The 72,089-nt window shown below is 47.6% G+C and overlaps 1 protein-coding gene and 1 long non-coding RNA gene across 2 annotated transcripts; one reads left to right on the top strand and one right to left on the bottom strand.

The window, feature by feature from the left end:
* Positions 1 to 22,140: 22,140 nt before the first annotated feature.
* On the top strand, positions 22,141 to 44,203 carry LOC142561987 (uncharacterized). Its single transcript, XR_012823852.1, has 3 exons — positions 22,141 to 22,709; positions 27,989 to 28,106; positions 43,238 to 44,203. It is a non-coding gene; the product is annotated as an uncharacterized LOC142561987 (long non-coding RNA).
* A 97-nt stretch (positions 44,204 to 44,300) lies between these two features.
* On the bottom strand, positions 44,301 to 51,450 carry LOC142564748 (uncharacterized). The gene is made up of 6 exons (XM_075675932.1): positions 51,319 to 51,450; positions 48,933 to 49,277; positions 47,935 to 48,171; positions 44,746 to 44,815; positions 44,505 to 44,572; positions 44,301 to 44,399 (listed from the first exon to the last, which is right to left on the bottom strand). The coding sequence occupies exons 1-6, from the start codon at positions 51,343 to 51,345 to the stop codon at positions 44,301 to 44,303; spliced, it is 846 nt and encodes a 281-aa protein (XP_075532047.1). The 5' UTR covers positions 51,346 to 51,450.
* Between the last annotated feature and the right edge of the window lie 20,639 nt (positions 51,451 to 72,089).

The raw sequence follows: 72,089 nt of genomic DNA, 5'->3' as shown, positions 1-72,089 counted from the left end.
GCAATGTCTTTAACTTATGGATAAGATATGATTCTCTGTATTTTCTTTCTCGTTCAGAACGGAAAATTTGACTGTAAGATGTAGAGTTTAAGTTCATCAAAGTTATGACCTGGTTGGTTGAAATGCTCGGCGACGGCTTTGGGAAGCCTTTTAGCTGTGTCCGCGTGGCGTCCGTTTAATCTGACGTTCATTGATTGTCCTGTTTCGCCGATATATTGTTTCTTACAGAAGGAACATTCAAGCATATAAATCACATCCGAACTTGTACAAGTGAAGCTAGATTTGACTTCATGTGTATAACTATTTGCGGTGCTTTTAATTTTAATGTCACTTTGAAGGTGCCTGCAGGTTTTGCACCTAGGGCGACAACATGCTTTTATGTAGGAAGTTGATCTGACTAGGAGAGTAGTGAGCAGTAAATTTAATACTCGGGTGAAAGCGATTGAAATGGCTAATTAAGTCGGTTAAGGCGCTTGTGGCGTGTTCCCATATTATGAATAAGTCGTCAATGTAACGAAGATAGGTGTGGGGTTTTAAAGGGTAGGATTTCAGCAGGTCTACTTCAAGCTGTCCCATGAAGATGTTCGCATACGTGGGAGCGAATGGCGTATCCATGCTAGTGCCGAAAATTTGCAGGTAGTGTATAGAATCGAATTCGAAATAGTTGAGCGTGAGAGCTAACCTTAGGAGCGATAAGTAAACTTCAGGAGCGTGCGCTTGGTGATTGATTGCGAGGGATCTAGAAACGGCTTCAATTCCTTCATTCATGGGAATGTTGGTGTAAAGGGCAGAAACATCCAAAGTGACTCGAATAGCGCGGTCGGAAAGGATTTGGTTGGCGTTGACACGCCGGCTAACGCGCGTGCATTGACAGACCGGGGGGGGGGGGGGGGGGGGGGGGGGTTGTGTTCTGGCTTTGACCTTGTACACAGCGTTCCTTTACTCTCAATTCAACACGCTAACACATTTTCCCTCGTTTCCGCATCCTCCCGACTCACACCCTCTCCCCTTTAAAAGAACCCGGCCTATAGACCTTTTCATCGGGCGAGGAGGATAGCGCGCGCGGAGAGCGTTTCCTCCTCTCTTGCTTGGGCGAACCGGCGCGGCGCTGCTTGAAAGTATTGCTGTCGCATGCTGCGGGACGATTTCGAGATGTTTTAGATGGTACTTTGTGAAATTTACGCCATGTCCCTTCATATAAGATCGTCAGGGAAGCCTTTCGGTGCATCGGTAACTACAGTAGGCGGAAATATGTCTCTTGGGGGCGCAAAAATGTGACGCGCTTTATCAGCCGCAGTGAACGCACATTATCAGTCACGGTGTGTATGTGTTGTGAACTATTTTGCTTATATCGGTTTTAATTCAACAAAGAAACCCGGTGTCTCTTTATTACCAGCATTAAATGATAAATCAGCTCACTGTCTGATCGCTTGGCGTAGGGAGTAAAACATAAGAGCGCATGCTCGTGCACGGCCAAGCGGCAGGCGCTATCAAATATTTGTGATCACCGGCATCGTTCTGGCGCATTTCAAGTCTAGTAGGCTTGAAATTACTATATGTCTACGCTAGCCTTCCTGCATGAGGCCGATGGCGCTGCTCAACACAGCGATCACTGCGGTTGGTGAACCAGCACGATACATATGTAAGCTGTGTGCTTCGGCATTGCCTATTTGGCCTATATACTGCCATAATATATGAGAGGGATCGCATAAAAAGAATGAGATGGCTATTTTTGAGGACAAAATTTCCGTAATAGGTGTGAGTGTGTCGTAGACAACGAAACGAACACAACCGAAAAAAAAAAATCGGTTATCATCCTCTTTCTCGAAAAAGCAAGAGAAAACGGCCTAACGCCGCAATACGACCTCGCATAGTCACGCCGCACAACGTTTATAGATATGTAACCGCTGATGCCGTATGTTTAGACCATGCGGTATATAGAACAAAGATATCTGTAATCCAGCACCTACCACTGCTTAGGATGCTCACGCAGTTCGTAAACAGTTCCTTTGCTGGCCAGGCTTAATTCAGACTGTAAGGTATGCTGCTATTACTTGCCAAAACTATGTTATTCAGGGGTGGAAACCTTATCCATCGAACCAAGTAGTCATACAATGTAACGTGCAGCGAACAGTTCGAACGTTTGTCAAAGTATAACATCACAGCTCCTATCGTAGCAGAACGGTACCCACGCCGCTAGGATCGTCGCGTATGTTTCATGGCTCCTAAACCGCAGCTTAGAAATAGAGGATAATACTGCAATAATGTCACATTATATAGTGAATGGAACATTCAAAAATACACAATTGGTCTCCGAGGCTGATCGTAGGCTCAAATATGCGTGCACACATCGCGCTGCGTGTTCCGTCCACCTCAACGCAAGCAGAAACTCCGGCCATGACGCCTTAAATCAGCACGCCTCACAAAACCGTTGACCACGTAGAAGACGCACGTCGTACTAAACAGACTGCACGACCGCGAAAACAAACGCCAGAACCTACCGCCGTGCGTATACGTGCCATGCAAACGACCGCTTTCACCCAAGCCAGTATGGCGCTGCTCATAGGCGGCGCCTACGAAAAAACGGTCTATACATACTGTGGCGAGGAAAGCATACGCCGCCTTGAAGAAGACAAGTCCACTTGTCGAAACATTGGCTCTTGCATTCACCTTGTTCACGTTTTGCTCATCGTCTTGAATTTCCATCTCCCGTTCCCCGTCTTTTCTCTGGACTCAACTCGTATGTTTCACTCACCGTCTTCATGCCATCCTCGATCGTTCTTCTTTAGCTGACTGTATACTTTTAGATTTTTTCAAAAGCCTTCGATAAAGTATGCCATAATCTCCTTTTATATAATTTGCAGTTACTAAATTTGGATTCCAAACTGCTTGCATGGCTCGAATGTTTTTTTACTAAATCGTTCCCAGTTTGTCTCTGTTAATAACACTGACTCTCCTCCGAGTCCTGTTTCCTCAGGAGTACCACAAGGATCGGTGCTTGGCCCCCTCCTCTTTCTAATCTACATTAACGACTTACCTTCCTGCGTCTCTTCCCATATCAACTTGTTTGCAGATGACTGTGTAATATTTCGAGAAATAACTAGTCCTAAGGATACTACTATTCTACAGTCTGACCTTGATTCTGTGTCCGCTTGGTGTAAGACTGGGTGCATGGAATTAAACACTAAAAAATGCAAAGTCATGCGTGTAACTAGGTCTACTAATGCAGATGTTTCATATCATCTTGATAACTTTCCTTTAGAAGTAGTATCGTCATATAGATAGATATCTTGGCGTCACTATATCCTCAAAACTAACCTGGAATGATCACATTGAATCCATAATCGCCTGCGCCAACAAAACACGTGCATATCTTCGCCGGAATTTCTCACGCGCTCCTCAGGCTCTTAAACTTTTACTTTATAAAACACTAATTCGTTCGAAGGTGGAATACGCTGCCTCTGTTTGGGACCCTTTCCATGACAATCTAATCTACTCACTCGAAATGGTTCAAAATAGCTCTGCACGTTTTATTATGTCTAATTATGCTCGAACCGCAGGTGTGACTAATATGAAATCGAGCTTCGAACTACCATCACTAGCATCTCGCCGTAAGATTCATCGCTTGTGTCTTCTTCACCGCATATTTCACCATCGTTCTCTACGCGATGATTTCATCTTTTCTCCCCAGTACGTAGTCACCACGCATTGACCACCGACATAAAGTAGCCGTTCCTTTTTGTAGGACTTCTATTTTTCAGTATTCATTTTTTCCCAGTATTTGTGAGGAGTGGAACCATCTTCCTACCACTACTGCAGAAATTACAGACCATCAACGTTTCAAAAATGCTTTAACTAACAGTAACTAATTAGTTCTTTACCTCTTGTTATTTTTCGTTGTTTCTTCTTGTTTGCTTGTGCTTGCCTGTATCATCTAGTCATTTTACATTGTTTTGTAGTTTGGTGATTTGTATTGATTTGATTTGTTAATTAGAGTATTGTATTTGTATTGGTACATTATATAACTCCATGTATAAGTGTATCATTTCATAGAAATGTTCTTTTTTTGACACTCCCCTCTGCAATGCTTCGGCCCTGAGGGTGCAATAAATAAATAAATAAATAAATAAATAAATAAATAAATAAATAAATAAATAAGTCCTAGTTAGTGGCACATATCCACTCTGGAGGATTGACCAATTACCGGGTAGTTCAAAATAAAATAAGAAATAAGAAACGTAAAAGAGTTCAAACAGTACTTGAGGATAGATAGATTAGACTCAAGGGATAATTGTAGATAATGACATTATGAAAATGGAGGATAAAATGAAAGCAAAAATACAATTAATTGAACACAATTTGGTGGAAAGAAAATGATACTCTTGGGTCTGTCGTGCTCCAAATGCGGTCACGCATGCTACTCCTTCAACCGCATGCTCTGGCTGCGCCCGTACAATACGCGGGCTCCGAACTTCAATCCAAGTGTGACGCCTTGCTGAAGAGCTCGAAATTCACGCACCAACTACAGGCCGAACTTGAATGGGGAGCCCAGTCAAGTTCCTCAGGACACTTCAATAAAGTTCTTGTCAATTGTCTTGGGTCTCAATTTATAGTTTGTCTCATTGATCCTACAAGAGAGAGAGAGAGAGACCACTTACTCAAGGCAAAGGTAAGTTTGGGGCTATGGGGAGGTGGCGAGGAGCCTGGCGACAGCTAACGCCCTATCCACCACAGTTTCTTGCATCTTGGCTGGTCATCGTGGTCTCCCAGTGCTGGTAACTTGGTATTTGCGCTGGTTTTGTGGGGGAAAATCCTGGATGGCAGCGCAAACCTTCCCGTCCCTGGGCCCAAGAATCTAGACCCCCAATGAGAGCAGAATTTGAGCTGTTAAATCAAATCATATAAGGCGGAATGGTGTTTCTAGTGTTCGTGTTCGCAAATTAGAAAATAGATGACAAGCAATGAAAAAAATGACCTATTGTCTCACCTTCCCCACAGAAAGAACAATTTGGTTAGGGTGGCAGACCCGCTCTGTGTAAGTAAAAATTTAGAAATGGCATTCGACAAAGTAGACTAGCCATTGCGACTTGAATTATTCGTGTTTGACAGAGTTTTATTGCGTTCAGCCAGCGGGGGCAGCGATCTTCGAACCTATCCTGCTTCCCTGAGACGAATCAGTTTTGCAAAGCTGTGTGATACGTCGCATTGGACAGGCCGGAGGCGACACCAAGGCGAGACACGTTTGACGACTACGGGGTTTATGAGTGCCACTTGGTCGCCGACCTCGACACTAGGATCTAGAAGCTACAGCGAAGGTGCGTTACACGCGCCGCTTCGTTACGGTCGCGCTACTGGCCGCCGAAGGCGATCGACCGACGAACCAGCTAAACTCTGGGTCATCCCAGGAGCCAATACGCGCCAATGGAGTCAAGTGCGACACCCCTGTCTGCGCGCATTCCCTTCTTCTTTCTCTGGGTACACTGGGGCAGTGAGCCGCGTGCTCCCGGCGGTATTTCTCCGATTATGTTCAGTGAGCAAAGGTGCCGGAGTGATTGTGCGCACTGTCGACCTCAAGCCGCATTGAGGGCGGCTACGGACGCCCCGGCTGGAGGATGGTGTGACCGCGGGTTTCCCTGACCTTGGGACCTAGGGTAGCGAACTGCTTTAAAAACAGACTTTTTCATGTGCTGATGTGTGCTGACGTGTCCTGACGCGCTCTCCGAGAAAGATATGGTCGGCTGTAAGCTGTAGCTCATGCTACGAAAACGATGCACTGCGCGTTGTGCTCAGTACGATGATCCCTTGTTCTGTAAATAAGTTTGCCCCTCCTACGTAAATGAATCCCATGCTCCATTCCTCCAACCTCTAGGCCTCGCGCTTTTCACTAAAGAAGCAGCCCTCGTCAAGAAAGGTCGGACGACGGCGTTGGCCCGCGTCCGTGTGAAGCCCCGGTAGCGTAGGCCGACTACACACGTCTCGAGACGCACCGGCGGCGTAGGCCAGAGAGCGGCCCTATGTTGAAGCAAGACTCTGAGGCCACGACTCCCGGCTCCTACAATTTACTGCTCCAAGATTGTGCCACGTGCTGAAGGTCTGGGAAGATTGCTAAAGACGTGGCACACAATTCGCGCAGCATCACTCCGAAATCTAGCCTTTACACTATGAAAGCTGATGAAGGTCGGATTTGAATAACCAGACCATTCGGAACGGGGGAAGGACGCCTTCGGCAACCGATCAGCAACTTTGTTCTCAGAAATAGGCCCTTGTGTCCAAGCGCCTAAGCCAATCTGATGAAAGCTAAATGAGGGGGCACTAATGGTTTTAAAGCTCGCAAAAGCTGCGAGTCAGCAGGGAGGGAGGAGCACAAATAGAATCCGTCACGACCATTGAGGAACTTTGCTGATGTATATTTTATTTACGGGGGGCTATGCACGAAGTCGGGAAGGCGAAGAGAAAACGACCAATTGAAGATAGGAAAGAATATTTTAATGCCACACTTTTCATCGCTCTACGAAACATCAGGGGCGATAACTGATAACTGATGACTGATATGTGCCTAGAGTAATCGTTTAAGGTAGATCTTAACATGCGGTAGGATAGTAGCCTTGTATTTTCAGCAAAAATATCATCGAACTGTATACGTATTTGAATGGAATTGATGTTGTGACAAACAGGAATCACCTCACGAATTTGAATGTTAGGGGATCAAGGAGAGCGCAGATAAGTATAATTTGAGGCGTCTGGAATCGTGGCCAAGCCAAATAACAAACCAGGCTGGAAGATAAAAGCTGTTCGTAAGCGCCTTATAGGGCATTCGCGTAAGCTTAAAAAATGATTGTGTAGCTAAGAATCGAAATCGGCTAACAAGAGAAGCGACGCCCTGGCTTCCAGGTGTAAGACCTTGCTAAAGAAATTAGACAGTCCTAAACATAGTCGCAAGGCCTAGCTCTCCAGGAGAACAACGGGGTGAAGCTTGTAGATGTAGCCACGGAGCACAACGCGCAACCCAAAACCGGGTGAACATACACGTGGTTTATAGACTGATAACATCGCTCTCTTGCGCCTTCCCGGATCGACTGTTGCCCAGACTACGCAGCAAACCTACCCCACGAGAACCTCTTGTTGCGATATAGTCAGTGCGCGGACTTCCAAGACAGAGAACCGTCGTACTGTATTACGCCAAGATATATCGTTGCACCTTACCCTTATGAAAATGAACCATGAGTTTCCGTAGAGGACGTGATGTGTTCCTAAGGTGACATCAGACATTCATAAGAAATGCATCGTCTAATGTTTTTTGGCATCACAAGTACATCAGAGACTCAAATGACAATGCACCTTAGGATTTCTGATGAGAGGAGTGTACAGCTTTTTTGTGTTATTGCTAATGTCAAAGTACATCATATATGAATGTGTACGATGCCAAGTCGTGAAAAATTCTTTGTAACCCGACAGCATTAAATGGCTCATGAGCCGCAAAATCCAGCATTGTCGGCGTGAGCACTCGATGTACAAAGAGGTTACAAACTCTCAACCTTTCATGGGAGTCGAACACACTACCTTTGGCGGCAATTAAGGCTGCGAACCCAATACCTTTGGTGTTGATTAAGGCACCGTTAATTAAGACAGTTATTGAAGATCTGGTTAATTAATGCACTCGAACGCACGTACGACTCTTAGTGGAAGACGAAGCCTGTTATTTATATGTTAATTAAGGCGCAGCTAATTATTATGTTGTTAATTAAGACACTCGTACCCACGACCCTTGGTGCTTATGAAGGCGCTGTTAATTAACGCGCAGTCAAGATGCAGTTATTTGAGGCACTCGAACCCACGACCTTTGTTAATGATGACGATGCTAATTAAGGTACAGTTAATTACGATCTAGGAATTAAGTCACTCGAACACATTACCTTGTGTGGGAATCGAACCCACGACCATTGTTGTTAATGAAGGCGATATTAATTGAGGTAATGTTAATTAAGATATAGGCAATTAACTACCTCGAACCCACGATCTTATGTGTTAATGAAGGCAGTGTTAATTAAGGCACAGTTATGATACAGTTATTTGAGGCACTCGAACCCACGGCCTTTGTTAATGAAGATGGTGCTAATTAAGGCACAGTTAATTAAGATCTAGCAATTAAGTCACTCGCACCCAGTACCTTGGGTGCGAATCCAACCCACGACCTTTGTTGGTAATGAAGGCGATGTTAATTAAGGTACTGTTAATTAATATAGTCAGTTAAGGCACTCGATCCCACGGCGTTTGTTGTTAAAGGTTATGTTAATTAGGCATATTCAATTAATATATAGTTACTGAAAGCACTCGAACCCATGATCTTGTGTAGGAGTTGTGCCCACGAACTTTGTCGTTAATGAAGGCGATGCTAATTAATGTACACTTAATTAGGATATAGTTGATGAAAGCACTCGGACACATGACTATTGGTGGGAGTCCAATCCGTGACCATTGGTGTTAATGATGACGATGTTAAGTAATGAACCGTGTATTACCATACAGTTAATTAAGACACTCGGACCCTTGGCCTTTGGTTGAAGTGGTTCCGATTCATCGTTAGGGACAGTCTAAGAGACAAAAATGATGAAAACGATATAACACAGCGTGAGCGCCGAGTACTCAGGAAACGCTTCCGATATATCAGGGCTAGGCACAAAACAACGATGACATTTTCTTTCCTTTTTAAAGAGCACTGTAAGATGGTGTTACCCCGTTATCACATTTGGTAAACAGTGCAATCCTATAGCGTATGCCTTGTTCTGAGCAGTTTGATTTCTCGGATGTGTTACTAGTCTTTAAGTGGCAAACCGACAATTGTGCAGATTGACATGATCATGACATGGAAAACTGCGCGTAAAAAATTATGGGGTTTTACGTGCGAAAACCACTTTCTGATTATGAGGCACGCCGTAGTGGAGGACTCTGGAAATTTCGACCACCTGGGTTTCTTTAACGTGCACCTAAATCTAAGTACACGGGTGTTTTCGCATGTCGCCCTCATTGAAATGCGGCCGCCGAGGCCGGAATTCGATCCCGCGACCTCGTGCTCAGCAGCCAAACACCATAGCCACTGACCAACCACGACGGGTAAAAAGAAAAAAAAAGAAAAAAGAACTGCGCGTAAGCGTCAGCGTCTATTTGCTGGAACGCACTGTAGTACTTGGTTGAAAGCACATCGTACGCCAGCGCACATTTCTGGCATATACCACATAGGACAAATGCACGCTACCGAGACATGTGGGTTTTTCGAGGAATCTTCGTGGATAGCACGATCAACACAGAAGGCACGAGCGACAGGAGTGCAACCCGCGCACATTAAACGCACTAACACGAAAGCAAGATACGGACGACAGGGGCGTAAGCTGCGCCACACGAGCAGATTTGATGCTTTCCGACTGACACTGTTGCAACTGGCACTAAAACATCTCACACTGCACATGTGTCCCTCGGAGATCACGTCAACGATGTCTGAGGCCATATAGTTGATGTTAACGACAGCAGGAAGTTATTTAAATTGAAGTGATGGCGCAGGTAGCACGGGGAGCAGCGAAATGCGTAATTCACGGGTTTTATGAGAGGTAACCGAAGCGAAAATCGTTCGAATAACGTCACCGCAACGGCTTTCTATAGGGTTAAGATTTTCAGATCTCGAAGGCCATGCTTTTGCTGGCTGCAGATAGCAGAAGCGATTCAAATTGAAAATGCGTGATAGAATTTCTTTCTATCCCAAACTATAGCTTACAATATAGACTTATCTGCGGTTCTGTTTGTCTTGCAACAGCTATGCGCAATTAGGCAGCCGCACAAATCCTCAGATGACGCTAGCCGAGGCATTGGCCGGCCCCAACCGACCTGTTGGTGGCGCCACCCACCATCCCGTTTCCAATCCAATCCAATCCAATCAGCCTGTCGCTCTGTTTACGAGTCGGTCGGGCGTGCGAGCTCCAACGATGTGCTTGTTTGATCGTGTGTTTTTGTGTTTGCTGTAACGAAATATGGCTTAGTTCGCGTGCGCATAAGTGCCACAGACAGCTTGTGTCTCGCTGCAAACTCGCCGTGTGCGTGGCGCGCCAGCCAAATGTGGACCAACGATGTTCATGCCGTGGAGTGCGTTCCCTTTGTCTCTGGTTGTCGTGGAAAGTTGGGTGGACGTCGCGAAGAAATAATGCGTATTGTTAGCGTGCCACTGCTCCTCCACTATGCACCGGTATGTCTGCTGGGAGTAACATCGAAGCATCGGCAACTTGGAGGGCGCTTTTCGACCGCGTCGTGCCATTCAAAAGGTGAGTAACCGTCCTTGCTAACTACACACGTGTTGTGCGTGCTTCTCGGTGTGGGCATAGGGTGCATTGCGAACGTAGGAAAGAGAACTCCCACGACAACAGTGAAACCTATGCCGATGCTTGCTGGGTGTCAGAGTTTAGTTGCGCGAATTTATTGCCATAATGCGGAATTGAAAATCTTGATAAGCGTTTTCTTCTGATGAGAAAGATTAAGTTCGGAAATAATCGTGTTCATCATGCGCGCTTGTGCGTGAGCTCCCGCATTTCTGCTGAAGTCGCATAATAACGACTCGTCTACCTCTTGACCGATTCTCACTGCAATGACGTTTCCTCGCTTATAAATGATTCGACGTTGTAGATAATCTCTGCTTACAAAGTTTTCGATTTAGGAGTAGTATTAGGAGAAAAAAAATGTAAGCAATCACAGCGTGCTACTGGTACAGGTTTGTTTTGAAGCGGTGTTGCCATAACTTTGACGTAACTAAACATTACAAGGGATAGTTACTTAATGTCATGAAAGTAACTCTAGAATCGTTATGTAAACAAACATTCATGTAATGCGCTGCTGCTGCTGCTGCCTGTGAAATTTTGCCTTGTTGAAGGGGTCCCCGTTATCGTGACATTCATCAGTGACTTCGACTTTGTGCTCTGTTGCCACCCTGCACCAGTGCAGGCATTGTTTTCGTGACTGTTTTTACATGCTCCTTGCATGTGTTCACGATGTGATTGTCTTATTCTGCCACAGCTATAAGTTAACACAGAATTCTCTTTGTAGTGGTGAAGCCGTGACCCACAGCAGTGTCCACATAACCCGTGGCCATGGCTGCAGCAGCACGGCATGTAATCTGGATGGACATATCAGGTATGCTTTAAGTGTACGTGTTCACAAAAGTGGGCTTCGGTATCATTAGTGGATAAGTGTATCGACATATTACCTAATGAATCTTGCTAAATAGGCTAAATATTTATGCAACTTTATTCCACTTGCTGCTTATTTGTGTTTGAAGACAGTATGCACACGTAATCTTGTTCTGTTAAAACTACACCTCGCATGTCCTGACGTTTAGTATTTTTCTCGCATCAATTGCTTGGCTGCAAGTCCATTTTATTTTTGCCTATTACGCAGTATGTTTCTTTTTTATTTTGGTTTTATTTGTTTGGAACTGTTTCTTATGCTGTAGCATATATTTCCCTGTTTTCCTTTCTGCTTATGATACATGTGCTGTTTTTGTCCATGTAAGAATTCGAAGTGTAGTGTGCCATATATGTCACAGGTCTAAGCACGCAGTGTGCATACCATTGTTTAACATTGATATTTACAATTATGTCTGTTTTGTTCTCAGAATAGCTGTCACTGGCAAATACACATTTGATGAACTCGAATTTCTTGAAATGAAATAGGGAGGCCAGTATTCATTGTGCTGCAGTTACTTAAGTAGTGAGGTCTTTTCTGGTAAGCTTTCTATTTTTTCTCTCACTTTCTTCGTATTCATTTCTTTGCAAGCTGCCCCTATTTATGCTGGTAGGCATTGTAGCAGTTGTGAGTGTCTACTGCAGCAATGTCACAGCTAGTTTGCACACACTACAGGATACCAACAGATACCCATCACTGTTTTTGTGCATTTCTGAGAACCAGCTGTGTCCACTCGGCAAAACTTGTAGTGTCTATTTGAATTTGCCAATCAGTTCGTGTAACTTTTCAGGACAAAATTTACGCAGCGAGGGAAGGGAGACCACGCAGCATGACCTTGGCTAACAACTGACTGTTTAAGTTGTTGGAAGGACTAACAAAATTAGCACTCGTTGTGCACTTGTGTTGTGCACCAGTTAATTTGAGGGATGGCAGAAGTTGTAATACAAAGGCATAAAATCATGATAAATGGTGTTTGCATAAGAAGAAGTAAGTGAATAGGCACACACTAATTTCTATCCCTTGTAATCTACAAAGGATGCCTTTCTTCATGCATTGATAATGGGAGCTGGCTCACACTTATTGCTATTTATGTGGTGTGCCTGACTGATTTCTCTTGCCAATTTTCATCCATGGGTGAAAACAGATAAACAATCCTAATCTGGTCTGAAGCCCCATTGCGGATATGTGTGGCCAAGTCGGACGAGCATACTGGTCTTTTGAATGAAATATGGTGATCTCATAGGTACATATTTAGGCACCAGCCAGTCAGCGCTATGTACATTTGACCACATGTGAAAGGAATACAGTACAGTGCCTCTGACACGTACTGGACAAATTTGGTGCCACCTTTAACCAAGCAACCCTCGCTTGCCTCCTTGCCTTTCTAGATTCAATTTTCAATTCAATCAGTTCATGTAACTTTTCAGGACAAAATTTGCGCAGCGAGGGACGGGATACCACACAACATGACTGTTGTGCATATGCTGCCTAATTTATTTTTGCTGGAAATATATGTGCATTGCAGTCCACAAGTGAATTGACAAAGGCACCCAGGCATTGGAGGCTTGCTTAGTTAAAGATACCCAAAATTTGTTTCGTATCTCTGAGGGTCAATGTAGGCTATTCTTTTGATCACGTGCATATTTGGTCCAATGTACATTGGGCGCGCTGACTAGCCGGTGCCTCAGCATGCGCCTAGGAGAGCACCATAATTCACTCAAAGGACCAGTGTGCTCGTCCCATTTGACCATGCATTGACACGACAAGCTGTGCACTAGATTTAGATTGTTTATCTGTTTGATACAACAAAACAACAACGATTGATACCACAAAATCAGTGAGGAATACCACATCGAAAAATGGGACGTGTGTCAGTCAACGCTCATTATGATTGCATGACAAAGAGGAATACTCAATAATGACGTGGGATAGCAACCACCATGCTTATTTATTAAATTATTTTTATGCAAGCTTGTTTATCATGCTTCTACGGATTTGTTTTTCAACTTGTGCCCTCCCTCTGAAAGCAGCACTCGGGTTTAAGTGATAAAAAACACCAGACATGGTGGGGTGTATTTCTTGAATGGGATGTATGCCATCATTCAGGAGGCCAACACATGCATGACATAGTAGGCTTGGAATGTATGAGAACTGTGCCCGTAGCTGATGCAAATATTCTGTAACGACTGGCACTTGGATGTCTCTGGGATGCATTGGGTTGCCTGTGCACAAACACTCCTACGCTTATTTCCAAGCCAAGTAATTAGTGAGATTTTCTCATTCACGCTAGCAATCCACAGACACTGCTGTCCTTTGTCAAGTGGAAACCGATATAGCTGAAGTAGTTCACGAAATGTACACACGCCACAGCTGATCCACGTTGCACGTTTTTACAGCCAAGAGCAATTTCTGCTGACTGTAGTTACAGCTCCACCCAAAGTCCACACAGTGGTTCCTCAACAACTTTGTGTGAACCGACCCCACATAAATTTTTCGCAGAACTAACTATAAGATCTCCAGATCGTTCTGCAGCAAGTGATACAGCGTGTATTTCTGTGGTTGATTGCCAAGTTTTGTTAATTTTCTGTCCTTTCTACCATGCAGGGTACACGTGCACTTACTTCAAGATGACGACACTCCACCTCAAGAACAGCCTCTCCTCAGTGATAAGTAGCGAGATTAAATGAAAGGAAAATATCACATCCGTAACCAGACTGATACTGTGTTTTCCTTCCATTTAACCTCCTTCTGCATTTAAGGAAGCATTGATATGCCCAATAAATGTTTTTGTTAAATATCTTTCTTTGAGTAATGTCTAACATGCAGCATATGTTGGGCCCATGTACATGTTGTCAAAAGTGCTGCATCTTCGCTGGACATACATACATGCATACAGGCTGCATATATCAAGCACCAAAGACAGTCACGCACAGGTAACATATTTAAATAAGGTCTGACTGCCATTGCGACACATGAGAAAATGTTACCACACGTGGTGGCCAATTTTGTTATAGGAGTAATATGAGCACCAGCAGTCTAATGTATAAGCTCATTAGAGATTCATTAGGAAGACGTGAGAAAGTCACAAGAAAACTGCTTTGGAGCGCACATTAGGAACACATTTCATGCTCACAAGAAAAACACTCGTCAAGAATTCTACAGAAAGACGGTGGCCAATATGTTTTAGAATGACATTAGGAATACATCAGAAAATTCCAAAGAAACTCATCAGAAAGTCTAATGGCTGTGATGTCAAAACTCGTCAGACTTTCTTGTGAAACTCATCTCATATTTTCATAAGGGTAGAACGACAGGAAGCCGAGCTAGTTGGCAAGGATTCATTATGCAAAAAAGGGGTGAGGCGTGCAGACAAGAGTAGAGAAGTGGATCAACACAGTGTTTTCCACTTCTCTACTCTTGAGTCCTGTCTGCACGCCTCACCCCTTTTTTTTCGTTGCACCTCTTGACCCGTGTTGGTCGCCCCTGTTCGCTTCCGGATCTTCGATCCACCGTGGCGCACTCCACAACTCCGTGCACACAGTTCACTGAGACATTTAGTGAGACGCGCTTCGCAGTGTCACACTAAATAAGACATGTGCAAGTTTCGCAAGAAAAGTAACTGAGAGAGAAGTTCGTGAGGGCCTTGAAAAAAGAAATACTTTAGTAGAGTACCGATTACTCTATGTCGAAAACTATCTGCACATTTCCAAGATGCGTTACCATTAGTATTGCCAAACTGACTTTACGGTCATTGTAAATAACGATATGAAGTCGTGGCAAAATAAGGAAGCTTAGGAAAGCATAAGGAAAATGAACTGTTATATTTTTTTACTGTGTGTGTGAGCTGTAAAATTATAGGTGTGGTTAACGTGAACAGCATTTGTGGTAAACATAATATTCTTAATGAAGAAAAAGAAAGAAAAGACAACTCTCCAAAATGAACGCACAACCGCGAGTTCCTTTGGAGAGTTGTCTTTTCTACCTTTTTTTTCTTCATGCGCATGACGCATGCGGTACACTTTACCCATTGAGCCAAAGAACAAAACAGCTACGGAGACGGATGTACCTCTGTTCACACTCTGTGCATTAACAATATGGCTTAATTGGGTATTTATGCGGTACTTATATTTATAACATAGCCGTGGGAGTATTAAGCAGCGCGACTCAAGGCCATTGTGGCGGACGTGGAACATCATTAAAGCGCGCAGTGCAGGAGGTTGTGGGTTGAGCCCTCCAACATGTAAAATTTCTGCAGCTCGAAGCACGGAAGTGCGGAAAAAGAACAAAAAACGGACGAAGGAAGAAGGATATTGCAAGAGGACAGCACGAGCGCTGTAACAAAAATACGTTCCTTATCCGCTTGTAGTACGCGTAGATTGTTTTTTTTTTTTTGATAGGAGCACGGAAAGGGGCTTTAAACTACTAGCAGGCACAAGTCGGTCTTTTTCTCACATAAGAAGAGCGGTTCCAGCGGTCTTTACGCCTCGGGCCCAGGTTCAGCGTGGGGCCTCCCCTACGCGGCGCCGAAAAGGTAGCCCCCACAATGACTGTCTCTTCACGTGCTCATGAAATTGAACAATATAGCTGCACCTCAGCAGAATGCGTTGGCGTGGATGGCGTCTTATCGCGCTGGCAGCTCAAACAAACGTACGCGAAGAGAACGCCCACCAGATCGCTAACATCGCATTGACAGTGCACTGTCACAGTGCATGGTTGCAGTGTACCACTGCTGCGCATTTTATCACTCGACGGCGCCAACTTCGCGATACTCGATGGCTTAATTCTCGTCAAGCTGTCACGTTTCCGAATGAACGGGCTCGTTGCGTCCAACAGCCAATGTCAGAGCGGGGCACAAAATGCAAGGATTCCTTGCGCTCGATTCTTTTCCTTTGTTATCATCAACCGCTCACGACCGGCTGATCCCCCAGTGATAACGTGGGCGAAGCGCCGCTCAGACCACTGACGAAGCGCGAAATCGAGAAGAATTTAAACGGAATCGTCACATTATCCCAACCAGCATTCACAGTGAAATGACAACGCGCAAGCTTGTACGCTCTCAGCCGTGACGTCACCCAACACGGGCGATCAGCCTGTTCCACGGTTTATTTCGGTTTCCCCCCTGAAGCACCATTTTGAATGGGCTGCCTGCCTACACGCGTAACGTAACGGTTCGAAGCGCGTGGGCCTTCTGTTGTCTAAAAACGGCTGTGCAAAGCTACGTTGCGTTTGCATAGTTAGCGGTGTGCTAACCCGTCTAACTTATTCGCGGGACGTTAAACACACTGTCTCCCCAATTCCGTGCGGTGCATCAAAGACTATAGGTGCCACGTCAGGCAACCGGAACCGGAACGAGGGCGTGCATTGTGCGCCTCTGATCGGCCTCCGCGCGACGCCGACTCACTAGAAGTGTAGCAGAAGGCTTGGTAGCTCACAATGGGCGAGCCTTCCCGCTTTCTCACACAGCCGGCCCTTGTTGCTGATTGGATGACACGAGCCTTGTAGCCTTCGCTGCGCTGTACAGAGTTGGTGCGCCAAAGGGTTGGGGGTGCAGCTCTTTTTCGCAAGCACATCGCTTTGCTCCCTTCTCCTGCACTCTGTGTCCTCCCTCTCTTCCCTAAAGACACCACCCTTACTGCCGACCGCCGTTGAGGTCTCAGCAGTTACAGACAGTTACGGTGCGATCAGCAGTAATTTCCTTGTTTTTCTTTTACTCGTGTTATTTATAAATGGACAACCGATTACTGGTTTCCTAGTGCCATGCTCGTACCAACGTCGACAAATTGACCTTCAATGCCTCAAAGCAGCGCCGGATGGTTCATGAGAGAAGACGTACATAGTGGAGGGCTCCATTTTCGCTGCCCGAGGTTCTTTAATGTGCTCCCAAAGCGCCAAGCTTCAACGAATGCGTAACGCAGGTTATAGCTACTGTCACGAGTGGCGGCAATTACACTTCCTAAGTTTGGCGTTGCTAACGACTCTTGCAAAGGTATTTTCAAGCGCTGAGTCTTTCGCAGCATTAGCTTTTCGTATAATTACGTTTTTTTTCCGCTATATAATTGTAAAGCGTTGTTTGAATTTCCCATTCTTACGCGTTCTGCTCGCGGTAAAAAGAAGATCGAAAAAAAAAAGAACGTTACCATTCGGATGATGCGGCTTTAGGCCACCCCATCGGTGTTCCTGGCCGTTGTGCTTTGCAAGCGAAGGCCTCCGAGATGCTGTCACGTAAATATGTCATACTCACCGTGCGACGTTAGTCTTCATTCGGCGACCGCTGCGTATAAGCGAATCGGCACTGGTTCGATTCGTCACTTCAAATAACGACAGAGACTCGCATAGCGGAAAGAAAAGAGAGACGTTTTATTCTCTGAGGGTGAGAATATCAACAGGCTGAAATATCGCCATAGGCTTCTCTATAGTACATCATCACAAAGAGCAACACGTGAGCGCCTCAAGGACAAAGCGAGTCTGTGCAGTGACGCGAACGTTTCGCCAGTATTCGGGCCACAACACTGGCATATGAGTCGGCACTGATGTTTAGGCATACTTGTTACAGCGCTTGCGGAACGCGCTCAGTCACCAGTTTTGAGAGACAAAGAAACGACATCATCACCAGAACCGCAATCGCAATGCGTTAGCAAAAAATAATAGCATAACAACCTTCCCCCACACACACACACTTTTCTTTTTGTATGTCTGTATGTATGTATGTGTGTGTGCGCACTTTTTTTTTTTACGGACACGTTTTCTTCGAGCATCCAGGCAGGTTAAGTTAATTAGTGCGAGCCATGTTACAAACGTTGTATTATTAAGCACAGCCCGGCATCGTAATAAGAGTAGTGTGAAGGAGCCATAACTTGTGCATAGTGCGCGGTGATAAGTGCAATGAATGCAAACAGTGACAACGACCGAATAGCGCGATGCAAGAAGGGTGCAGAAATACATGCACGAGGACACAAGGAGCTCCTCACCGGAGGAAACGCTCGAAATCAGAGGTGTTGCGTACGACGATGGCTGCACCGATGCACAGCGCAGTCGGGCTAGTTGGTGCGGATCCATAAATACTTCGTTTAGCGCAAAACAACGGACACAAGAAAAGGCGACAGGACAAGGCGCTTTGTCCTGTCGCCTTTTCTCGTGTCCGTTGTTTTGCGCTAAACGAAGTATTTATGGACGATTGCTGCACCGATGTACAGCGCAGTCAGGACGACCCAGACGCCAATCTTTCACTTCCTTAGCAAAATCAGGCAAAAAAATTAAGAAAGAAAAACAGCGTTGGGTAATAACTATTTTCAGACACGCGCCGGCTTGCCGCCATCTCGGGCTGCTGACTTACGAAGCTTTTCTCATCAGGCTGATCAACGAATAACGTAACCGGCGTTAAGACCGGCTTTCGCATGGCACAAAAATACGTACTACACATAAACATGTGGCGCACAGAGAGTCAATGTAGCAGGACCGCAGCCGAAAGTGGGGACATTTTCAACATGGTGATCAAATGCCGTGTGCAACTTTTAAGCGGGAGCGAACAAGCGTCGCCATGTTAGACCGATGTGCGTTGAAACGATGGAAGCAACGCGATTGCGTGTGCCGACAACGCGCAGCGTTTTCGGCCAGCTTCATTGAAAACGCAATACAATTACAGGAACGTTTCCGGCGTTTACACTATTGCATTCGATTCGCCTGCCCTTTCTGAACTAGTTCACGAGGCGCTGCACTTCGCTCTTCGTTTCACCAGTTCAGCACGGCGGCGTCTGGACGTCGCCATCCGTTTAACTCAGTGCAAGATTCGAGCAGGACGAGTTCACAGCATTCCCTGCACTCGTGAGAAAGGCAGTGCAGCGTTCGTGCAGCCAGGCGCCGCGCCGGTTCCGCGCGAGCAACAACTGGCACTGAACTGGCGGGAACTAGTTGCGGGGCGAATCGAACGGACCCTCGGTGTCACGACGCGTACACATACACGCATATGTCAAGTGTGCTCCTACTGGCATATCAACGTCTTCAAAATACGGCCGCGTCCAGGGAGGTTGACTGATCCGCGTTTGCCCCGATGTGTTCGATACTGGCGTGTCTCACAACTGCCGCGTCTGACGATCGAGTTGCGCGTCAGGAAGAGTTAGCTTCAGCGGGCACGAAAGGTTTCCTTTCGCCAATGCGTTCTCCAGCGAGGAAAAGTGCGAGTTGGCAATCTTAACAGCAGAGGGCATATATTCGCGATTCTTAATATCGAGGCGCCCTCAACGACCGCCTGATTATGATGTGCGTACGCTCTCGGGAGTTGGAGCGGCGCACGAAGCAAGATGCGAACGTGTGAAAATATACGTAGCACCTATCAACAGTGTCTGCAGCGTGCGTGGCCTATAAGTGGTGCTTAATGTGAGCGGAGCACTGAGGCGAAAGCGGCGTATTCGTTTCCTGTCTCCTTGCCCTCGGGATTCGAGCACCGCTCATTTTGCTGCGACGCGTTTTGCGCGCGTTTCCAACAAGCTGCGCCGCATAAATGCCAGGCTTGCGCAAACCAAGCGGCCAGCGAGAGCTTGCAGCGCGTCGGCAAACGTTCCCCCTCCGCTTTCGTGTCCATTTCGGGAAAGTCGCAAGGCGACCACCGGATTTCGCCAGCAGCCCCTGGAGACAACGAATGCATAAGCGAGTAACCAGTGACCTCCAGCCGCATTAACTAAAACGATTCCCGTCGTCTCGATATATTGCCACTGTCGCGTTGTAATTTATGGGCACGAGTGACGCGTGAGACACAGGCTGGGCAGAGCGGCCTGTTCTGCCCGACTGCTCCACGCCGAGCTTCCCGAAACACGATATGTGGTTCGTGCCTGTGCACCGCTGTCCCGGCGCGGGCTGCCCCGGTCGGCTTCCACCACGTTCGACGGTTGAGAAGAATCACGTGGCGACGCTTCGCCGTGTATGCGCTTTCCGACCTAGCGCTGCTGCGTGTATGCATAATCAATCGCGATTTCGTCAATTATTGCGCCAAGGGTTCATAGCTTTGCCCTTCTTCGTCTCCCCATATACGTGTAAAAGCCGTGTCCAAGACTTGTGGTGGCTAGCGAAGTGCCTCAGATCTTGAAGGCCCGGTATAGCAACCTTCTCGACGCCTTACTGACCCGCCACGAGTTGCTGCGCTTAGTGAGTTGTTGTAGGCTGGCTCGATATGCCAGGAGTTACTAGTGTCCCGGCACGTGCACCGCGTCGCTAGCTGCAGTTCCCCGCCAGGAAAGTTTGACCACCATATGCGCGACGTTATCTGCGTCTCGGTTTCTGAGGGGAGGAATGTACCATCTCAGTGCACGAAGGAAACTCTGCCGCGAGCTGAGAGCACTGGAGATTTGCAAGAATCAACACGGGATCGCCAAGTGCTCGACGAATATGTGCGAAACAGTGAGAGGGAGGAACCAAGTTTGGCCAGGGACACGGGACAGATTTATGTTCATTTCCGCCGGACGCTCGTTTAGCTAACGAAAGCAACGGGGTCTTATTGCCGAGAGAAACGACCTTGAGCAGGGCTTGAAGCTGGTGTATACGCTCTCGTTTAGTCATAACCGGCTTTATTTGTGACGCAGATCTTTGAGGCCACGTGACTTTAGGTTACTCCTTTATTGTCACGTTTAGCCTACATCTACGGCGAGGCGCCCAAGACTTGCTATGGTAAGACTTCTCGACTGTGCGTTTTCTTTATTTTTTGGCTTTTTCTGTTCCTCGCCCACAACGTGTGCCCAGCTTTTCCACGACGCTGTCAGCGCGTCGAGGTTGTGGGTCGTTTTTTGCATAACGTCAACCAGAGGCGAATATCATGAATAAAAAAAAATTTACAATAAAATATTTGAAACTGCAACGGCCGGAAGTACTGGAACTGCAAGAACCAACAGCCGGAAGCATTATTCTCCCGCGTATAACCGATTGCTCTGCTGCAAAACCACATACAAGCGTACACACTTCAGGTTTTCAGATATGTACTCGTGTACATACATAGGATGTGCTCGAACGATGGGCTGCGATGGAAAGGAAAAGTGATATTCGAGCGTAGCGTTTATTGTTTGAGGATGCATACGAGGTTTGTGCACGTGGGCAGCCACATTGGACGTCAATTTAAAGCCGCATAGTACACCGAGTGCCTTGAGCGCGAACAGGTGTCGTTTCAGAAATAGCAAACCGAAGGCCGGAATTCACAAAGATTTTAGTTCGTAAGCGCTTTCTTTTTTCTCATCTCATTGGCCGGTCGCTACTTCTAATAATGTGCTTCTGTATTTGCTAGAATTTGCTCTTACGAACAATCCTAGCGTAAGAGCTTATTGTCTAAGGTAGAATTGTTCGTGAGAGCAAAAAATGTGTATAGTTAATCCTGATGCTGGACATAACATTAGCGAATGTGGCCGACCAATGGCAAAGAGCACTTAATTACGAGCTAAAAGCTTTGTGAACTCGGCCCCAAAAGTTAACAGACGGCATTGGCACTGCGTACGAATTAACCCAACTAGATACTGCGCGTACGCAGCATATCACATAGTATGTCGGCTTCGCCTTACTAACGTAGCCACCCTATAGCCTTATGCCGTTGGAGTCCGCGCGAGCGCTCGCCAATGTCTGCGGTTTGTGCATTTACATATAACTACAAAGATCTTCAGTGCCCGCGCAGGATAGCCAAGATGTTGTTGGATGTGTCACATCTGCGCAGCATTCTGAAAAAAAATTTAGTTTCGAATAATTTTTTTTTGTTCTAGACTTGGGATTGCAAATATAGTAGCCTGAGTGTCGGTGGGCATTTCGTTAAGGCACTTCGTTCGAAGAACGAAGAGCTTTAACGTGATATTGACATAAGGAACAAAAGGATAAGAGAACATTCGCATCGCAGTGCATGATAATATAATTGCGTGGTCGCTGCATGGCGTCTATCGTTTACGCTACAATGCAAGTTTGCCGACCTGTACTATTGTATGTTGTCATTCGCGCTTGCATCTTCTCCGTCATTAGTTCCCCATATTGCGGCTTAAGACTAGCTTTCGCGGCCAATAGCTCGAATACCCTTCTTTTATGTAAAGTTGCGTTTATATGTGCGAGATCTGTCCCTAAAAAAAGGAAAAAAAAAAAAAGAAACGTACAGGACAAATATTATTGTCCTCATTGTATTGATAAATGAAGATCAATCATCTCGCATCATTTTCCCTTAAATGCTTTTTTTTATTCAGATTAACATCGCTAAGCGCTTGATCTATCATTTTCAACGATACGGAGAGGCGATATATGTCAACGGTTACTTGTAAAACGTGGCTACGTCACTGTAGCGCGGGGCTCAACATAAAAGTTAGCCGAGGAGCTCGTTCGCGCCTGGCTGAAGCAGCTGTACACGAATGAACTCCTGCGTGAGCAAAACAAACTGTGCGGGCGCCAGAAGAACGTCTGTAACGATATATATTATCTCGGGCCGTTATATATCAGGTGCCCCACGTAACTTGAGCATAGCTAGGAAGATACGCAAACGGGTGAGTGCGTCGTGATATACGGAACAAAGCGCATCGTATAGTGTGCTTTTGCTGGTCGTCACTCTCGAAATAGGCGAGCTGATTTTTCTCATTCTGGTGCCCCGTCACTTAATGAACTTACGGCGCGTGCTTTCAGACGTAGTAGTGTCTTCGAAATTTCGTGGGCCTTTGTCGTCTGCTATAATTTTAGAGCGACACGTCTGTTTCCGGCAGTTTACAGGATGCCCATGAACGAATCAATTGGCTTGTAATCGCGGTCTGCCTGGTTCGTGCGTTAATTCTCACAGGCTGCGGTCTCCATACACTTGAGCTCATCTACCTCAGTAATGCCGGCGGAATATCCCTACCGCAAACGCCGGGAGTCTTTCGTGCTCGCGTGTCGTGTCTACGGCTGTACGCGCATGCGCGCGGCCGTGTTCGCGTGTCCACGTCCAGTGTTCGCGCACGCTGCGCGCTGCGCACGTTTCCACGGAACAAATGGCCAGAGCCTGCTCGCTTACAAAACTATACGTACGGAGGATAAAAAAATAAGTCTCGGTTTGTACTGTGCAGTTTTGTACTTCGGTTGTCACCGGTGCGGGGATGTGCTTGGCTGCTTTGAACGAAAGTGGGCCGCGCCCGTCTCAGTTTCGTGTGGCGAGCGCAGTGTGCTGCGACGCGCGCGTCTGCGCAGCACCCGGCCCGAGGCCAACGCCAAAATGTCGGAAGCTGCGTCACTACCGCGGCCACCATTTATAGTGAACTGAGTGCGCCCACTGAGCTGTGTTCGATTATTTGCCACCGACCATCGAAATACGCGAGAAGAGAATAGGGAACTATCGGTGGCACGTGACTGTTTTGCGTCTCACATCCGACGAAACGCGCTTCCATGGCCCCTGTGCTATGCAGTGGCTGCAGCCTCGCCTCGGAGCGGCCGTCGCTATTCGACTAGTGTCGCAATGCGGGCTTGTTGGTGTGCATTCATGGAGTGCTATAGTGTGGCGCAAACCAGACTTGTTGAATCTGGTATCCGTCCAAAATCAGCTTCGAGCGCGTAGATTTTCTTTTAATTCCAGGAAATAGTACGAATGATGATTTCTCTGATGATAGTGATAAGCCAAGTCCGATTTCTTGGCATTACCTTGGACCACGGGCTACCCTGGCGCCGCGTTGTTGACCACGTTGTGTCGTCATCGTAACAGAGGCTACATACATGTGCTCAAGCGAGCCACTGGCATGCGCTGGGACAACCACCCGACGCCGATGCTACACTCTTAGGCAAAGTTACACCCTTTGGAGTGCCCCTTCTGCCACACAACGATAATCGTCATCTGCCTTGATGCGTTTCCTTTCTTTAACGCTGCGAGCCCGGTACTTTCCAGTAACGAACGGCATGCGCGTTATCAGCATGATAGCATTCCCGACAGGAAAGTAGAGGGCGCGGTGTTTTCAAGAAAGGAAACGCATCAAGGAAGATAACGATTATCGTTGTGGGGCAGAAGGGGCACTCCAAAGGGTGTAACTTTGCCTAAGAGTGTACGGCTACATACGGCGTTGGTTACCGGCCGGATGCTATGCCAGCTACCTCTGATGTTACCCTCGGATAGCCAATACAAGCGCTTAGAAGCGATACACAGAAAAGGTCTTCGACTGTGCCTGGGTGTCTCTCACCCGGCTTCGAACAAAAAAGGGCTTTACGGAGCTGAGTCACGCCCTCCCCGACTTCAGGCTTCTCAGACTCAGATCCTACATTTAAGTGAGTCTTCGTCCTACAAAGCCTTCTTAAGACGTATAGGCAATAGGCCGGGCTCACATTTTTATGCAGCACTGAACACGCTTCGACTCTTAGGATTGCACTGCTCGAGACAGAGGGAAAAAGTAGACCCGCCCTGGACATTCGAAGATATCACATGCAACTTAAGTGTACCACGATTGCAATCAAAGGGATGCATTCCATCTGCAGAAGCCAAGTCGCTAGTTCTGGAACATTTGACCACGACTTACCCGAATCACCTACAAGTATACACAGATGGCTCTGTCAAAGGAGACGAAGAACGCTGCGCAGCTGCATTCTCTATTCCCTCTCTGAGATATACGTGTTCTAGCCGTCTGGACTGTACAGCCTCGTCGACAGTTGTGGAAGACGTGGCAATAGCTGCTGCTTTGCGCAAACTAAAGACTTTGCCTCCACAGAACCTGGTTCTCCTTATGAACTGAAAGACCGGCCCCAAAGAGTTAATAAAGTTAAAAACTCTGACATTCGAAATCACTTTGGGTCACTTTGGGTTCCACCACATATGTCCTGCGTAACCAAGAGATTTCGTCGAGACGAAGCCTCACTTCTATATCGAATAAGGACAGGATCTGCTAGCACCCTAGCATGGTGATTTAAGACGGGGCGTATCAATTCTTCGAACCGTACGGCATGCGACGAGATAGGAGACATTGAGCACTTTCTGTGGTTGTGCCCGAAATTCCAAGATGAAAAGGACGCTCTCCTAGAGAGTCCCCCCCCCCCCCGAAAAAAATAAAGAAAGGCCTTCCAGCGTGTTTACAACACCTTGTGTTCCCCGAAGGAACAGTTATAGCCCGCAAAGAAACTTCACGTCTACTTATCGCATGCTTAATAGAGACTGGTTTGATGGACATGTGGTGAAACACCGCAGTCATTTTATAAGAGACGTTCACGCGGAGAAATTGCCGGACTTGATTGCCAGGCTAAACCCGCCTGTTGCCACAACCAACCACCACCGCAAACCAGACGAGAACACGAGAATATTGTTGCTCTAGTGTACACGTCTTGTTTGGGCTATACACTAATATTCTAAGATGGGATAGGAACACTACAGCGTTCCACGATGAAGCTATTCAGATGCCTCGTGAGGACAACGAGTCAGAGACGCTTACAAGACGTGATAACCGCAGCAGAGAAAGAGAGAGAGAGACAGATATTGAAATAATTGTGGCATGTTTTGTTGTTACATGTTAGTTACTTCGCAAACACGAGCTATATGGGCTCCTTAGCTCTGAAATAGTTTTCAAGGGGTGAGAGCTGACAAAACTGTAGCAGTGATATGCCTATCAGTGATTGATTTCAAGGGCAATTTGTTTGCGCGCAAAATGAAGAAAACAATGAAAAAATTGAGGAGCCATTCTACTCTGTGAAAGTGGATTACCAGCGAAGCTGTACCACATCACACAGGGCACATGTCACATGCAAGGGTACATCTATTGATTTTCACCATTTAGCAATGGTAGTGACGATAGCTTTGTGATTGTTGTGATATACACTGATTAGTTCGGTTACAACCTTAGACAGATACTTGGCCAAAGTTAAATCCATCACGACCATTGTTGAGTGGTTGAGTTGCTTGAATTGGTGTGGCACTTCAAAACAAACTTTTCAAGCACAAACTGAGTGAACATTTTCTTGTCTGCTTTTAAAATGTCCGCATTCAAGTCTCCAACGATGATAACAGGGGTAGTGCCATCGTGGCTAAACCATGTAAAGTGCGTGGTCATGAGTTCTTCGATATCCCACTTGGGTGTGCCTGGAGATATATATACACAGCGGATATCACAATTCAGTCTTTCGTTTGTACGGCGGAGGCCTCCCCACAGTCGGTGGCATTGACCTCTTGCGAATCAAGAGCGTATGGACATTTTATCCTTTCCGTATATCGCAGCGTCTCCTGCTCGTGAGTTCATGTGCTGCTCACAAACAATTACACTATACCAATCGACTTCAAAAATGCATCTTGCCTTATTTCATTTATTATTATTATTATTATTATTATTATTATTATTATTATTATTATTATTATTATTATTATTATTATTATTATTATTATTATTATTATTATTATTATTATTATTATTATTATTATTATTATTAGGGGCGGAGAGCCTGAAGCCACCCTGCTTCACCTCCGCCGCCGGTCGGCCCGGTATTGCAATTTCTTGGGATTCGGCCCACGCTCACCTTTGTTTATTGTTGACGCATGGTCAAGAAAAATACATGGAACCCTAGCCGCACGCAGCTTCGCCGTAAAAAGTGCGGAAGTGGCACGTATCTGCATGCATAGCATCCGCGCTTCATAGCGATGCGGGAGGGTAGGTAAATTTGGTTGTTTACGCATTTCGGCACACATAACGCCATTATTCTCAAGCCCGAATCATTTGACATACGATTGGGTGAAAGAAACCAGCGGAAAAACACGAAGACAGAGGAGAACTACCCCAGGCAAGTGCTGGTTCCGGTGTAGTTCCAGCGCTTGTCCGGCGTAGTTGTACTTTGTCTTCGTGTTCTAGCGCTGTTTTTTTTTTTTTCACCCACTAATAATATGAACCAACTCGACCAGCAAACAACGTTACTGTTTGACTTATAAATCGTCCGGTGGGGCTGAAGAATGGACGAAAATGCCTACATCATTACTTTCGACTAGCATTGACTCCTTACATCTAGTGTCCTTATTTTGCAAGGAGTCTTCATCGTCGGTTCTATTATTTCTTATCATCCATCCCGCCGAGTGACAGGTCCCGCCACTAGCGAAGGCCCGCTTTCGTGCGAGCCAGTGACGAAGGGGCGAATCGCTGCTAAAGGACTCGTCGTTGATGAACTATAGGACACGTCCTCTTCTTGCCGGTGGCATTTGCAAGGGAAATTTATAGCAGCGCGGGAGAGGGCAGGCACACCGCGCGTCTTTTGTGGGAGCCCTCTCCAACATTCTTGACTTGCCACTTAGACTACTAACTCAGCTGACTTGGGCGTTGAGGAAGCGCTAATGGCCGATGAAGATTTTTATTTCGCTCGCTGCTTATTTATTTATTTATTTATTGATACCTACATTCGCCAGAAGGAGTTACAGTAGTAGGCTGGGGGAGGGGAGTGACAATGCAAAGAAAGAACAAATCGCGCTAAATTAACAGTCAAATGCTGCGGTTCAAAGGGGGAGCGCATGACAAAAAAAAGGAGTGACATAATAAATTAGTTCTTTTCGCTGCTTTCTGCTGCAGCGCTCACGGACAGTCCGATTTGTCGTTCGGCCGCGCGCAGGCGAGCACCAAGCAGCGGTTCGCCGAGCGACGCCAAAGGCTGAAGTCACGTGGAGGCCCATTCTGCCCTCGTTCGCTCTGCACCGCTGCCCGGTTGCATCGACCGCGAAAGAAATGGCGAATGTATCAGGATTCCGCCCTAGGTTCTATCTCCTCTCTTTAGCTCGAGTAAGAAAGCGCGCCGTAGGTTCTTTCTCGCGGTGTCTCGGGTTCGCCCTGTACTGCTGCTTCTGTTTTCCGTGCAGGTTAAAAATAAGGGAACAAGGAAAAAGGAAACCGCGATGCTAGCAGAGCCGCGTAGCAAACTGTCGAGAAGGAAGTGTCAGCGTTGACGCTGTGTGTGGCTGCCAGCAAGTTAAAAAGGTAAAGGAAAACCCTCCTGCCAAGTTGCTTTCCTTATTATATCATTATCTAGTATTAACCAATGAAAGCAAATATTTGGAAGGGGAAGCCACGTGCAAAGCAGAGCCGTTGTGACTCGTTTACAGAGCCTGTCCAGGCTACCTGCTAATTGTGTTGCCTCAGATAACTTCGACACCCGCCGCGGTTGCTCAGTGGATATGGCGTTAGGCTGCTGAGCCCAAGGTCGCGGGATTGAATCCCGGCCCCGGTGGCCGCATTTCGATGGGGGCGAAACGCGAAAACACCCGTGGTACTTAGATTTAGGTGCACGTTAAAGAACCCCAGGTGGTCGAAATTTCCGGAGTCCTCCATTACGGTGTGCCTCAAAATCAGGAAGTGGTTCAGGCACGTAAAACCCCATAATTTAATTTTTTAAAGATAACTTCGATAACCTCAGATATTCCAGCAGAACATTTTGTTGGGCTAGTTGGTGCATGTTACTGAAGTACAAAAGCGCCAAACAGACGACACAAGAAGAGACACGGACGAACGCTAAAGCGCTCGTCCGTGTCTCTTCTTGTGTCGTCTGTTTGGCGCTATAGTACGTCAGTAACCTCAGATATGTTCGCGCCCGTTGTCGCCCAATCCGGCATAAACTTGTACTGGAACACCCAGTAAGGCCGCGCGAGTGCACGCGACATGCATGGGCAGGATACTGCACTAGCTGACAGCTGCGCAGGCACTTAATCACACGGCCGCGACAGGTGAGCGAGGCTGCGCAGGACAAAAAAAAAAAAAAAGCGATGACGGTTAACACGAACAGAACGACCCCGCAGATAGGCACGGCTGTGCGGTGTTATTACGTTCGCGTCCACCTCGTATACCGCGACGGAAATGTGAACGGCCAAACGCTTTGTGGTGCAGAAACAGGCAAGGCTGAGCCTAATGGCACCGGAAGTCATTGTAGACGTACCATTTATACTTTATATACGCACTAACCCAGATGCTCCCTCAACCCCGTTTTCTTCTTTTTTTTTGTGTTAATCTTAGCGTCTAGATGAACAGGAAAACTATACAGCAGGTTTCCACGAGGCCCTGACTTGCAGCACAGGCCCGGCAGCTTGCGAGAGATATTCACCCGAGAGGGACGATCTCACAGAACAATATAACGTTGCTCAGACAGGCACTTCGGTCCGTGATTTGCTTCTCTTGAATCGAATGGCACGTGTACAGTCGCGTGCAAAGTCTGGAGGTCACAGATGTCGCACTTTTTTTTTTTTTTTTTTGTAGCCTCAGCTTGCAGCCGGAAACGAAATGGCACAGCGAACTTCTGCGTGTTTGATCGATGCAATGTACTGAAAAAAAATTCCACGTTGCACGACTATGCCATAAGATATCGTAACTTCTTTTTGTTGGTGCCATGCATAATCAGTATAAACATTTGCTCCCGGTTGTATATGTATGCGGCCGCTTTACGCATCGCGTTGGAGCCCATAGTGGCTGCAAAAATAATCACCGCATTTATACAAATGAATTGACATTTCATCCGCAGTAGGTCTTGCTTCCATATTCGTGCACCATCATCGAAAGAACAAAAAAAAAAACCCATGTCGAGGACAGAAAGCAGACGGCGCTACGCCTGGCGTGACAACTGTGGTGTACGTGTACACTATACGCGCGCTGCGCTCTCGCTACACAGCCTGTGCGCATGCTTACGTTTCTGTACCGCCTTACAGGTGGCCCATTTTCTATTTCTACATCTTTTATTCTCTTTTCCACCGCATCAGTGCTTGGCATGGCTTTCATCACGTGGGATACAAAAATAATTTATTTCGGAGTGCGAAGGTTTTTTTTTTTGCTGGAAGCCTGTATTTGTATATTAATCTTGCGTCTGCGTCAACCTGACTTCTATATAGTCTTGACGGAGGCATAAAAGAAAGCGTAAATGACGTGCTTATCTTTCTTTTTCTCCGAAAAATAAAAATGTCCACTCACTAACAAAACAAAGGGTGTGCTTATGATTCCCCTTTGGGGGAGTAAGATGTTTGTGCGATATTTAAACCCATCTTCGAGACTTCTATAGTACTCCCCCGGTATCGAGTAGTGTACGGTTAACTCTGGCTCGCCCCCAAGCATACAAAATGTACTCCATCAGATGAGCGCGAGATCACCCATTCGTTCTTTAGGTGAACCGATGCAACGCCCTAACCCATAGACTGCAAGCAGCCGCCGACATCTTTATGTACAGCTTTCCTGCACGGCCCTTCGGCAATGGTGGAAACGACACGGGTGATTTGCGCCGCGTTTCGTCGTCTTAAGTCCCCTCGGCACCACACGACACGACAGACTTACAGACCGCTACACAGAGCAGCACAAGCGAGAGAACTGGGGAAGGGAATAACAAGGATTATGCACTCGTACAGAACAAGATCGAAAGCAAGGGTCACAGAATGCACCAACATTAGCATTTTTCTTTTTCTTTTTGTTTGCTGCAAATCACGACTGCAAGTTGAACGCCAACAATTCTTTTTTATGCCCTTTCATAAATGTCATCGAGAAAAATCAACATGTTGTCTTTTTGGCGGTCCCAGGCCAAGTCAACGTGTAAATACAACAACGCGGAATCGGGTGAACGACACGTACTACGTAGAGCACAATCGCCAAATTCTCAGTAGACTTCCTGTGAGACGTATAGGCCACAAACACGCGCAATGCGATGGCACACATTTTGCTGGCTGACGGCAAAGGAAATGTATTGAGTGGTGTACATATATGTGCATCCCATGCTATATCAGCTGACTGTGTGTCCACTTTAGACGGGCTCATAATAAGGCGTTTGAGTACTGTAACTGATATTACTTTGGGTCAACAATGCTCGGGCTACAGCTTCTTCTTTTTCCTTTTTTGCCCCTGAAAATGCAGTGCGGATCACTAAATTGCGTCGCATAAATTATACTTTACTATTACGTGGTCATAGATGGGTCGAAACGCGAAAGTGCCTGCATTTGGTATCTTACGGCGAATTCGACGCGTCGTTCTCGATGAGCTATGCTTAAATCCTCGAGCTAGCACTAGGGTCACGTTCGGATTTCACAAACCCATAATCTACCCGAGAAATGCACTACGCTCGGCGGTGGATCAAAGTGGAGGATGCCGAACGCTGCCGGCAGAACGCGACGGGCTCAAAAAGTTTGGCTTGAATCCCTGTCTAGACGGCGAAGCAAGCTCCCCAGAATGAGATGGTCCAAAACGAGTAGCGCAACAAGCGAACCTACTCGGAATAGGCGAGCCAAAGAAAGAAAAAAAAAACAAAGAAAGAAGGGAGGTAGGGAGGGAAGAAGCAAGGAAAGAGAGGAAGAAGGAAGCAACGAAAAAAGAAAGAAGTGGACACAGAGAGGGGAATAAGAAAAGAAATAAAGGAAGATAGAAACAAACAAAGAAATAAATAAAATAAAATTTCTCAGTATCGGCCAGTGCAATTCAATTTAGGGTTGCTCATGGGGCAGGGTGTCCTAGACAGAGGAAGAAATCCTGACTCAGAGCCCTGCTGTAGATGTTTCAATAGCGTTTTGTCATTTCTGTACCGCTAATTCTTTGTGCTGTTGCTTTTAGCTTGACTAAGATATTGGGATAGCCGGCCCTTTCACCGGCCAAACTTTCCACATTTCACAGCTAACCCAGATAAAAAAGAAGAAGCTGTACTCGTTTTCTGGCACGATTAGTGCCCACTGCTGCCGGCTACCACGCTGCCGCCGTTAACTGTTATGCCGGCAAGTTACGCTATCCTAGCGGAGCGCACTGCCACCAACCTATACCGGCTGCACGCTTCATTGTTTATAGTTTAATGTCCCTCTAGGGGACTGTCTTCGATAACACCAATTAAGGCGCGACGCATGCCCACCGCGCGCGTCTTTTTCAAAGCACCGTGTGTGTGCAATCGGGTCCGACGCACAAGGAAACGTTTTTTTTTTCTTTCTGCGCCTAGAGGAGGTGAAAACGGTGCATATACTGCAGCGGTGGAAGCACGTGGTCGGCCGAGATCCAACCGAGCGACGAAGAGACAACCCGAGACGGCGTGCGCGGCACTCGCACCCCCAGTTCGAGAGAAAAAACAAAAAAAAAAAACTAGATCATCGCTTTGAGCGGTCGCAGTTACACGCACGCGAAAGTTTGCTTCGAGCGGCAACGCGCACTGCGAGCGGGCACGCCACAGGGCGGCCAGCAGGGACAGAGGCGCGCGGCCGCATCGACTGCGGCGCCCGCGGATCGAGGGACGGAGAGTCTCGCCCGCCGCTCCCGTGCCAGAAGCCTCGTGCGCGGCTATGCACGCCGCGGTGTGCGATAAGCGACTGTTGCATCGCAAGTGAGTGCGCGAACACAGTGGCGCTGCGGGATGCAGAGTGCAACTGGACTCCTCATGCACGTACAGGGTCGCGCCGGGCCGGTCCACGCAGGCTGATCGCAGTAGGGCGGTGCGAGGGTGTCCAGGAGTAGAAGGGAAGAGAGAGAGAGAGCCAGATGACCAGCCTCGGTTCTGTACCTCTCTCCGTGCGGCAACAATCCGCGGCTGTCGCGCGGCCAGTTGCGGCGGCTTCTCCCAAGCGTTTCTACCAGGGGTGAGCAGCGCAGCTTGCTGTGCACAGGACGGGGGGGAGGGTGAGGGAGCAAGCAGAGCGGAGCAGTCACACGTGCTGGCCCCTGTCACGGGAGGCGCGGCAGCATTCAGAATATGAGAGGCGCGCTCGCGAACCGGCCGTTGCAGATCGGCTGCGTTTGATCCACCCCCTGGTTGACTCTGCGAGATACTGTTCCTCATTATTTTGTAAAAAAAAAAAATTTTTTTTTTCTTTCAGGAATAACTTGCTCCCCTATGTAACTTCATTCCAGAGACGTCTCGTTCTCCTCGTTGAAACATGCTTACTCACGCATGTGCGTAACCAGAAATAAACGCATACGTTCACTCGCAAGGCTGGAATGAAATATCGGACAAGCGGAGTACTTTCTAAAAGTGGAATTGCCAGCACCTCTCTTCTTTCTTAAAGCGCTCCCAAGTTGCAGCGCTGGCTTTTCTACTTTAGATCTTCAAGAGGCGTACGAATTAATTCGCCACGGAACCACTTTTTAAACAGAATCAAGAATAGAGCACGCCGTCAAAAAAAAAAAAAAAAGTAATGAAAAACAAGAAAAAGACACCCTCGCTTTCTCAGCCATTCCATCACCCGCGCTGCGCAGTGTTCATTTGTGCCAAGCTGCTTTTCCAGCGACTTTTTGCGTTTGCGACGTCCTCGTCACGGCATGCGTCCATTCCGCTCCCAGTCGCGGGGCCGCGTATATTGTCCACAAAAATGAGTATGGGTCCGTAAAATTACTGTAAAACCTTGAGCAGCACGTGTACTGCTGCGGCTTTTACAACCACGTGACAACCCCCACGCGGTGGTCTGGTGATTCTGTATGCACGGATAGCATTTCGGCGCCCGCGCAGTTTGTAACTCCGCAAATCACTTAGGCCGGGCGCACCTAAAAGAAGTCAGCGATATGCTCATACACAACAGCAACGCTCACTAAGCACGCTTGGCTGCACGGTCACGCATTGAAAAAGAAAAGTTCCGCTGTTCTCTACTCTTTATTGTGCTCTCGGGCGTTCCTTTTCAGTAGTAAGCGCGACATGCGACATCATATATATATATATATATATATATATATATATATATATATATATATATATATATATATATAAGCTGCGTTTAGGTATGAGAAATACTGATTTAGCCAAGACAACGCTGCATTGGCTTTGCGCTCGAGACGATTCGAGCATTTTCTACTGTGGGCGAACAAGGCAAAGCTCATCCTGGAGGCTTCAGGCTGAAGCTTCCTGTTGTTCGCTCACTGTTGATCACTTCGCGTCTCCGCCGTCCTGCGAACTGTTTTTGTCTTGTCCGCACATAACAAGTATGTGTTGGCATGGACTCATTGACTCATTCCTTAGCAAAACACGCAAGGCATGGTCTTATCCTTGCCTGTCGATGTGCCAGCCAGACAAAGACATGATATATATATATATATATATATATATATATATATATATATATATATATATATATATATATATATATATATATATATATATATATATATATATATAGGGTCGGTGGTTGGTAAATGGTGTCTGCTAAAATTTGCTGGTAATCTAGAAAAAAATAAAGAACCGTGCGCTAGATCAGAGCTTCACAGGTGGGCTGCGATCCTTGTTTTATCGCCGATTACTGTTAATTGTAATCGTCGCCTAATTTCTGCGGAATAGGAATAGCAGCTCGCGTGCGTAGTCTTTAAAGAATCTGCACGATAGCAGTGAACACATATGACAATGGCTGGATGGAAATTTGAAAACAACAGTGTCTAACAATTAAGAGAGCAACGCTTTTCTTAATCATGATATATTTTACTCGGATCGTGAGATTAGACTGCGTTGCAAGAATGTATGAGCTGGCGGAGGCAGAAGGCGATTCGAGGGCAATTCGAGACAATACGCTGTGTATCTTTGCATTTTTGAAATCCTTGATCACAAGAAAATATGTTCGCGAGGCCGTAAGAAGGCTGGGCGTGTTGATATATGTTCTTATATTCGAAATTAGCCAAAATGTGTTTCCTATCTCCTATAAAAGAAGGTTACCATTCTACTATGTGTGCTAAATGCACGCCAGAAGTGCGACAGAGTCGAACTTTAGAGTCCCAACTCAGGAAAAAATAAAAAATAGATATAATAGAAAAAACAGCAGTATGTTCTGAAATTCTGCACTTAATTAGCTGTATTTAGGGCCCTTGACGAGATTAGAGAGGCTACGTTTTAGAAGACCTTTAACTTGGCAAAGTTACACCTATTCGAGAATTTCTAAGGCACTCGAAGCGGTATTTGGAAGACGGAGACATTTATAGCACAGTCAATGAGCGAGAACAAAGGCACGACACACCTCGTCGGCATTTTTTACAAGCAGTATACTCGTCTGGCGACAAGCGCCCTCTTGCCGAGATGGCGGGCTGTTTCCGTTTCCCACGCTCGCTTCGAAGTAATTGCGGACGAACTGCCCCGCTTGTATTCTTTCAATAGCCTGTCGCACTGGGATGCGCATATGTGTGTCGCGTGCAAACCCCGGCGCGAGCAGTCCTGCCTCTGCACATAAAGGTAGGCCATATAGGGTGCGGCGTAGAATCGAGTGATCTCGCGCTACAAGCGCAGTCAGGTCCGCGTCCTTGTCATTCGGATTCGACAGCTTCACGCACCAGCTCAGAAGTGCAAATGGCCTGTAAGGGGGTGCCGAAGGGGACAGCTTGCTGCGCACGGCACACAGCGGCGCCTCCCGAATGGACCGAGGCGGGTCGTTCAGCTCAATCCTCGTGGCCCCGAGAGGGCCCCGCGAGGAGGCCCAGGGGCGCCGTTGGTTCCTCGCTCCCACAGCCCGGCTGGGGAGGCCGACCGAACTCGACGGTGCCGCTGTGCACCCGCTGGCGACGTCAGCTAAGGGAGGCGTAGGGTCACTCCACAATTTCCAATGCACGAGGAAACGGGCCCTGCTTCTTAGCGCAAGCTGGGAGAGTCGCGATGCAAGACTGAAGAGACATGGGCTGCAGTGTTTCATCAGCACCTCTCAGTCTGTGCGGCGGCACTTGCTGAGGGCTCAGCTGGACGGTGGGCGAGGGACGTCGGGCGCCGGTTCGGGGACTCGCGCAGCGCCGGCGCGAAGCAGACGCGCCCGTGGCGCGATCAACGGATGAAGCGCACGAAGCGCAGGGGGAAAGCGGTCGGTCTACCAATCAACTCTGATTCGTTGGTGCGCACTCTGGCGCGGCAGCTGCCGCAGAGTGTATGGGTAAAAGTAGCTGGACCTGACTGCGCCCGCCGCTTGGTAGGAGCAGAACGAGGCCCTCCTCTTTCCTCTCTAAACGGGATTGAAGTATACTTCAATCTCTGTAGCCTTTCTTCTACAAAGCTGACTCCGACACGCGTAAATCCAAATATAGTAACGCAACATTTAAAAAAAAAATCGAATTCCTGCCATTTGAGTGCGAAATTCGCTCGCGTTCTTCTGTTTCATTATATCCTGAAGCCTAATACTACCAACAACGTCCTGTCGCGTTGGGGTTCGCTTACAAGCCTAACTACGCGTAGTTTGTATTAGAGATATCTCCCAAGTAAAGGTGAACACAGTTTAAAAAAGCAGATGACATTAATTTAGTGGGAGCGACATCTTGCTGCGCTGGTAACATTTTGGGCAGGTTGCGGATAACTGAGTACATTATTGAGATTAATTTGCCAAATAACAACTAGATTCATCAACCACATCAAAGGAGGTCGTAGAGGGCGTTAAAGGGACAACCGGTTGTAGTGTCCTGATGACGGCAACATTTACCAACTTGCTTTAATAGACCAGGAAAGAAAGGCGTTGCTCTCCCCCTTCTGCCTCCTACATTAAGGGCCAGATTGACAGTTAGCTTATCGAATAAAGTTCGTCCGGGTGCTCGCAGCCAAGCGACTGAGTTGCGTTGCAGCTTCATTCAAGGTGGCATCCGCGTCAAGGCAAAGCAAACACTCCGAGCAGAAAGCTCACAACGGGCACCGTCCGCCGACCCGGTGAGAAAGGCTTTCGCTCGACTTCGGGGAGGAGCGATGGATGACGAGGAGCGAAATGGGGGCAGCACTGGCGCAGCCAAGGACACTGCTTGGCTGTCAAGAACGCTCTTCGATCCGTTCGACAAATCCCTGTTCAAAGAACCATTCGAAGAGAGAGAAGCGGGGCTCGTATTCACAGAGACGTTTGTACGCTGAAGCGCTTTGGTAAAACAGGCGCGGGTCGATCATCATAGCGAACATAACATTTGGCGAAGGCGTCTGGCCAAAGACAGGATTGTTCTTACGAACGAAAAGAAATTGTGAATTAAGCGCCAGGTTACGAGCAGACTGGAAACACTCCTTGAAATAAAATATTGGCTAAGCTACTGGGATCGAATTCACGAAGCTTTTCGTTCGTAAGTGCCGTTTGTCATTGGCTGATAGCCTTCGGTAATGATATGTCCCACATCACTATTGACTGGCACAAATGCTTTTAGCGTAAGAACTTTTTTTGTGAATACGGGCCACGGGTCGCAGATGACTGAAATGAGCACTGCACGTTCCGTGGCGAATGGCGTCGGCATCGTAATGAAGAAGTAGAACTGCGACCTTTTTCGTTTAAGATGTCTTGATTCACAGCCGTCAGGTAGCATGGTGGACAAGTCAAACGCAGATTGTGCAATTAACGTAAGAATGTGACAATGAGAGGATTATGATTTAGCATTGTGAGAATCGTGTCCCATTTCCGTTACCGTCCCGGCCACCTGCCAGGTCTGTGCGCGCTAGCTAATCCTGTCAGATGCGGCGCGGATCAGCAAGTGCGCGCTAAGCTGGAAGGGTAACTAATGTCGGCTTGTTTATGCATGTCTTTTTGGAACACCAGTGTAGTGCACACAGGCGAGGACAGTAAAACGCAAATGGCCTTCAACGCGTCTGCATGTCCATGTGCCCCGTATTGTGTTCGTCTGTATCCGCTGCACTAGTATTCCTATAGAACGGTGACGTCAGCGATGATGCGGTTTCAAAGCGGTAAAGTGCGACCAGTTGCGTCATGATACACTGTAATACGGCGTGTTTTGACACTCTAAAAGTGTCATCGACGCCGTTTTATTTTATTCGGAAACGAACCTGACCATGCGGTTAACTTTTTCGTCTGCCGATTACAATACGTGAAAGACAACGGATTACCGCATTACCGTATGCCCGGGGGCGTTCCCGTATGGCAGTACGGCGATGGTAAAACGCTCTAATAATGCTGCTCAATTCGTCGCGCGACGCACCACTGTTTGTGAGCGAAAACCAATGGAATCATCACTTGACTTACACATAAGCCAATATATTCGTTTTCTTTTTCGTTCCTAGAACGTTCGAATTGTCCCGTTCGCATTTCGTTTGTCCGCCATAATACACTGACTAACCGCGAATTTTCTCAGACGTTGTAAAGTTAGACTGCGCATCAGCCGGCGCGGGAAAGGAGAGATTGACGTAAGTAGTCGAGAAACAACCCTTCATACTGTATGCAAGATATACTGTATTTGGGCGGGTGAAATGCAACGCCATTCGTTTTTCTAGAGCTTACAGTTATATTCTGCCGTGAAGCCTGCGCGGAGAAGTAGTTGCAGCGCGTTAGTCAAGTCCGCCATGTTCCCGTCGGAGATCGAGCATGGAAAATGGCTTCGACCGCGAGCGAACTGGCGGTGTCGTGCGGAAATACAATTCGATCCCCACCAGCCGCACAAGAAAGCTTTCCAGCAGCAGGCAGGCTATGTGCAGCGAGAGAAGCGTTTCCGTGCAAGATATCGGTATGACAAAAAAAAAAAAAAATGTTTAACAATGGCTTTGATGCCAGCTCAGCACGTGCGTCGTCCTTCTTGGATTGCTGCGTGCAAGCGACCGACCAAAAGTGCAGTGCTGAGACAGTTTGCAACAACCACGTCGACTACGTGTCATTTAAACCAACACATGCTATAACGAATGAGCTCACACATCACTAAAAGCTCGGGTAAAAGCTCCTTTCGCCTTTAAAGTGCCGGGATAGTAGCACTTGAAACATGCGCTGGCTTAGTGGAGGCATTGTGCTTGGTGGAGTTGTCATATATATGTCTACCAGAGTACAGGAGAGCACCTCTATTTAGCATGTCGTATTGTAGGTTGCGGGCGGGATTCACAATCTCCGAAAATGTGCGAGTGACAGGGGCGACATCCGGCACAACCGGTGCAAGTAAGCCCTATTGCTAGTTCAGTACAGGCTGAAAAATTTGCCTCGGCGTGCCTCCCCTCCCCCTCCTCCAGCTGCGATTGAGGAAGCTAAGAGTAAATCCCACTGTATACCGTGGCTGTCATTTTGTTCTGTTTTTGATCGACGTTTTCGACGTTTGTCGAGTTATTGGCTCTCTCTGTGAGGAAATTTGGGGCGCACAGATCGGCTGATGGCCACGAAGTAGAAATTCCTTCTGCATACAAAAATAGATCAACTTTGGTTTATACACAGGCACGCTAACCGTGCAACAGGTGCTAAAGTACGTCTCATGCACTCCAGGTGGCGTCAACTTGAAATGTAACGAAACGGGCTGCCAGCCGTAATGGTTGCTATATGAAAAAAGCTCGCGTGTACATTGATCATTCATAAAGTACGTGCTATTGAAACCACATTCAGGAACGATGAAGGAACTGCGAAGTCACGAAGGAGGCATGCGTCAACTTGATGTAGGATTAAATTTTTCTATTGAGTATTGAATGGAAGTATACGCCATCTCTCAGTTGACTGCCATTCTATAGACCACGCACATCTCCCGCCAAAAGATGACTGACATTATGTTAGATCCCCTCATCTCGGGAGTTCAGGAATAGTTTCGCTTCAGGAAATGGCTGGTCGGTCGCCGTAAGGACGATACCTAAGCGTATTTCTCTTTATACATGCATATATAGGTGAGGATGGACAAGCCTCTAATACATTCGTGCGAAAAAAAAAAAAACGCTGATGTTACGAATTCTCGCTATTCGAAAACGTGTTGTGGCACAGTTTTCTGTGCAGGATGAACCAGTGCATTGAACAGAAGCCATTCGTGGTCTTCTTTTTGCGCTTCGTCTGGATTATTTCTTGTAAAATTTGAAAACAATGTCGCTGCGATATTCTGCAACTTTTTGGAACGCACGGCAATATTCTGTAAAGTAAACAGAACGGGCGCTGGCAGGTTACAGACTACATCACTTTTCCAAACGGATGCACCATCCTGGCCTTTGGCGTTACGTTTTTTTTTTTTTGCATATAGTAACTGTTCGCACTGTTCAATTTATGCCTGGATCATAGTAGTGCACCCAATTACCTCCACAGAGACTAAGCGATGACAAAGCTTCCACTTTCGCTGGCGTGCAGCTGTTGCATTGTCACGGTTGATTTCTTCTTTAGAAGCCTTTTAGTGATACATATTCAGCCTATATGTCAATAAGTGCTCTGCGCAGGTACTGACAATACATAACGCAATGCCTATAATGCGCAGAAACTTAGACGGTGTTTGTTCGTAGCCTGTCATGCGTCTTCCTTGTTCCATTTTTGTGGGACGATATCAGGAAGTTTATGAATGATCGTAATTGCACAGAAGGGATGCTTTCGGGGGTGAGCGACACGGTGCTTATAGTAAATGCAACGCGATGCATGCCTCCGGCTTTCCGAACCGTGCCTCTATACGTGCAATGTGTTGCAGGAAAGACTAAACGAGCGTCAAATGTTCTGTACAGTATGTATAGCCGAGCTACAAACCTCCGTGGAATGCCTTCTGGAAAGAGTATATGGCCATACATTTCATGCGAGCAATCCTGGTTGTGAACGACGGATATTAATATTTTTTTCGTAGCGCCAGCTCACGTTTTTTTGTTTGTTTTGGACCTCGGTATCGTTTGCATCGTTCGAGTAATGGCAAGTCGAGAATGAGGCATAGAAGGGAGAACAGAGTGCGTGCGACAAGCCAGTGGCGGTAGTTGCCGCCGTCGGGAAGCAGAGGAAGGTCGTCGTGCTGACACGGCCACTGGAGTAGCGGTACACCCGCGAACACGTACTCATGCCAAACAGAGGCTCGTGCAAGCGCACAGGCACCTTGGGAGGTTTGCCTGCCGTCTGCCGGCACTCGCATCGACAAGAGCAGTCACGGCATGTCGCGCCCTCGCACACTACTCGCCTGGCACAAGCCACGGGAGTTCTACATGGACAAGGCGTAGAAGGAATCGAGCAATGCCACAACGCGGGCTCGCGAAGCTTCCACACCACGGATGCAAACAAGGGGTGCACGCCGGAGCTGCCTCGCCGGGCGGATGCGCTCCCGCAGGGTGCGCTGCACCCGGCAGCCCTGCGCTCTAGGCCGGCCGTGTGTGGGCCGCCCCGGGTGACCAGCGGTGGCGGACGTACCTGGCCGCTGCCGGCGTCACCGCATGCTGGCGGCCACGCTGTGCTTGTGGTACGCGTGCCGGCCCACGAGCCGGCAGTGGCACTGGCGCGGTGGCCCGCCGTCGCGGCCGCCGGTCGACAGTCCGAATCTCGAGAAGCGCACCTGGCTGTTGCAGTAGACGTCGTCGTACGGCGCCCCGTCGCATGGGCTGCTCAGGCTCGGAAGCGGGATCGCCCTGCGTAGCGCGCGACGCGTCGTTCGTCACAGGACGACGGGGATCCAAGTGCATCGGGAATGCGTGGTTCGCTGGAGCACGGTACGGAGTTTTGCCCTGCGTGGTGATTAGACCCGGTTCCCTGGCGCATGATGAAATAAGGCTTAGCGAGAAGATACCAGCGCTCTTTGGTATACAGACAGAGCCGCCCGCGAAAGCCCGTTGTCTCAAATGCCTAGTGCTCGTCTGGATGCTTCCTTTCATTCTTAAACAAGAAAAAAAAATCACCGCGAATAAACCTCGCTTCGTTCGTAACGTCATCGTTTAAGCACCGTGCGTCATGACGTAAAAAGAAAGAAAGAAAGAAAGAAAGAAGGAAAGAAAGAAGGTCTTGTCAGATTTGCGCGATGTTTATGCAAGATCTCAAGCCGGCGAAGCAGAATTCAAGGCAAACAAGCCACTGCGCCCAGCAAGAAGACGTTTTCTGTTCCCGCAGAACATTGCAGCGCTCGTGCACCGCGCCGAGCAGCGCCGGCGGCGCTGACGTTGAAGCCGTCGCTGGGCTAACATTAACGTTCATACCAGCACTCATAACCTCAGAAAAATATCTTCCAACGATTATATATGAGCGTATAAATTATCTTCCAACGTACAAGTTACTTTTAAAGGAGCCGTTGTTAGTTTGCATAATGGCGACCTTTTAGTTTCCGGGCAAACATGTAGAACCCCGAGTAGCGCAAATTCGATAATTCGCAACGACGCTAGAAGCACTCATACACTTTCAGAATTTTTCCAGCACGTTCCTTTTATAGACGCACTTTCCACCGGCCAAATTTTATTTGAAAGAGATACCCCACAGAGCTGCAGATTGCAATTAACAGGAGCCCGTATCCACAAAAAGCATTCACGCTGTAGATTTGTTTGTAAGAGCAGCATCAAACCAATCGTGGCGGCGGACGTGTAGTTAGCGAAGGCGGCCGGTCAATACGGCATGGAACTAACCGACAGCTTTACAAACCCGGGCGCCCCGTGATCAGGGAGCGAACAGACCATCACGCGCTTTGAAGCCGAGCATTCTAACCACATGCGAACGGCTGCTGTTCGCGCAAGAAATGGCAGCTGACAAACTCTGATGGTTAGCTACCGCGGGCTCGTCTCTCTGGCGTCCTCCCACAGCGCCCAGACGCGTACAGCGTTGGTCGAGTCGGAGTGCTGCATGCAACTATACTGTTACCCGTGTGCCGCCACAACCTCTTTATTCGCTCCACCAACGTTCCAATTGCGCTGCATTTGATTTTTGTTCACTCGTCCTCGTCCCAGCACACAGGAGGCTATAACGAGCATGACGGCACTCGTAATTCAGGTGTTGTCTGCGGCATGCGCTACAGGACTGTTTCAATAGAGATCTATAATTATCTATAAATTAATCCGCGGCACGTCTGAGTAAGCCATTCGAGTATAGTGGCAGACACGTCTTAACTCGCGGTAACGCGCTCGCAACGCCCAGCAGAACACATTCTGAGAAAAAACACGCACACGCAGCCACTCCACTCGCGTTACGAGCATGCGCATTGAGTGGTGCACTTTCGGGCCCGCTGAACTCTGCTGAAAATCGTCCACTCTTGGGCTCACCTTGAGAGCATGTGTCGTAGTACCATGATTTCAAGTTTTCATCAGCCCATGATATAAAAGTGTTGAGAAAGCTTGGAAAAAAAAAGGTTAATCAAGTGTCGATGCTACAGAAGACAAGGTCTACGTACACGGTGGCTCAAAGAATTCGATGATGAAATGCCTATATCTATTTTGTCTCTTTGTCTCTTCTTCATGTTCATTATTCACTCATTTCGTATATTATTTTTAGTGCATTTAATTCGCAATTACGTCGAACTTGTCTATTCTTTATTCTCGACGCTTGGTTAACCCCCCATTCTTTTCTTTTTTTTTTGCCAAGATGTCTGGTGGGCCGATCCCGGAGATGTGTAGTCTGTGGTGCAATGCGGTTAATCTTCGGCTATATTGGCGCTAATTACGCCCGTACCATTAATTTTGCCCACTCAGCGACTAATCCTTACCTCTTATGGGCACCACTGGAACCGCCTTCGAGAAACCATTGTCTCGCGCGATACCTGATCAATACAAGCAAACTCACGCAATTTCCCAAAAGTGTGCCATACGGCGGCTTCGCCTCAGCATGGCTATATCTACGACGAAGCACCCTTTACAGGAATATATTGCAATGAGGTTAATTTTTTACTATGTTGGGGCTAATTAGACATGTACCTATAGGCCCCGACTTCTAGGAGCTCCGAGCCCGAGCCCCCTCTGAAGCTTTCCGGAGGGGGGGGGGGGGCAGAGAGCCACCCCTCCTAAAGTGTCATTACCAGAGTTCTGTCACTCGCATTACTTAAGGTTTCTTTTGAGTTGCCTCTTACTTTTCACTTAAAATTTTATTGTGGCTAAAAGCTTACTGCATCATTGTTGGAGTGGACGTGCACGGCTTTTAATTTATACTTTTGCTTTATTTCTGCAAATTCTTTAATACTTTAACAATTTACATGAAGGAAGATTGCACCACCTAGAGACGCCATATTCTTGGTGGTGCGAGAGGACTCAGGCTGTGAAACTGTCTCCCACTATGAGGTCTTCGAAATCCTCATATAAAGCTGTCACTTCAGTGAAGAATTCCTCGAGGTCTTCGAGGTATATGTATATACGGGGTTCAGAAAGCTGGTCGGACCCCAGCGTCACCCGGAAAAATGAAAATTTTCTGCTTATGCCTGTATTGTTAACTTTACCAATCCTGCGACTAATTCTAGCTCCTAGTCTTGTTGAGACCTACATTTGGACACCGCTTGCTACTCACTGCGAGGACGCCCCGAAGGCTCAAAAGGTCCTTTTTTTCTTTATGAGGTCGTTACCCAGCTGCGTTAAACCCCTGTAAAGTCAGCTAAAAAAACGTTGGCTTCCAAAAAAAAAAAAAAAACGAAAAAAGACGATGTGAGTGTTTTTTATACTTACTCAAAAAGTATCCAAACAATGTAGTAGCAAAGGCAAAAGCCACCGACGAGTATTATTCCTATTATCATGCTGAACAGCATTGGAACTCGTCGCTCCTGAAACAAAAGAAAAAGAAAGTGAAACGACAACTGCTGTCTCGGGAACAAGTAGGCACTGAACTGCTTTCAAAAATTCTGACACGGGGAACGAACACCACTGACCTCATTCAGGGAGTCGTCCCAGTACTTATTGCAGGTGAGGTACGAGCAGATGTTATTGTTGAGCTCATCTGGAGGAAATGTAATAAAATTAGCACTTGTATTTGTGCTCTGTGCGAGTAGAACAGAAGCTTTCTTTTTTGTGTAATTGTGGGAAAGGGAAAAAAAGGCTACACTATCAACATCCATCACTCAATTGACATTTCGGAAGTATGAGTATTTTATAAGTATAATGGCGACTGACCTTCAATGTCTTGGAAATCCTTGACTGAAAGAACGGAAAGCAGTCCAATGACGCACTGCTGTACGACGATCTGAAAAGAGAGTGTCGGAGAGAATGCTACAAAGTTCGTGTCACAATGGTAAAATTTGAGGCAAGCTTTTTGCACATAGATCATTGCGGAGGATTCTGTACGAATATAGTTGACGAGCGCAGCTCGAAGTGACACTGCTGGCTCACACACACACACACACACACACACAAAAAAAAGAAATATGTTACGCTAGAATGGTTTGCAAGCCAAATTCCATCCGCATATTATATTGACCGCAAATAAAGACGGGGACAGCGGAAGAGAACACAAGGAGAATAGGAGAAGTAGCGATGCTTTGTCTAGAATCGGCTCTCCGCAAGTCATGTGTGCACAGGATGCAGCTTGCCTTTGACAATCATATTTCCCGTCTTAAGATGGCAGTGGTCCCTGACTCGATGGTAACACCGGTGGTGGAAATCTTCCTGCAGAAGGTAAAAGGTTCTAGGAGCAAAGCAAGGGTGATGACGACTAATATGACCGCAAGACCTGAAGTGGTACCGTATATTCACAGGGTCACTCACAATCTAAGGAAGGTGGCAGGCAGGTTTGGAGTCCCCCTTGTCTTTTCAGCCCCTTTTAAGCTGGCGCGGCTCTGCCGTGATCCTAAAGAAAATCAAGGCTGTGGCAAGAACCACACCAAGCCGTATACAAAATGCAATGTAGGAGTCGTGTACGAAACCCCTGGCGTGTGGCAAGTCCTGCATAGGGCAGACGGGACGGTGCCTAAATGATCGAGCCAGGGAACATGAACAAAAATTAACGAAAGATGAATTGGCGCACACGCCTGCGCCCTGCAATGCCTGCCCCTGTGCACCACTTTTGAAGGAGATAAAGATTCTGGAAAGAAGCGAGGACCAGACTGCGCGCGAACTGATGGAGCCATATTACATAAAAAAGAAAGGCCAAGACTGTGTTAGTGACACTTTCATTAGGTTGTTTGAATCGGAAATAGATTTTTTTTGATAATTGGTTGCCCCGCTAGGCTGATGAGTGCTCTTGTTTGCTGCGTTCTGCGCATGTTCTATCTGTCTATATATGCCCACGGGTTGCCGTGAATATACCAGTTGAAATTTACCGCCCGTGTCGTTTTTGTTTTCCGTTCCGCTGTCCCTGTCTTTCATATTTAAAACACCGCCAAAAAACGTGGACAAGGGAGGACACAGGGCGAGCGCTGTCCTGTGTCCTCCCTTGTCCGTGTTTTTTGGCGCTGTTTTAAATATGAATGATCCGTACCAACTAGCTCGCACCCAAACCCTTCTGAACCCTGTCTTTGTTTGCGGTCAGTATGATACGCAGTAAACACCAACTAGGCCAAAATGAAGTCCTTCTGAAATTCCATACGATATACTGATGCCGGACATATTATTAGAGAAGGCGGCCGGCCAATCATAAGGAGCCCTTGCGAACGAAAGGCTGTGTGAATTCAGCCCTTGGTTCGTGCTGGTGACTCGTGAGAGAGGTCATATTAGTCGCAAACGGGGTAAGCAACTGTATGACGAGCGCTTTCTCCCAGAGGAGAGCTTTGTGAGTTCCATCTACGTTCCCTGCAAAGGACGGCCATCGGTAACAGGAATTATCGCACTCCAGCGGGCTTCGAAGTAGTGACGTTTCGGTATAAAATCGGGTACTCCAAGCATTGCGCCATGGTAGTTCCATCCATCTGACGTATACCTATGCATGTGCAGCTCGAGGTGAGTGTAGCAAGGTAATTAGGCGCGCGACTTTGAGCCTGCGTCGTGGGAAAAAAAAAAGGCTCAAGGTTGGGGTTTTCGGGCATTGGAACTCTATGCTCTCATTAACCTGGTCTAACGTCCCAAATCGACACGCGCTATATGAGAAATGGCCGTAGCGTTAGGCTCGCGGCTTATCCGAACATGTGGCACACACGCGTTCGGCGCGACCTCACAACGCTCACATGCCGCGGCAGCCGAACGCATACAGCGCTGTCCACGCTCCGCCACGGCTGAGCGGAGCGTGACGGTGCACGTCTATTCTTCGTTTATTTGTCGTTTCACAGCCAAGCTGACTGCGCGCCGCCGGCGTCTCTGGGAGACGCGCTTGTTAACAAAGCGAAATCGATACAATGCTCTGCAGACGCCTGAGCGCGTGAAATGTGAGCGTAACTGGGACGTTCCGCTAGAAACGTGTATTCAAAGCGCGCTACACGAGGGCTCTTGCATACCAGCCGCGTTAGAACGCTGCCGTCGCGGTTGAGAATCGAACCTACGACTTCGTGCTCAGCAGTAAAGGCCCGTTGCCACCGAGCAACCACGGCGGGTTGAACGCCATGCGGCGACAGTGGAAACGCAGATCTCCGCTCCCGTGGGCGGCAGGATTCGTCGTGCGGTGAACATTAAACGCGAAGCACTTGTTGGGGAGAACGTTAGAGAACGGGAAGTCTTTACGCACCGTAAAGTGGTGTCGGCGCATTTTAAAATACATTCTTGTATAACTTTTCCAGTGGGTGCGTGCAATAAATGATTGTTATTATGATTATGAGCGCGTTTATCGAAGAAAAGGCGGTTTCCCATTGACCATCCTCATTACACTTTGTTTGTTTTCAAAACTGACGAGTCTGGTGCTATTTATCTGCTCAGTGTAACCTTGTGATCACAGACCGAGCAAAGAAAGGAGGACGCTACGCGAAGAGGCCTTTGTAGTCCGTAGAATAACTACTTTGCAGTAGTTTACAGGAGAAGGGCATTAATTTTACAGGAGACGGGCATTATAATGGCTTATATACCGCGGACCGGGCTAGTGTATGCAATTTCTCAATACAGGTAAGTGAAAATGGATACTTAAGGAAACTAACGAATCCGATACACAGAGAAGGTACTGATGAAATTGACTTAAACAGGACAAATACGGGACATATGGAAAAACGCACAAAAATAATAAGAAGAACAAAACTACCACACACCGAAGGGTGTAGCTGTGACCCTGCACAACGGCTGGTGAATCATTAATACAAGATGATCGTCCTGTAAAACATCGGGAGGCTACATAGCACAACCCATCGGAGTAGAAACGTGAACGCGGTCGCCTTCGAATCCACAGTGCGGAAGAGCTCTGACTGCGTAATTCAGTGCTTAGCCACGGAGCATCGCAGGCGCACGTACCCGGCACTTTTGGTGCAGGGCGCTCATGTGCTTCTGGTCGCAGGAGCAGCGCGGATGGTCGGCGGGCGGCTCGCCGCAGCGGCCGCCAGGCGCCACCTCCTTGGGCTTGTCGGGCTGCAGGGCGGTCGCGACGGCCGATCCAGCGGCCGACGCACGCTCGGCGGCCGCCAGCCGGGGTCCCAGGACATCGCAACGCAGGATGTCGCAGTAGTCGGCCAAGCACACCCCCCGGTCGGCCTGCGCCAGCCCGTTGACAAAGAAAGGACGGCGTTTTCCCGATTTGTCTGTATATAGTATGCTCGACATTATTCTCTAACAACGTCCATTCTGTAGTTGTCGCTTTTCACGGACCGCTTATCTATCAGATATTATGCACGCACAATGCAAGATACAGAGAAGATGGCAGTCGCGGTTCCTCGGCGGCACGACGATTGCAGTGTACCGCGCGGAATGTAATGTCGAAAACAAGATTGTGGCGCATCATAGGAACTGCGGGCAGTCTCGCTATTAGCCACGTACTGTACGTTAACGCTGTATATGCAATGTAAACAATCGCGATAATTGATCACAAGCACGAGGCCGCGTGAAAGCCGGACGAGGAATTTCGTCCACACCGGTCCAAAGTCGTTTGAGTGTATTGGCATACTGCAAAAGCTCCACCGGCCTTTTGTGTGTGTGTCTCCATGTGCGTGTTGTTCTTTCTTTTCCCCTCTTTTTGCGTTTTCCTCTCTGTCATCTTTCTAACCCCTATCCCCCTTCCCCAGTGTAGAGTAGCAAACCGGAGACTCATATCTGGTTAACCTCCCTGCCTTTCCTCTTCATTCTCTCTCTCTCTCTCTCTCTCCACCGTACACCGCTACGACGGCTGTGCCTTCTGCCAACTTTTCACGTGCTGGCTAAGCCGCGCCAGTATATGCGCGGCGAAGCTTTTTTTTTTTTTTTTTTCAAAGCTCGCTCGAGAAAAGCTGGCACGTGGCCAATGAGAGTGTCGGCGTCACCTTGGGGGGCAGGTTGGGCGCGTGCTCCTCGTCCCAATGGCTGGTGAGCTTCTCGTGGCAGAAGAAGGAGCGGCCGCACATGGGGCAGTTCCAGCTGGGCTGCGGCTGCGGCTCGGTGGTCGGCGCCTCGTCCGCCATCAGGCCGGCCGGCCACCAGAACAGGTCATGGCTCGGGTGCAGCGGGCACTCGGGCCCCAGCGAGACGCGGTATCGCTGAAGCACGGCTGTCACCTTGCGGCGCACCAGCTGGCGCGCCACGCGCGACTGCGCCCGCGAACAGGGCTGCACGCGCGGCGACGACGGCCCATTCCAGCCCACGTGCGACAGGAGCAGCAGGATCACCACCTGCGCTCCAGTGGCACGCCGCACTCAGGGGGCCGCGACCAGTGCTGTCAGTGCTGTGCCGTGCCCAAGAAGGTCGCGGTGCACGGAGGCAATAGGGTGCGGGCACTGATCGCTGACCGCGGCGGGGTGCGTCTTGGCCTACGCGCTTATCTGACGGGCTTAGCTGCTTTCGTCGCTGCCGTTGTTTTATTACCGAGCACGCAGTGCTCTCAGCTGCGAACACTTGAAATACACAACCATCAGAATGCACCATACGCAACAGTAATACCCCTTAAAAACAAAGGTTACGGCGCTAAGCAGACGAGGACGAAGTGAGACACAAGCGACATAAACGACATATCCGTATATGTCGTTCGTGTCTCACTTCGTCCTCGTCTGCCTAGCGCCGTAACCTTTGTTTTTAACTAATGAACCAACTGGCTCAGCAACAAGCTTTAGTAATACCCCACCGTTGTAACTGTAATGAAGTGGTTCAAGAGCTGAGCTAACGAATTTGTGCTTAAGCGAAACAATTATGTGTTATATTTACGAGACTAGGATTAACTGTATCGCTGACATATGAACATTCTTACATTCATTCATGTCGCTTCCAATACTTTCTTTCTTTCTTTCTTTCTTTCTTTCTTTCTTTCTTTTTGCACCACTGCGAATGAAGCGCGGTTTTAAGAACTGCACGGCTTTCTTAAACACACATAGTGCTTCATTTTCTTTCCGAACGGCCAAAACCAAACTCTATCGTTCAACAGGAATCATCATTGAGCATGCACACAACACTGAAGTTTCATAGACAGCACCATCACGTCGATCACTACAGTAAATGCAAAACACAGTCGTGAAACAAGTTTGAGGTCTTTGCATTGCTTCACTACTGTTGTTTCTGCGATCAACAACGCCTATTTACTGTATCGCTAACAACTACTTACTTGAGTGCATCACCGGAAAGAAATGGCGTATAAAAGCTGTGCAAGGGCGAAACGACAGAATCTCCAAACTGATATTGGGCCGTGTGAGCCCACTGAGGCTCATGCTTACGCAGTTTATCTATGAAGCTTTCAGCCTGAAGCTCCTTAGTGAATTAGGAATAAGTAGCATGTTGTTAGCATTATTACGTGTGAGCTGAAGTTATCAGCTGACTCTATGGCGAAAGTTGTTGTGTTTGGAATAAATGCACGAGGGAAGTGCAGGTAAACGTGCCCAGCTCGAATACTGAGCTCAATTATTTCTCGTTGCGTCGGCTCCTTGCCACAACGCACGACATTTGTTAAATGTTGTCGATAGCTCACAATAAAAGTCACGTGAGAAATACCTCAGGCCGGTCTTTTAGGCATGTTCTAAGCCGACCCTCAGCAGACCGTTACGATCAGCAAGCTTCTACACCTGCGCCCTTAAATAATTAGGTTCGGCTTCTTCACAGATATGCTCTTCTTGAGGAGAGGTTAACCTAACGGGGTCGTCTCGCAACGCCACACCGCAGGTCGATACTCGAGTTCATACAAACGCCAAGATTAGGCTCAGTGTTTCGAAAGACCACTGCATCGACGTTTGAGGCAAGGTGCCGTGTGGCCGGTCTCCCAGACAAAATTAGACGCTTTGTCACGAGAACATATTACCGTAGAACTACGTCGAAACGCAACGCGGCGCACATTTCAAATCGGCATTACAGGGCATCGCTGAAGTAGCTTTAAAAAGAAGCTAAATTGGGTCGTCCTAGTCTTGCGCGTCAGTCTTGGCTACACGCACCATAGCAGCAGAACGATGCAGGGAGCCTCCGACAGGAGATCCAACGAACGGTCACAGGTGAACGGGAAGTACGTTTGGGGACCGCATTCTCGCCACACAGCGCGGTGTTTCGAGCGACAGCGCGGGCCCGTCGGAAGCGCCCAGTCCCGGCGCTGCCGTCGCGCTCGCAGTTAGGAGGGGTGGGGGGCGCCGCCCGGAGCTGCCATGACGCGCGCACACGGTTGTTGGTAAACAAGCGGTGGCCCGGCGGCGGACCCTCGCAGGAGCGCCACTGGCCACGGAAGCGAGTGCGGCCACTTACCTCGACGCAGAGGTAGCTGCGATACATTTATTTTCACATCTAGGCCCTCGCAGCGTCGCGTGCTTGCGGCAGGTCCGGTCGGGCCCAGGGTGCGAGCGCGCCTCCGTGGTTGCCGGCCGCCATCTTGGCTGCACTGGAAGAGGGTCGATAGCGGCCGGGGCCCAATTAATCGACGGCAACTCTCTGGGCCCACGGCTCCCACTGCGCGCGCTCGAGCACTTTCGATCGCCGGCCGCACAGCGCCGCCCTGCTGGGCGCTCGTCAAAAAAAGGGCGCGCAAGAGGGCGGCAGCACTGTCCCGTGAAGCTTTACCGTCCCGCCGCGGGAACTGCGCCGCATTCTGGGCCACGTCAACAGGTCGCTCGCGTTCCAGATACGGCGCCGAGTAGTGATCTCGCGCCGCCGCGCGATCCCCTAGGGAGCTGCCTTAACGCGCGAGTAATTCGTCTGAAAGTCTGCGTACTCGTTGCCCCCACTTTGCTCTTTCGCTGGGCACACCTGAAAGTTGCTTAGATTTGCATGATCACGTCTTCTAAACGACGAGTTCCCTCTCGGCTGTCGTTCTCGGTAACCTTCGGGGTTAACTTGATGGGGTTGGTCGCTGATGAATGCCGTTTCCAACTGCAGCCGCGATTGCACTAGCATGAATTGCTCTGCACATTTTAGTAATGTGGCGGATGGGGTAAACGCAAAAATTAAAAGTGCAAGACTAATGGTTCTGACAAGCCCTTTCACTATCCCGTTTAAGCACGAAGCACAATACAGCCTGGCCCTTTGGAAGACGACGTTGCGATGAAGCGTGTCGGCGTTTTTGCCGCCATGTCCCACGAGGTTTTGTATTCCATAATAATAATAATAATAATAATAATAATAATAATAATAATAATAATAATAATAATAATAATAATAATAATAATAATAATAATAATAATAATAATAATCGTTATTATTATTATTATTATTATTATTATTATTATTATTATTATTATAAACAAATGCAAGTAACACAAAGAAGAGGAAAATAGGGCTTCCAAGTGTCACCTAAAACGACAAAACGCCCACGCGCTTGAAGAGGAGAAAAGAAGAGGCGAGAGAAGAAAGATAAGAGAAGGCAAAAGAAAAAGGAAGCCACACCTCTGCACACCACACGGTCACACGTAGAGCGCGAGCATTACAGACAAGAGTCTAGTCCCGCGGTTGACGAGAATTCGAGCACAGCTTTGTGAGCTTCGTATCGAGTGAAAGCACGACCTTTTGGGAACAAGATATCGTAAAGTTCAACCAACGTTAAGTTGTCACAGCGGCACATCGCGACAACTGTTGAATGTTGAAAATCCCAACAGCAAGTACTGAAGTGTTGTGCGGCAATGTCCACAATCGAGGGACAGAAGACTCGGCGCACGTCCTTGTCAGTATACATGTGTGGCGAAAGACAACACAGATTGCGTGTAATGTTATACCATCCATTCCTTCCCGCTGCATTCCCCTCAACAACCCCCCCCCCAACCTCCCGAAAAGAAAGAAACAGAAGAAAACGAAAAAAAAAATAATCCCGCATGACTCGCACACAAAGGTGAAAGACTAAAAGTCGTCGCATCGGATGGTTCTCTGCCAGAAAGGTTAATCGCGGCCAGTGTTTTAGGTGACTTGTGTAAGCTGAGGCTAGCAGATAGTACATACTTGAGAACTATTACCCTGACGGCCTTTTTAAGCTGGCAAACGCCTTGCTTGTTGTTCGTATATGAAGCCGGATTTCTCTATTTTGTAGACAACGCCTTCCTTGCCGAGCTAGCGCCACGCCGGCACCGCGCATAGGATGGTCAAACACTTCCTAAAGGGAAGCTGAAAGCTTTTCCAGAAAAAATGAGTGAAGAGCAGTACGTCGTGGTTTTCAACCCTCTGAATTCGAATATCGCATCTAAATTGAGCGAAAGAAAGCGCAAACATATTCTATTTCGACGAAAAGTGCAGCAGCAGACTCGGGGTAGCTCGCGCGCCTCGTGACGTCAACAATGGTGTTCGTCGGGACCACGGAGCAAGAAACATTTAGGAGTGAAAACTCCGCTGTTTGCGGCGACCAGAAAAGGACACAAGCCCGCGGAGCCACTATCATGCTGGCGGCGCCTGGCGGCCGTTTCGGTTGCCAGGGCGACCGGTCGAGCGGGTTGCTCCCGTTCGGCCGCGCGCGCCTGACCTCTATTGAGGGCACGGAGGAAGTGGCCGGAGAGCGCGCCGGAGCCGCCTGCCCGGGCGCTGCATTTTTTTTTGTCGCTGCGGCTTCTACGACGCGCCGCATGGCTGCATACTGCACTGCATACGGCCCCGTTGGCGCATTCAATTGTGACCTTATTTGGCCGCCCGCGCTCGCTCGCGCTGACGGGGGTTTCACCTCCTAAATCTCTTCCTCCGTGGTTCGGACCCACTGCTGCCGCTACACACGAAGCACGGTGCAAGGTAGTTTAGTGCTGTTTTGCTGAGACGGTCATGGAAAATTTCGAGAGCTTGCGTTTATCTGAGGAGTTCGGCGTTAAGTCCAAACCCCACGAGAGCGATTTTGCGCGCGATGGTGACGGGCGACGACTTCGAGCGACAAAACGGACCGTCGCTTGAACAGATCGCTCGGTGTTGTCGCTCGATCGCTCGTTTCTAGAAATCTAGAACTCGTCGCTCGTCGCGCGGAAGTGCTGTGAGCGACTAGCCAATAGTGCGAAGCCGGAACTGGACGTACATAACTCGAATACTACTGTTTGTCGCACGGAACGAGCAAACTATTGAATTTTACACGTGCAAGAATAAGAACCTAGTGCAAGACCTTCAGAAATATATAATGATCCTTTTTCAGTAAAATCATCATCATCATCATCAGCCTAGTTACGCCCACTGCAGGGCAAAGGCCTCTCCCATACTTCTCAAACTACCCCGGTCATGTACTAATTGTGGCCATGTTGCCCCTGCAAACGTCTTAATTTCATCCGCCCACCTAACTTTCTGCCGCCCCCTGCTACGCTTCCCTTCCCTTGGAATCCAGTCCGTAACCCTTAATGACCATGGGTTATCTTCCCTCCTCATTACATGTCCTGCCCATGCCCATTTCTTTTTCTTGATTTCAACTAAGATGTCGTTTACCCGCGTTTGTTGCCTCATCCAATCTGCTCTTTTCTTATCCCTTAACGTTACACCCATCATTCTTCTTTCCATAGCTCGTTGCGTCGTCCTCAATTTCAGCAGAACCCTTTTCGTAAGCCTCCAGGTTTCTTCCCCATATGTGAGTACTGGTAACACACAGCTGTTATACACTTTCCTTTCGAGGGATAGTGGTAACCTGCTGTTCATGATTTGAGAATGCCTGCCAAACGCACTCCAGCCCATTCTTATTCTTCTGGTTATTTCAGTCTCATGATCCGGATCCGTGGTCACTACCTGCCCTAAGTAGATGTATTCCCTTACCACTTCCAGTGCTTCGCTACCTATCGTAAACTGCTGTTCTCTTCCGAGACTGTTAAACAATACTTTAGTTTTCTGCAAATTAATTTTCAGACCCACCCTTCTGCTTTGCCTCTCCAGGTCAGTGAGCATGCATTGCAATTGGTCTCCTGAGTTACTAAGCAAGGCAATATCATCAGCGAATCGCAAGTTGCTAAGGTATTCTCCATCAACTTTTATCCCCAATTCTTCCCACTCCAGGCCTCTGAATACCTCCTGTAAACATGCTGTGAATAGCATTGGAGATATCGTATCTCCCTGTCTGACGCCTTTCTTTATAGGGATTTTGTTACTTTCTTTGTGGAGGACTACGGTGGCTGTGGAGCCGCTATAGATATCTTCCAGTATTTTTACATATGGCTCATCTACACCCTGATTCCGTAATGCCTCCATGACTGCTGAGGTTTCGACTGAATCAAACGCTTTCTCGTAATCAATGAAAGCTATATATAAGGGTTGGTTATATTCTGCACATTTCTCTATCACTTGATTGACAGTGTGAATATGGTCTATTGTTCAGTAGCCTTTACGGAATCCTGCCTGGTCCTTTGGTTGACAGAAGTCTAAGGTGTTCCTGATTCTATTTGCGATTACCTTAGTAAATACTTTGTAGGCAACGGACAGTAAGCTGATCGGTCTATAATTTTTCAAGTCTTTGGCGTCCCCTTTCTTATGGATTAGGATTATGTTAGCGTTCTTCCAAGATTCCGGTACGCTCGAGGTTATGAGGCATTGCGTATACAGGGTGGCCAGTTTCTCTAGAACAATCTGACCGCCATCCTTCAACAAATCTGCTGTTACCTGATCCTCCCCAGCTGCCTTCCCCCTTTGCATAGCTCCTAAGGCTTTCTTTACTTCTTCTGGCGTTACCTGTGGGATTTCGAATTCCTCTAGGCTATTCTCTCTTCCACTATCGTCGTGGGTACCACTGGTACTGTATAAATCTCTATAGAACTCCTCAGCCACTTGAACTATCTCATCCATATTAGTAACGATATTTCCGGCTTTGTCTCTTAACGCACACGTCTGATTCTTGCCTATTCCTAGTTTCTTCTTCACTGTTTTTAGGCTTCCTCCGTTCCTGAGAGCCTGTTCAATTCTATCCATATTATAGTTTCTGATGTCCGCTGTCTTACGCTTGTTGATTAACTTAGAAAGTTCTGCCAGTTCTATTCTAGCTGTAGGGTTAGAGGCTTTCATACATTGGCGTTTCTTGATCAGATCTTTCGTCTCCTGCGATAGCTTACTGGTTTCCTGTATAACGGCGTTACCACCGACTTCTATTGCGCACTCCTTAATGATGCCCATGAGATTGTCGTTCATTGCTGCAACACTAAGGTCCTCTTCCTGAGTTAAAGCCGAGTACCTGTTCTGTAGCTTGATCCGGAATTCCTCTAGTTTCCCTCTTACCGCTAACTCATTGATTGGCTTCTTGTGTACCAATTTCTTCCGTTCCCTCCTCAAGTCTAGGCTAATTCGAGTTCTTACCATTCTATGGTCACTGCAGCGTACCTTGCCGAGCACGTCTACATCTTGTATGATGCCAGGGTTCGCGCAGAGTATGAAGTCGATTTCATTTCTAGTCTCACCATTCGGGCTCCTCCACGTCCACTTTCGACTAACCCGCTTGCGGAAAAAGGTGTTCATTATCCGCATATTATTCTGTTCTGCAAACTCTACTAATAATTCTCCTCTGCTATTCCTAGAGCCTATGCCATATTCCCCCACTGACTTGTCTCCAGCCTGCTTCTTGCCTACCCTGGCATTGAAGTCGCCCATCAGTATAGTGTATTTTGTTTTGACTTTACCCATCGCCGATTCCACGTCTTCATAAAAGCTTTCGACTTCCTGGTCATCATGACTGCATGTAGCGGCATAGACTTGTACCACCTTCAATTTGTACCTCTTATTAAGCTTCACAACAAGACCTGCCACCCTCTCGTTAATGCTATAGAATTCCTGTATGTTACCAGCTATTTCCTTATTAATCAGGAATCCGACTCCTAGTTCTCGTCTCTCTGCTAAGCCCCGGTAACACAGTACATGCCCGCTTTTTAGCACTGTATATGCTTCTTTTGTCCTCCTAACCTCACTGAGCCCTATTATATCCCATTTACTACCCTCTAATTCCTCCAATAACACTGCTAGACTCGCCTCGCTAGATAGCGTTCTAACGTTAAACGTTGCCAGGTTCAGATTCCAATGGCGGCCTGTCAAATACATCAACTTAAATTGAGAAAGCATGCGTCACGCTAGCTAGTTGCGGCGCGTATATGGCTGCCCTCATACTGGGAAGTCGACGCCCAAAGCCGTCGCTCGCGTGGAGTTCGGCTTGCAGGCGACGAGTGAACGAGACAGCCATCGCCTCGCTTGTCGCTGTCGCGTGCAAGATCACCTGTATGGGGGTTATACCTTACTCCCTACATGTACGAGCCGATTGCGAAGAGCCGGCCTCTCCAAGAAGCAAAAAATGCTGGTCACTGCTTTCCACGCGAACGAAGGCGAAGTGTTAGCATCTCCTTGTGTTGGAAATGTTCTTTGGCGAGTATGTTTTTTGCTAAGCTGCATTCAGCGTTCCAGTGAGTACGTTTCCGGGCAAACAATTGTAGTGTTATGTACCTGCATGCCTCCTCGTAGAACGTAAGCGGTGATTCGATCTTCGGCATTTGTGCGCTGCCCCAAAGCTGTCGGCAATCTACACAGACTGTTTATACGCGGGAAAAGTTTACCGGCTGTTGTAGCACGTGTAGTATAGAACATAGAACCTTCATCAGCGCGCCATCCTCACGCTACTCGTAACCGGCGAATTCCGTCGGCTACGTGAGATGGTCGGTTTCTTATGTGTGCGAGAGAAGGGGGAGCGCAGCGTCCTGGCGTGAGCAGGCTTTCAACCACATGCAAATTTTACACTTGCACTGCGTTATGGTAGCTGCATGCAGGCTGTTTCGCAACACACGTGCGAATAGAAAATTCGCGGCGCTTGGCGATGAAACCTGCGTCAAGGGTGGGAGATAAACATGCACCTTCCGTTCAGCGTGCTAACACGAAGGAGAACCCAAAGCACGCATTATTGATAAACTTCGGTAGTAAACGTCACGGAAGTGGTTAGAGCACAACACTGTTGTTCTTGAGCGCTTGAAGTTGTTTCGCTTCACAGCAGCCTCCCACTTAGCTGAAAGCTTCTTGTCTTGCAGGAACTAATGGAACATTGGAACATCGTAGCGGCCGCTGGTGTTCGTGCAAGCGTAGGCTGCACAGAACGCCGGCATGATTGGCCTACAAGTTCAATTGATGCTGCGCACGTCAACTAACACTCCTATATACACACAAACAAAGGAAGGTAGGGTCGAGCGAAGCAGATTAGGACGGCACGCACGCAGAAATAAGCCCGATCAGGCACGGTCGCGGAGACTGTGAAGGAATGGAACACCAGTGCTGACGTCACTACTCCGTGGTTTCCGGTCTCCGCTCGCATCGTCAGCGTCAGCAGCAGCGCGCGGCGCTCGACGGGGGGCGGAGCTACAGCGCAATTTTAACCGACGATTGCGTCGCTCCTAAGTGAAAAATACCCCCCCCAAAATTTTACCTGCATGGTTTATAAGGTTCCCGCATCAGTATATGAGTGTCTTATTGAATTCGACAGATTCTTCAGCTTCCCTTTATTCGGCTGACTCAGCTCTCGTTCTCTCGCATTGTAAAAATGGTGGTATTGTTTATAACCATTTCTGGAGGTTCCAGAGATGCCACTAAGTTAAACCTCCGTGATAATTCAGCAAATATCTATCTCACGTTTATCGGTAAATTCCTGAAATACACAAACAATCTGAACTGCTTGTCTAGGCGCGATTTCAATTGGCTAAGTGACACCCATTCGAAAGATTTGCTGAATATCTTAAAGTATTTACAGACGCGTCTGTACACAGCGACGGCCAAGGCGCCTCTGCAGCTTTCTTCTGCCCTTCAATTGACATCCGACGGGTGTGTCGCATACCGCATCCGGCCTAATCAACAAGTGCGGAGCTGGCATGGAACTGATGTCGCTCTGAAGAGCGTGCAAGAGGAGTTAAGCATATCGAAGGTTGCCATTGTTCCTGCCCTCAGCAGACTACAGAGAAGTGACGCTGATCGCTCAGTTGTGCGTAGCATCAGAGAGTCGGCCAGAAGAATGGCATCTCGTGGGGGTATCCCTCGTTGGCCAGTGGATACCATCGCACGTGGGCATCACCGGAAATGAAGCGGCCGATCGACCTACTTCCAGTTACGCTCGCAGTCAATTTGACTGAGCAGAAATTTTGTGTAATCTGGACGATGCTGGTCCATTGATTCGTAAATACCTCCTCAAACAGCACCCAGACCAGCGTGTTGCAAATGAATCGTTTCCTCCCCATGTTCGCGGTCGAGACTTGCCCCGTCCTGCTAGAGCACAATTACTCAAGTTAAAGGTTGGCTTGTCCATGGTCTGTGAACGCTTATACCGACAAGGAAATGTGGACAGTACGTCGTGTGCTTCTTGTAGTTCCTGTGAGATACTGTTTTTCTGTGTATCTGTGTGTTTGTTCTGTTCCCACTGGCTCACTGTATTCTGTGTCGTGTGTGTAACAGCGCAAAGGGTGTACTTCTCTTCCCTCTCCTCTTTCAGTCCTCTTTCCCTTTCCGCAGAGCAGGGTAGCCTACCGGGCTCAGCCTGGTTAACCTCCCTGATTTTCCGTTATGTCTTCTCTCTCTCTCTCTGCCCCCCCCTCTCTTGTCGTTTCGTTGCTATAGCCCTTGCGGATTTTTTTCTTTCTTTACTCTTTACTTCCATTCTTCCTGTCCTCTACTTCTCCTTCTAGAAATCCCCTCCTTTCCAAGTAAGCAAGCGTTGTGGCAGTTGCCCCAGCCTGCTCTCTCCTTATTTCTTTCTCTGTCCATTGTACACGCGAGTTCTTATATGAAATAATAATAATAATAATAATAATAATAATAATAATAATAATAATAATAATAATAATAATAATAATAATAATAATAATAATAATAATAATAATACGTGGGTCGATGTCGCACATAGTGCAGTCTAAAAATGGGACAGAACTGATGATGATTCGTCTGGACTTCTCATGATAGAATTCACACGTGGAGAGCTGTGAACTCACCAGTTTTTCATGTCAGGTGCGACAGCGCGACGAACTGGACACGCTAGGAAAACAAACGAACGACGAGGTACTTACCTTCAACTAAAGTTTATTTGATGCTGCACTTGGAATATAAAGGCAAAGAAAAAAGAGAAAAAGGAATTTGAAAAGGCGGAGAACTCTAAAAAGAAAGACACGGACAGAGACAGGACGACGCGGACGAGCGCTGAACTTCAAACAACATGATAGTGAATGGTGATAGGGAAAATATATGTGCTGTCCGAGCCAGGGGTTGTCACCTGCGCATGCGTAAATATGCCAGCTCTTTGGCTGCAAGCAGTGATAGAAGCCTTGCAGATACATCCTTCCCCAAGGCTAGAGATCCGTTCAGATTCTACGATTTCCCGTCTCAGACGCATTTTACTCCTCTTGATAACGGAAGTATTTTCAAGGTACGGCGAACAGTCCACGCAAGTCAGACAATGACTTGCCAGCAAACCTTGAAAATCTTTTCCTTCTCGCGCATTTTTTACGTTGTTTGCGCGCTCCTTTAACCTATTGTTAGCACACCTCCCAGTTTGGCCAACGTACGCTTTTCCGCACCTTAAGGAAACTTCATAGACCACACTTTCTGCGCATTCAACATAAGACTACCTGTGCTTTGTGGACGCTGCTGGTTTACTCTGCTGTGTTGCCGCCGGGTCGGTCAACTTGCAAACCTTTGACAGTTTGGGGGGGGGGGGGGGAGGGTAGATTAAGACTTTCGCGTCGTAACGCTGGGCCACCTTTTACAGATTGTGCGATGGTGTGTGAATGTATGGTATCACAGCTACCTTCTGTCTACACTATGCGCGAGCTTCGCACGTTTGTGGCTTTGTGCGTATTTTTTTAGAAGGCCCTCTGTGACCGAAATGAGGAGGTGCTGAGAATACCGGGCACTCAGCGGTCTTTCGGCTTGATGATTGAACGCATCTGAGATACAGTGCGGGCAAGATTTGCCAAGAGAGTTCTTTAGGCACAACGTGGCAACAGCTCGTTTAACGAGTTTATAGTGTAGGCGAGCTTGAAAGGCAGAAGTGGTTAGTTGGCACGCGATTCACAGCTCCAGCAGACACCAACACATTTGAACCGGAACCGGATAACTAAAAATCTGATTTGGCCATTGACTGGGAGTTCGTGCGTTAGGTCAAGCGGGCTCTTTGCATCTTTGAAGATAAACAGAAAAGGAATTGTGACGTCAGTGCAAAAGATTTCATATCAATGCTCGCCGCCCAATCACGCCCGTGGACCTCCATCTAAATATGACACCTCCTTATCAAGAAGATTAATTGGCTTAATTGACGGTGTCCTTAAGCACTCTGCTCCTTTCTTTGCTATTTTGTAAGCTTCGAAGGTCTCAAACGTCCTTTGTTTTCCATACTTTCTTAAAACGGTTGTGTCGCTCAGTTCTGGAAAGCATCAGCCCTATTTGCAGTGTAAGGCGAGGTTGACGGCTGTCCCTGTCTTTAAAGAATTTGCATGTTCCTGCGGCTGGTCGTCCATGGAGCGGCCGGGTTGCTCACCGTACGACCAGCTGCATGTCAGAGAGAAGTCGTAGACGACTTCTTCGGGGGTGCAGGCCGCGTATTTTGTCCTGTGCTTCACGATGCACAGAGGGAGGGGGGAGCGAGTCTTTAGCTTTTCTGAGTTTACACATCTGCACAGTTTGATCAACTTGTTGGGCGCAGAGAAGACCACGCACACGCCGGCGTGACCCGCCGTCGTCTTGAACCTGTGAGACACATTGTGTACACATGGAAGCACGACCGTGGGCGTGTTTTCCATCTTCATGGTGCGATTCTCCTTGTTTTATCTCAGGAGCGCTTTCGCGAGGCTTCCGAGGAGCGGCTCTGGAAATCTGACTTCTAGCTGTCGTGGCTTGGGCGTGGGAGCGGCATTGTACTTACTACCTGATGCGGGCACGAGAATATTAGGGCATTCCAAAGGGCTGCGATCGCGATGCCCCTCTTGACGGCCTTCGAGTGGGTCGACGAAAATGGCAGGAAGCTTTTCTTTGACCGCGGGTGATAGCTGCATCAGGTGTGTCGCCGCGCAAATCTTATCAGAAGGTCCCAGAAACGGCGCTATCCTTTGACAGGTGACTCCGTTGTGAGCTGGAAGCAGGAGAAGTTTTAGCTGAATATATTGTAAACAGTGTCTGCCATTTCGCCTACTTGAGCGTCGGCGCAGGCGAAGAGCACCAGGAAATCGTCTACATTAGGGAAGACCTTTGGGATTCCCGCAGCGGTCAAATTAACGCCGAGCTCCTTGTCGAGGCGCGCCATGAATAAATCACCCGGCAGCGGCGTGACACTTGACCAGATGCACAGCAGCCATTTCCTCTGCGCGCACAGTCGGTCCGCGAAGGCGACGAGAGAAGTAGAACGACACTATTTTCATGAAGGTGTCGACGCTCATTCCACAGGCATTATGAAATTTGACGTAGCTTGGACGTCACTACTCTCCCTAACGGTTTCCATGAGCTCATTGTGGGGTAGTGAATAACATAGGTTCTTTATATCAAGAGAAAAGCCTTCCAAGTCCTGCGGCTTCACGTCCTTGGGAAAAGTGGATTTTAAACCGGCCTTCTCATGAGAAAGGGGTTCTCCAACTCTAGGCTTCCGAGAGCCTTCTTCAGATGCTCCCCGACGGAATGCTGCCGGCCGCTTTTTTCGGCGATAATCACCCTGAACGGGGAGTCTACCCTTGTGTGTTTTAGCTGTGAAGAACGGCGTCAAGGCCGAGCCTTCGCTGTTCTTCACCCTCGACCAGGCAATTTAGTGACCTTGTGACGTGAACTGCAAAGCCACATTAACAAAAGCTAGTATTTAGATGTTACACTCTTGTAAAGCCTCGTAAATGTTCCGATACACATCTTCTGCGTATTCGCTATTTTGCATTTCTGCACAGCCACATTAGTTACTGTATGGACTCGTGGGGTAAAACATACACAGCACAGTTGGAACCGGCACGTACATTACAGAAACGAGCTATGCGAATTACCACAGCTTGAAAATTAACAGATAACAGCAAGCCTTTTTTTCATCCAAACAAAACTTACAGTTGGACTCGTTTATAAATCAATGTATAAATAGCATAACAAAATATACCAATCCCCTCCGTGCGAACGTATCTGCGCTTCCGGCTGGCAATACAAGCCTTGCAAGCATTAATTGTTTCCCATTATCTGCTGAAAACTATATACCGGGTGTCCCACGTAATTTGAGCCAAACATTTAAGATACGCAAATGCAACGTAGCTGGACAGAACCATCGTAATGTTGTTTGCTGTCGTTTGGAGTTACCCAGATGATTTCTTGCATACCGACTAATTACTGAATTAGTCTGAATAATCTAATCAACTTCTCAAGTATTCTCATATATTATAATTATATGAAAAGTGTCGATAACAAAATTGTAGCCCAACATAAAAAATTCCTAATACAGCTTTCTGTTGCTCAATGCGTGCTACATCAAAGTGGTTTTCCAAGCATGAGAGAAGTCCGCGACTACACACAAAGCTTCTCGAGTAGCCAGTCGCACGGCAATTTTTCGTGTATTCACGGGCTTCTTTCATACTTCGAAAAACACTTTTATGTAGCACGTATTAAGCAACAGAAAGCTGTATCGGGAGTTTTTCATGTTGCTCTACAATTTTCTCATTGACAGTTTTAATCCAATTATAATATTTGAGAAGTTGAATAATTATTTCAGACTAATTATGTAATTAGGCGGAATTAAAAAATAATCTGAGTATCTCCAAGCGACGACAGACAACAATCCCTTGGTTCTGTCCAGCTACGTGGCATATGCGTATCTTTAAAGTTTGGCTCAAGTTGCGTTGGACACCCTATAAATAGGAAGCGGCTTCTAAAGCTTTCTGGAGCGGCTATCCGTAACCTTGTACCCATTACTCCAAAAAAGTAGCACCGTTTTTTTGCATTCTCTGGGGAACATGTTGTCTTATTTGAAAAAAATGTAAAATTAAATGTAAAATTATGCAGTAAAATTTTAAGATATGAGGCTACGTTCTGTTGTATTGAATGTCCATATTGTTGTTGCGCCTGATAATTAGCCTTGTTGGCTACGCGTCAAAACAAGGTTTTGAATATTCTTTGTACTTTCGACAAATGTTGATAATATTCAATTGAATTGAATTGGCGGTCATCATTATATAGGTGTCGAATGATGCAATTCGTGTGCATTTACCTCAGGGATGGTTTTTCGTGTGCGCCGTGGAGTGTATTTGCAACGATTTAAAGAGCAGACGGGGCGATAATTTCATCTCTTTTTCGTTGACGGAAGGCCGATTGCCAATCAGCTGTATGCCTTTTTTTTGTGATTCTGTGCGAGGGCGTTTTACACAGCGTGTCTTTCGGCTACATCATTCGGGTGTTGTAGCCTTCTCTTTAGGTTTCCAGTATCGCCTATATAGCACGCCAAGCTGTTTTTGCGCGGAATACCGTAGACGACGCCAGGGTATATATGACGCTAAAGCATCGAATGGCACATTGAGCGAATAAGCCGGCGTCTGCGGCACAGAAACGGCACCTAAATTCCCATTGGCTGCGACGCCACGTCACCATTGCGCCTCGGTGGAGTGGAGTGGGCGAAACGGAACACCTGCACCAACAATAGTGCGCCAGGTGTTGCATGAGGGGAGAGGGCATCGCCGTGACGCCGTATTCACCAGCGAGCCTCGACGGAGCCGCGAGGGCGGTGGGGGTGGGGGGGGGGTCGTGGGCGAGGCAGTCGCGTGACGCGCGCATGCGCGTGCCGTCTCTCTCTCTCTCTCTCTCACCCAATCTGGGCTCAGCCAGCAGTCCTCTAGAGAGTGTTGTCTCAGCTGCTGTGCGCGCCTGCCGGCCTTGGTGGCCTCCTCGGCATCTCGTCGAGGTGGACGCCGTTGGCGTGTCGCGTTGGCACCAAGTTGCTGCATGAGTTTGCTTGTAGGGATGCGCCGCGTTTGCACCTCGTAATCTTCGAAAAGTTTTCGAAAGCGACTCGCACACCCTTCGCGCATAAGAAAGCGAAGCTCGCTTCTTTGTTGTCGTCGCTCCGGCAGGAGAGTCGCCAGTGTGCCTTTATTCCGTCTTTATGAATTTCTCTCCGCAAATGCATCACCAGCTAAGTATTTTTTTTACACCTTCCCATGTATGCATATTTCTTACGCGCATTGCTACGAAACTAATTTTAGGAATTCGCAAATCGCACTCCAACATGTGGACATATCTGATGGAGCAAATTTTTGTAGCGCGAAGCACTGAAGTGCGGAAATAAAGGTCAAAGAAAGACGAAGAAACAAAGAGTGAAAGGCTTCAAACACAGCGCTCGTGTTTGTACTCTTGCCACCCTGCTTCCTTCGTGTTTCTTTTTACCTTTATTTCCACAATTCAGTGCTTCGTGCTGCAGAAATTTACATCATGGACTTAAAGCAACTCGCCCACATTGCTATACTTATTCAGTACAAGTCTGAGGGTAATAAAAAAAAAAGAACGGGGAAACAATTGTCAACTCTAATAATGGCAAGGTCGACGTACATGATAGTTCAAATTAATCGTTGATGAAATGCTGATTATATATCTGTATTCTGTATATTTTTCATGTTAAGCACTTACTTATTACGTATCATATCCGTATCGCACTTCAAGACAATTAGGTCGACATTGTCTTTGTTGGCGTCGGCACTTCGTTGACCCTTTCTTTCTTTACCAATAAGTTGGCTATGCCTCAACGTTCAACAATTTACGGCGGTGCACCCTTTACAAGAGACTAATGCAATGTGGGTAAGTTTAGACTATCTGGAGCCCAATTCCGCCCATACCTTCAATTTTAACAACTCTGCGACTAATTCTAGCTTCTTGCCTCGTTGAGGTCGACATTTTGAATTGAAAAATATGCGGTTGCTTGCTAAAGATGCGTGTCACTAAAACAAGTGACAGTATTATCGCTTATATATTTGCAACCGTACCTCCCACGTGCCTTACTTTAGTATCGTTGTGTAGAGGAAAGAAGCAATCGCTCGATCATGAACGTGCCGCGCGCATACGTGGCATCGTCATCACGTCCCGCATGACGCCATGGGAGCTAAATTTATTCTCTCGCTCGACCTTCAGAGAGGCATAATTCGGCGATACGTTTGTCGATACAAGCGGAAGTGGTCGTTTTTCAGATAGCTCACCGACCAATAGTAAGTATAATCCACCAAACTCAAAACTGTGCTCATGAGGAGTTATAAGTCCTACAAGCGTGCAAATTGGTGCAGAAATTTTACGTCTGCTTGACCTCGTCTGCGTTTAACAACGCGGATACTGAAAGAAACTGCAAGAAAGTGCCCATGCCTGTTTGACAACGTGTGTTAACAGTTTCGCGGTATTGGGTTTTATAGTTGGCACCGCATTACTATATTTGTATAGCGTACACCAGCGTTGCCTCTTTAGCTATTGTGTCGCAAGATTTAGCGATATTTTTGGTCGGTTTAGCGGGAAACTTTTCAATTGGGCGACGGGCGACTTTCTTTTTGAAGGACGTGACAGAACAATAGCAGATATTCAAAATGCGTAACCATCTGGAAACACTGGTCGGATCCGCTATCTTCTCTGCGCCGTAGTTTCGAGGACGCTGTATGTTGCGAGATTAGGCGATCGTCGCCGTGAGTCTATACAATGCAATTCAACTTTACAAGGAGGGAGCAGCCGCATAAAAGCAACGGCACTGAGCAGCTTGACGGAGGCGCCCCCCTCCCCCACCCACCATTCATTGGAAGCAGTGAACATCTTGACATCGACGGATATGCTTTGGACAGGCATCTAATAGCGAATAATGCATGCTTACAGGAGCGCACTAAAGTGTATATACCTAAACTTGAGCTATCAATTAGAGAGGAAAAAAAATTAAAGACACTGAACATATATTAACAAAATCGTGCAGTATATACACAATAACAATACTTAAAGAACGTACAACATAGTTACTTTTCAGTCATAGGAAGGCGATCTTCTATGCATTGGAACGAGTGCGTGGAGTGCTGATAGTTTGGCGTGCGCTGTGTTTTCGCCGCGTAGTTCCTGTTGAAGCGAGAGGCAGCATGGAGGTCAATTCTCTCGCTGCTGCTGCCGCGCTTTGTCACTGCGTTTTACTACTATCATTACTTCGTATAGCTGTCTGCTAATTTGCTATCGCAACCGATGCTTGGCTTTTGCGGTGAAAAATCAATATTATTTCTTATTTCGTAATTTTTTTTTTTTGCAAACGCTGGGGAACGTTTAATCGCGCCGGAAAAATGGCATTTACGGCTACGGACACACTGTCCATAGTTGGCTTGTGGTGGAAGAATGCAAGGCTTCCACACGACAGAAAGCACGGCGAATCCGACGACCGCCAGGAAGGAGGTCGAGAATGCACACGTATATTTTTAGCGGTTAGGTTTTTTCATTAGAAGAAAGTGCAGAAATGCTACCGTCGTGGTTTATATTACTTTTACTAGTTGAGGAATGGAGTCAATGGTCTGGATGTGCGATTCACTGTGCTTGTACATATTCAGCCATACGTTGTTAGTAGCAGCAGTAAATTGATATCTAGATGTGTCAGTTTCATTGAGAGCCGTCGTGGCTGACACGAAAGTTTCGATACGCACTTTCCGCGTGTGTGTGAAGGGCGGAGAGTGGATTCGACTACCTCGTGTTGATTTGGAGGGCACATTTTATGTAGTGTGTGTTCTTTGGTTTTGTCTATTCCTGAATGCGACAGTCCTTGTGCAAAGTGATATAATCGTTCGCAATGTCTGTCGTGAGTGTTGGAGTCATAAATGTTGACAGTGCTATGCGACACATCAACGACACAAATAAAAATTAAAAATGACTACCATTCGTTATATACTCTCAAACTCCCCCCCTCCCCCCTTCCCGCCTTTCCTAGAAGTTGACACAGGTGCCCCAATTTCAACTCCTGGGGAAACATCTCGAACACAGCATCTAAACCTTCTGCCACCAAAAAAGCTCTCGCGCAACAGCGCGTTCGTCCCACAAAGAGCTAGTTGGGCAAAGGAAGCTATTCGCTTTCATAAAGCGTACACGGCGATCGACACTACTGCGACCGCTCAAGTTGAAGGGCCCCGCTATATTTACTTGACATCACCGATGGTACAGCTCTAACTTTCTTTTTTCGGCCGTTGCAGTTCTGCAGTTTCGGGGAACAAGTTTCTGTGTGAACGTAACAAAGTTTCACTAATGCCAGACATTGTGGTGCCTGAATTATCGTGTTGCTGTGATGCCCAGAATGCCCGTAGTGAGCTGTTGTTTACGGAACATGTGAAAAAAGCTTAACCAGCCTCCAAATTTCGGTACCGTATAGTCGAGAATGAAACAAGACGACAGTGCTTTTTTTTTAACTCAGCAAGATTTATCGCATTAAATAAATGGCAGCAAAAGTAAAAGCGAAATGGAGGAGGTATGCGTCTCGCCGACCATGTCTACTCCATCATCCTCAGGGCGCGCTGGAGGAGTTCAGTCAGAATTTGGCTCAACTGGTGTAGTGCCTCCAAGGCGATAAGGATGCCCACCTGCAAGAAAAGACACAAGGAAGGTTGTACCAGCAATGTCAGTCAATCAATCAATCAATCAATATTTATACCCTGGGGATAGCTATGACGTATTTGTACTGGTGGCTTTAAGCATTCATCAAATGGGAACCAGACAACTACGCTAAGCAAAACGATATGCAATAAGCGTCAAAAGGACAAATATAAACGAGGAGGATGGCGGTGTGAAAGTGAAATCATCATAGAACATGGGGACGTATTCTGCGACGATCACTTCGGCGATACTATCGGTTTTGCGTGAAGTAGTGCTCAGCGAGCCAAACAGCTCATCCGATTTTGCTCGACCAGCCAATCAGCGCCCGCTTGACAGCTACACTATCGCCGAGGCAATAGTTATCGCCGAAAGTGATCGTCCCAGAATACGTCCGACGAGTATCTTCGCTGCTACATACAAGGTGTCCTAAAAAATATTTTTCGTTCTGGTTTAAGTTTAGTTCCAATGAATAAAGTTGCGCTCCAGTTCTGCTCGGGAAAGTAAAAAAAAAGAAAGTAAGACCAATAACGCTTCATAAAGGTTATGATTCGCATGCAAACGTTTTCGAAGCAAAGTAACGATAAAAATATGGTGTTAATTTTTCTCATTAAATACATTACGAATTCTGATATCATGCTCAGTGCTTGGAGTCGAGTCGTTATCTCAGAAGCAGCACGCCATCGAGTGTAATCGCCGAAGTGCGAGACCGTTGTTCCAATAAAACGAACCTACACTAAACGGTTAAACTTCGGTAACAAAGCATTGTACCCGTAGAAAATGAAACGATGAGCTCTTCAGCGCGCATGCCCTGGGTTTTGCTGCGACTACGATTGGCTATGTCTTGAAGCAAAGCCGGGAGAGGGAGAAGTGCCAGGTTGAAGAGAAGCGGCGAAAGAACCGATCCTTGCGGGGTGCCTCTGTCTCCCAGGGCTATCGGTTTCGACTTTTCCTCTCCAATTTTCATCGTTGCCGTTCTATTGCTTAAGAAATGCTGCACATATTTGAATGGTCGCTTTCAGCATCCCGTTTGGTATAGACATAGAGGGCATAGATCACGCTCTCTATGCAGACGATATCACTGTGTGGACGTCGAGGGCAGGGTCGGAGAGTTGGATGGAGGAGACCCTTCAGAGAGTGGCAAAGACCGTGCACGAGTTCACTAAATCGTGCGGCCTCAGTTGCTCGCCACAGAGGTCAGAGTTGCTCGTCATCAAGCCAAGAAGGAAGAAAGGAGACCAAGACAACGTCCGCATCACCATCGACGGGACGACCATAACGCCAACCACGCAAGCACGTATCCTGGGTGTCATCTTCCAGAACAATGGCAAGGCGGGGGCGTCGATCGACAAAATCAAGGTTTCAACGGAACAAATTTCGAACATGATGAGAAGAGTCACAAACAGTCAAAGGGGACTGAAGGAGGACGATGCACTGACGCTCGTCCAGGCCTTCGTGACGTCGCGCATCGTTTACGCGGCGCCGTGCCTCAAGTTACTGAAGAAAGACAGGGACCAGTTGAACGTCATTATACGCAAGGCAACCAAGATGGCGCTGGGCATTCCGAAGCATTCTTCGACCGACAAGCTTCTCGGCATGGCCAAGCGCAACGTCGTCGAAGAGTTAATAGAAGCTCATCTGTCTAATCAAAGAGTTCGGCTCAGTCAGACGTCGGCGGGACGTCGCGTTCTTGCTAAGTTGGGCTGGCAAGAGGCAGAGCGGAAGGAAACGGGGCCGTTACCCTGGTTGTGGGCGCATTAAACCCACAGTAAGCCACTGCCTAGAAACATGAAGTCGGGTCGTAACGACGGCCGCAGAGCGGCTCGTATAGCGGCCTTGACGGAGACTTTGGGTAAAATAGTAGAAGAGGGAGAGGGGGTCACTCTCTACACAGACGCTTCGTTACCCAAGTTTTCATCGAAAGCAACGCTGGCAGTTACGACGCGGGATGTGCTCGTGACCTGCGCCTCCATCAAGACGTCTTTTCCAGAGGTGGCAGAAGAGGCCGCGATAGCGCTAGCACTCGCGCAGCCCAAGGTGGGAAGAATAGTCACCGACTCGCAAAAGGCGTACAACAACTACAAAAAGGGGTGGGTGTCTCTTGCGGCACTAGATATTCTCAAAAGTAAATGCGACGTACCTGAAAGGAAAGTTGAGGTAATATGGACACCGGCTCACTCTGGGCTGGAGGGCAACGAACTTGCCCACCAGTTCGCCCGAGAGATGGAACACCGGGTTGAGGAAGGTGAGCCACAGTCCATAATTAGTCACACAGACATTACGAACCATTATAAGACGGAGAGGTGCCGTTACCCCAATCCTCACAAATCGCTTAGCAGAGAACAGCAAGTGATTTACAGGCAGATAAAGGCAGGATCCTTCCCGGACCCTTACCTTCAATATAAGATGTACCCGAAAAGCTACGAGGAGGATTCTAATTTCTGCAAAACTCAGTTAGACACGCTCCAACACGTCATTGGAGTATGCGATTTCATCAAGGCAATCCCCCCGCCTCTTACCTGCCCCACTACCCTACCCCATCCCTCATCCACCCTTACCGAGAGATGGGAGACCTTGCTAACCAGTACCGCCCTGGAATACCAGCTCGTCCTGTTCTCCAGGGGCCAGGCGGCTATAGGAAGGATACGGGTCCCATGAAGAGGGAACCACTTACTTCGACGGCGTCTAAGAAGATGTCGAGCTCGGCTCAATAAAGTTGTTAATCTCTACGAACGATTGGCTAGGTGCACCGAGCGTCAGGCTCAGATTAATCGAAAGCTCGACCGGCAATCGCTAGCGCCCCCTGCCTCAGATACGCGCTTATGCGGAGCCCTGAAATACGCGCTATCGCTGACGTTGCCAGAAGTCGGTTGTTCAGCATTGGTGAATTTACCCTCGAACCGAAAACCGATAAAAAATATTCCGGTTTCACTCGGAATCACAATAATAAATGACGTTGTGGTTACATTGTCCTTCCGGTCGAAAATATCGGTGTTTTTTTTTTCGGATCTGTTTTCATTCCGCTCCGACACGATGGCCATAGAACACAGAAAATAAACTGCGGAATGTCGCAACGGGAAAGGGTGGAGAATAGACATCGTTTATTTTCTTGCAATACAAAGGCCAGTGCTACCAGGTGGCAGAGAAAACGCGCAATACTTGAATGCCGATCTTTTAGCGGTACACGAAGCACTTGACGATAGAAGGGCTTTGGGTAAATTTATAGGCACCTTAAAGAAAGGGGGAGGGGGAGAAATGTGTCATTGAGTACGTTTTGATTTCGAGGATGTAAGTTGAGAAGCATTCGAAAGGTCTTAACTGTGGTCACACTAACGGCAAGAACGGTGCTTGGGAGTAGATATACAAGTGTCTCGAACGCGCTCGATGCTGTGGGATGTTTACTCGACCGTTGTGCACTGGACAACAGACGCTTACTCTAGTGTAGCAGAAGATGAGCAGTTACATAGAAGTTGTGAAAACCTGCCGAGTAGAATGTGTCTTCCCATTTATTTATTTATTTATTTATTTACTTATTTATTTTGCACACACAGCGCCAACAAGTTATT

The sequence above is a fragment of the Dermacentor variabilis genome, chromosome 1, assembly GCF_050947875.1.
Source record: "Dermacentor variabilis isolate Ectoservices chromosome 1, ASM5094787v1, whole genome shotgun sequence".
Classification (NCBI taxonomy): Eukaryota; Metazoa; Arthropoda; class Arachnida; order Ixodida; family Ixodidae; genus Dermacentor; species Dermacentor variabilis.
The sequence above is the reverse complement of the archived record's forward strand: the minus strand, read 5'-3'. Positions and strand labels throughout refer to the sequence as shown.

Excerpts from the sequence above, each read along its gene's own strand:
- LOC142564748 (XM_075675932.1), bottom strand. The coding sequence starts at position 51,345 with ATGTATCGCAGCTACCTCTGCGTCGAG. Across the intron at positions 44,816-47,934 it reads CCCTGCACCAAAAGTGCCGG|ATCGTCGTACAGCAGTGCGT; the intron begins GTACGTGCGCCT and ends CTCTCTTTTCAG. Across the intron at positions 44,400-44,504 it reads GGGACGACTCCCTGAATGAG|GAGCGACGAGTTCCAATGCT; the intron begins GTCAGTGGTGTT and ends CTTTTGTTTCAG.